General features: G+C 36.8%; 3 protein-coding genes across 4 annotated transcripts; 1 reads left to right on the forward strand and 2 right to left on the reverse strand.

Moving 5' to 3' along the window:
* Positions 1-20,889: 20,889 nt before the first annotated feature.
* LOC134850977 (uncharacterized) lies at positions 20,890-56,215 on the forward strand. Its single transcript, XM_063866817.1, has 17 exons — positions 20,890-20,928; positions 21,084-21,156; positions 26,072-28,419; positions 28,741-29,241; positions 29,924-30,144; positions 30,389-30,467; positions 30,535-30,598; positions 44,501-44,689; positions 45,305-45,423; positions 45,898-45,959; positions 46,240-46,385; positions 51,035-51,297; positions 51,589-51,905; positions 52,240-52,426; positions 52,711-52,956; positions 53,356-53,497; positions 55,554-56,215. Exons 1-17 carry the CDS (start codon positions 20,920-20,922, stop codon positions 56,030-56,032), a joined length of 5,445 nt encoding a protein of 1,814 aa, XP_063722887.1. The 5' UTR covers positions 20,890-20,919; the 3' UTR covers positions 56,033-56,215.
* Positions 56,216-64,160: 7,945 nt separating this feature from the next.
* Positions 64,161-66,090, reverse strand: LOC134851426 (sulfotransferase 1A1-like). 2 transcript variants are annotated; one of them, XM_063867502.1, is made up of 3 exons: positions 65,677-66,090; positions 65,237-65,421; positions 64,161-64,614 (listed from the first exon to the last, which is right to left on the reverse strand). In XM_063867502.1, the coding sequence occupies exons 1-3, from the start codon at positions 66,031-66,033 to the stop codon at positions 64,575-64,577; spliced, it is 582 nt and encodes a 193-aa protein (XP_063723572.1). In that variant the 5' UTR covers positions 66,034-66,090; the 3' UTR covers positions 64,161-64,574. The 2 variants fall into 2 exon arrangements, with proteins under 2 accessions (XP_063723572.1, XP_063723573.1); XM_063867503.1 differs by lacking the exon at positions 64,161-64,614 and adding an exon at positions 64,963-65,036.
* Positions 66,091-68,478: 2,388 nt separating this feature from the next.
* Positions 68,479-69,272, reverse strand: LOC134851959 (uncharacterized). The gene is made up of 2 exons (XM_063868234.1): positions 68,942-69,272; positions 68,479-68,588 (listed from the first exon to the last, which is right to left on the reverse strand). Exons 1-2 carry the CDS (start codon positions 69,270-69,272, stop codon positions 68,479-68,481), a joined length of 441 nt encoding a protein of 146 aa, XP_063724304.1.
* Positions 69,273-72,089: the final 2,817 nt, after the last annotated feature.

The following is a 72,089-nucleotide window of genomic DNA, read 5'->3' on the forward strand; positions in this document are numbered from 1 at the left end:
TATGGAACTGATACAGTGATTCGTTGAAAGGATGATATAAGGTTTTGATTTGGTCGTAATTTATTGCAATTAACGCTTCAACTATGCAATTGAGAATTTCATCAGCCTTCGTAGGAGTTGCGATAAATTCTGCATCAAAGAACTCAGCCCAATCGAATAAGGAATTCGGGAACATTGCCAGCGGGATAATACTGGTATCAGCCGATGGCTGTGTACTCGACGTTGTCCCATGGACATTAATCGACAATAAAATTTGAGTCTCCTGCTCGTCACTTCTCCGGTTTTTAAGTCTTTACTCAAACTGCTTATTGCCAACCTTTTTATTATTTTACAATTGAAACAACTCTCTGTGCGCAAGTGAATTGATGTAAAAATTTGATGTAATGACAGTGCTAGAACAAGTCGATCAGTGCTAAAACGCTTTTTTGCTGCACATTCCCTTCGGTGACTCAACTCTCGTTGCAATTTTGATTTGCACATTACGTCACTGTTCAGGTTGAGCTTTCCAGTGTTACTCGAGGCCAACGGTTGCAATAGCTTATTCATGCTATCGATTTGTGCCACAACAAATGTGTAGCCTAACTCCATTACTAACGGGGCGATTGCTGCGGAGTGCCTAGATAAATAAGCAACCAACCCAATATGCATTCCATGGATATGTTCTATTGTTTGTTGTCAATAACGCCTTTTGATCTGTAACAATCTTAAATGGAGCCCCAAAAAAGTAGTTCTGATAGCGCGTCACGGCCCAAACGACAGCTAATGATTCCAATTAATAAATGATATGTTTTAGCTCAGCCTCATTCAAGAATCTTGAAGCATATGAGATAGGTGTCCTCCACCCATCGGCTCGAAACTGATCCAAGGCAGCCCCCAAATCTTTCTTCGAAGCGTCGCACTTTACCTTTGTTTTAATAGTAACATCGAAATGGTCGTTTTGTAGAAGTTGACTTTCTCGTTTTTGCAAAAGCATTCTCATGATTAGCACACCAATCGAACCTCAAAATTTTTTTCATTAAGTTGCAAAAAATGGTTCCATTGTCGCGAGAAAATTCGGGATAAAACGGAGGAATTGATTTAGTTACCTGATTAACAAGCGTATGTTTGTAATTTTTTCCGGTTTTTTCATGATGACAATAGAATCAACCTTTCATTCAACAGGAACGGTACCTCTATTAAACAGGCGAAACACTACCCACTCTATTTTTTTGAAATTTTTTTTACAATTGCTCCGTTTTACCGCACGTTTTTATCGTTTAGTAGGTTTAGGAAAGCTCTATTTTCCCGCCAATGGCGTTCTTCAGAATCTCTGGTTGTAATCAAGATACCATCGAGTTATATATGTACCTCCAGCAAATGTCCCAACAATGAATCCATCACCCGTTGCGTAGGAACTAGTTTGGCATATCTCCCAAGCCATAAAAGCCCATCTTGAAGCGGTACGTGCCGGTTTTGCTCTCCCCAGTAATGCTTAACTTACATTGTCAAACCGTCTTTTTTTATTTCATTTGTTAATAGACATATTTCAAATCAAAACTTGAAAACCATATCGGTACATCTGTATCACCACTGATAGCGAAAGCCACATTATCTAGCAAATCAGTCATGTTGGGCATTTGGTAACGATTTGACAAATTCGCTTATTTATCAGTTTTGACCTCAGGGCCAATTTCCTTGATCCGTCTTGTTTTGCTGCGACAAAAAGAAACAATCCTCGTGCATTTTCCCAACTTAAAAATGTGTCCCTCTTTTAATAAATTTTCGTTTGTCTCTTCAACTTTAGGTAGTACATATATAGGGACCCGCTTGCCTTAACTTGTTTTGATCGTAACGTTGAGTGAAAGTCGGATCGAACTTCGCAATTTTTAAGCGAACTCTATCTCTCAAAGGATTCTTCTAAGTCACTCAAATTGTGATCGATCTCTGTACGTTGAATTGATGAGTACTATGCTTGCACTTGTTCTTTTGGCCCCACGACAACATCCTTCACCCCTCGAAACACTTGTTTCTGACGCACTTCAATGCTCAATGGGGGAATAAGTTGTTCCCAATTATGTTCTTTGGCCTTCCTCGGTAATGAAAAACTCCGCATCCTCGGCAATCTAGCCTACTGATTCAATTCTTATAAAAATTCGTCCAATAGATTCAATAAAATCATCCGTTGCGTTAAAAAACAAATTACGAAATTCGTTCGGCACTGATTTCACTGTCAAGTAGAGATGTTGAACTTTGAGTTCGTGAAGCTTAATCTAGGAAGCTAGCACATCCGATCTATAATTCGGCCATCCAGTTTGCTACCCATTTGCACGCTCAACAATTTTCGCTTGTTTTTCCGGCTTGATATCTCACTGTCCGTATTGTAAATACTCCAAACGTTTCATCGTTTTTGTTTTGTCTTTCTTAACTGTGAATCGCATTTGTCTCGAATTGGTTCAAGTCACTCAAATCGCCAATTCGATTTACTCTAGCCTTTTTGCAATTTTTTGGCAAATTGACTTCTTTCACTACAATTAATGCAAAAAATATTCTTTGCCGGACAATTCTCCCCGGTTGTTTGGTTTCAACCAATTACCTCAATAATTGTGCCATTCTGCCAGATTGGTACAGCGCAACCTTTCGGCGGGACAGAAAAAGACGACTAAAGGCCTTAGTAACAAAAAAGTACTGCAAAGGAGGGTAGGAATATTCTGGAATTTTTATTTTTGAAATTTCGATCGAAGAGTGAATATTTCTCAGAACTACAAAAAAGACGGCCATTTTGACAAAAAGGAACGAAAAAACAGAACAACAACAATATAGTGAGAAACGGTCGTGCGGGAACACGAGAAAAACGGAGTCTTTTATCGTGGCAATAACACACGATAAGATCCTTAGCAGTGGAAATTAGTGGAAAAGGAAGCTTCAGTGGGGAAGGAATATTCCGCGGAACCCTCCCGTGCCACAAACTGGGAGAGATGAGAACGTTATCTAGAGAAGATTACGGGAGCGGAGGCTTGGCCCCCCAGAGACTGTTATATGTTAAAGGACTGCATAAAACTAACTTTTTAGCTACTCTGATGCCATAGAACTTTGAGTTAACACCGGTATGATTTGATGTTTTAGAGTATGAGTAGCTAGAAAGAGGAAAGGGTCAATCCATCTCCAATGGATTTAATATAGAACTGTCACACAAAAACATATTAAAATAGGGTATTCGAGCCGTGTTTTTTGAAAAGCAATCACGTAGTCTGAGGATCCGAGACTCAGCTATGTGGTTGTGTTCGCATGTAAACGAAAGCTGATCAAAAGTCGTTTGACTGATGGCCTAAAAATAGTAACTTTTTACTTAGCCCTAGACAGACCAGAAAATCAACTGGCAAGGTCGAGACGGTGAAAAACGAGTAGGATTAAGGTAACTGACGCCTGCCAGTCGTTAATAGGTACTTTTTCTACGCTCCGTCGCTGTGTAGTATTTGGGCGAATGTTACAAATGACATTTATCTGACCTTTGCACGTTGATGTCATTCACTGGTTTTCTGTTGATGTAGCCTTCCTTGTTATTCCCAGTGGCATTCTGTCTGCAGAGGTGAAACTTGTTTCGCTCGAACTTCGATACACCACCGCTCACCCTTTTGAACAGCATCTCTCCCCTTTCTTTCACCACCGCAAACTGAAGGGCATCAGTGGGACTCATTGTGTCAGTACAAAGCTGTTTTCGCACCTCCTCATGCTTCATATTGAATATTAAAACATCTCTCACTATCGACTCTTCCTTGGAGCCAAAATCGCAGCCTCTGGCTAGGTCACTTGGATCTCCAAAAAAACTGCTCCAATCCTTCATTATTCCACTGTTTACGTCCAAATAGGATGAAACTGAGAATCGTAACATTCGGTTCCCGAAAGAACGCAATTGTTGACATTTTCCATAAACCGGCAAAGGTAATATCCTCAATTTTCCTATGGGGATTTTTCTGAAAGAAGAATCATTGCCCTTGTTTTCTCAACGATAAGAACATATTCAACTTCAGTCGCTTGTCTGCCTCTCCTCTCGTGCTTCCTCGATACAACTGTCTCTCTTTGCCCGACTGACGAATTTCTTCCTCTCTCCATACTCTTATCGCATCTGCATTACGTGTTCCTCTGACGGCTCGTGCCTGTTCATCTTCTGTACCTGTCGGTTCCTCGAATGTTGGATACAATTTTTCCGGTTGGGTACTGATGTCTAATAAATCAACGATGTCGGATTCCTCTTTAGCATTGACGACTAACTGAAATGTTTGGGCCCAGTCTTCCCATAGAATTGGTGGTTCCTGGGATGGTTCATGCTAAAAAACATCTATACCACGGTAGTTTGATGCCAGAGATAACCTCAGAAATTTTTTTGTTTTTTGTTGCTAGACAGTTTATTGCTTCAAAAAACGGGTGCCAAAGTACAAAAAGGCTCAAAAAAATCAAACATATGTTGAGGAATGCAAAAGCTGGTTTTATAAAGTTTTACAACGCAAAAAAAATGTGAAATTTAAAAACCGTTTCTCCAACGAGAGAGAGAGAAAAAACAGCACTTTTGTTACTACTTATGGAACTATTTAAAACCAACTTATTACTCTCCTAAGTTGGCATCAATAAACTTTACACTCAAATAACAGTTCAACAACTAACAAATTTGCCAACCAACTTTTGTGCTGAATAACAAGCAATTCCAAAGTTAAATCGTTTAAAAATTTGTAGTTTTTTCTTAGTTTTAAGTAAATTTTTTTTGTTCGAAGAAAGTGCACAAAATTTCTGCTCGGCGTACTTTTTTTTTTCTTCTGACAATTTTCGACTTTTCAACTAGCCTTATTTGGGTCAATTAACGCGCGGTATATTTTGTGCTTTTAACGCGTAAGCTGAGATTTTATCTGTCCTCGAAATTGAAAAAATGTTCCAAATTGAAATGAGGCATGCTATTTGATCTATTGAAATTTTGTTCCGATTTTCTATATGGTACCATCCAGGTGTACATACCACAATAATTACCTGCCATGAGTCTATCAAAACACATGTTTTATATGAATTACACGCGTGGCAAATCATCCCGCTCTACGAAATCGATCCAAATTGAATTGAGGTGGCTAATTGGTTTCATGCATTCCATACACGACTCAAATTATAACATTGCAACAAAATTTTTAACATGATCAGCCTAAATTCATAGTTTTGTCAATAATTAGTTAACCAAAAACTATTCGAGACCAACTAAATGGCAATTGGAACAAAATTTTTTGAAAGTTTCATCAACTTTTTTCTAAAGCGAAAACAACTACATAGACCTTAAAGGGCAGTCGGAACACTCAGGGCGTCTTTTACGGCATTCAGGGCAGTCAGAACATTCACTCTTTTACTTCGTTGTTTTCTTGAACGCTCTTGTTGTCAATTTTGATGATGCCAAACTCAATTTAAATGGCTGAAAAGTTTGTCATATAATTTATATGTGGACTAAATTTATCTGCGAGTGCTCATTGTTTATCCTTCAAACATTGCTATTGCTGCTTTCTGGTATCTCTAATTTTTTATGGTGTTGCATAACTTAAGATAAGCTTTCTCTAATCAAAAGCAAAAGGGGCAAAAAAGCACAAAACATCAAATGCTCACGAATAAAAAAGGTAAAATGGTGCTGTACGACCTGACGGCATCAAATTACAACTAAGTATGACAAGATCGGTAGAGGAAAATCGGGATAATTTGATCAGCCATTGGAATACTCGTCATATTGCTCAATCATGTTTCAGTCCAATAATTGCAAAAAGTTTTGAAGGAGTTCACGAACATGCCCATGAAGCGCTAGCTCAAGGCAGAGGCGGTGCAAGCTCGTTTGATTTACCCACAAAGCAACCATTTAAAAGAGCAAAAACTTACATGAATGTCAGTTTGGATGGTTCTTTGTTACGGTTTCATAGATGATTGGTACAGATAATCATCAAAAATGATGGGAGCTTTTAACTACGCCCATAATTGTATTTTTAAAAAATAATCTTATGGGATGAACTGAAAAAAAACCAATGTTGCATCTTTTGAGTGAAGCAAGAAGTGAGTATCTTTCCGACGCTACGAACGTGATGTTGGAGGTATCTATGTGTCGATGAGAATATCACGCTTTTGAACCCCTGTATCAGTTGTTGCATCTCCGTTGATTTATACAGAAACGAAATTGTGAGAAAGGACGGCGCTAGAAGTCACCAAGGAAAGATCGCGTTTAAGAGGAAAAATTTAGAGTCAAGCTGACCATTAAAGTCGGTATTGAAACTTTACCATATGCCTAGGACGACTGGAATAAGTTGATACAAACAGAATAATCAAAAAACACGGTGCCACATTACGAGGCCAAACTGTGCACTGGATAGACGCACAATTTTATGACTGTTTGATCCTGGATTCAGAGAAAAACTCTTTAAACATGTTCCAAAAGGTAAGTGGATTCGTTTTGCAAAACTTCAATGAATTCCGCGTACCAATACCTGTCGCGTAAACTTTGTCGGGATATTTGTGGAATCCGAAGCATTTGTAAGGGGAATCCGCAAAAATAAGCGGAACCAGCAAACTGTGTGAGGATTCCGATTTTGTTTGATACTAAACTTGCATACGAACAATTGAGATCTACCCGCATTGAAGTTACATGAATAAAAAATCGATTAAAATTGAGTTTTCTTGTCAGTGTCCACAAAAGTGAAAACAAATCGATTATAATCAATAAAAAACGGATAATAATATTACTATTTTTCGAGGCAAAAAAATCCTTTTTTCATCGATTATAATCGAGTTTATTTTTCACTTTTGTGGACACTGATAATGAAATTAATCTATGATCAATTTTTTTTTCACCTTACTGAGATGCGAAATTCAACGAACATTAAGTCTTTTCTACGTTTTCAACTGAAGTTGGTTAAGTTGGTTACTGGTTGTTCAATTTGATTTTTTTCTGCCTAACTTTGATATTCTTGTTACTTTTTTGTATTACTCAAAAACTGAAATTTGTTCATTTAAACAATTTGTTAAATTATTAGAAACTTTGGGGGGGGGGAATTGGAGGTGAACTAATCCTCCTTCCATAATCCCCACTGCGTTTGCCCGTTTAGAACAACCCCCCCCCCGGGTGCATTTTGAGTTTAGTTTTTGAATCCCTGCATCAGTTGTTGCATCTCCATTGATTTATACAGAAACAAAGTTGTGAGAAAGGACGGCACTAGAAGTCACCAAGGAAAGATCGCGTTTAAGAGGAAAAATTTAGAGTCAAGCTGAGACCATTAAAATCGGTGATGAAACTTTTCCATATGCCTAGGACGACTGGAATAATTTGATACAAACAGAATAATCAAAAAACATGGTGCCACATTACGAGGCCAAACTGTGCACTGGATAGACGCACAATTTTATGTTTGTTTGATCAAACAAACATAAAATTGTGCGTCTATCCGTGCACAGTTTGGCCTCGTAATGTGGCACCGTGTTTTTTGATTATTTTGTTTGTATCAACTTATTCCAGTCGTCCTAGGCATATGGAAAAGTTTCATTACCGACTTTAATGGTCTCAGCTTGACTCTAAGTTTTTCCTCTTAAACGCCATCTTTCCAAAAGTTAACTGGATTCGTTTTGCAAAACTTCAATGAATTCCGCGTACCAATACCTGTCGCGTAAATTTTGTCGGGATATTTGTGGAATCTGAAGAATTTGTAAGAAGAATCCGCAAAAATAAGCGCAAGCCGCAAACTGTGAGAGGATTCCGAATTTTGTTTGATACTAAATTTTCATACGAACAATTGAGATCTGCCCGCATTGAAGTTAAATGAATAAAAAATTGATTAAAATTGAGTTTCCTTGTCAGTGTCCAAAAAAGTGAAAACAAATCGATTATAATCAATAAAAAACGGATCATAATATTACTATTTTTTTTGAGGCAAAAAATCCTTTTTTCATCGATTATAATCGAGTTTATTTTTCACTTTTGTGGACACTGATAGTGAAACTAAACTATGATCAATTTTTTTTCCACTTTACTGAGTTGCGAAATTCAACGAACATAAAGTCTTTTCTACGTTTTCAACTGAAGTTGGTTAAGTTGGTTACTGGTTGTTCAATTTGATTTTTTTCTGCATAACTTTGATATTCTTGTTACTTTTTTGTTTTACTCAAAAACTGAATTTTGTTCCTTTCAACAATTTGTTAAATTATTAGAAACTTTGGGCGGGGGGGGGGAGAAATTGGATGTGAACTAATCCTCTTTCCATAATCCCCTTTGCGTTTGCCCATTTACAACAAGCCCCCCCGAGTGCAATTTGAGTTTAGGTTTAGAAACGGACTGGGCCGTACACTCGCTTTGCAAAGTTTCCGCAAAACTCACTTGATAACTGCAGAAATTCTGGCTAAAATTTGTACGACGAACGAAACAAAAATTAAGTGGAAAAAAATTCATTTGCTTTTTGTGATTTCCTCTTTATTATATAACCCATTTTATTGGATTCCAAATGAACTAAAACATATTTTGTTTTGGCGAGAAAAATGGATTTGAATCCGTTTCTAGTCCAATTTTGTTGTCTGAACGTTCTATGGGACTCAGTCATATTTATAACATTTTAGACCACGAAAATCCATTAAAATCGAATTGCTTTCATTTTTCTTAACTGCGGTAGAGCTGTGGAGTTCTTATCTCTAGCAATGCGGAATTTGAGAGCAATGACTCAACCATCATCAGCGGAATTCACGAACAAATCTTAACACATTGGTTAACCAAATTGGTGGATGTCTCTCTTTAGGCCCAGCTAGCAATTTTTTTCGAAACACAACACCTCATAATTTCATTACTTAGAATCAATGTGTTGAGAGTGTTTGGAAATCCAAAGCACAGCATAATGCCAAGTTTGGTGAGTTTTTGATACTACATCGATCCTAAATACTGATTTAGGTCTAGTTGGCGAAGAATGAAGTCAAATGATGAAAGCAGTTTTTGTGATGAAATGAGAGAATTGACTCAAACCAAGAGGCAAGCATTTGAGATGGTTTGAGAGTGAACTCAAATCCTGAGAGCTGGATTTGAGATGACATGAGAGCACACTCAGTGTACTCCCTGAGTACTACTACGATAGAGAGTTCCCTTGAAAAAACAACCATGATAGATGAGTCCCACATGCAAATAGCATGTAATAATTTGAAAACAAATTTGTGTATAAGTGATTTCAAAAATCTCTCGAAAATTGTCGTATCTGAAACTTCTCAGATTAGAAATTGGTTACAATTATATTGTATATATCGAGAAGTATACTCGCTACAAATGATTTTAGGACTTAAGAACTATAAGTGATTCAAATTATTTTTCATCAAAACTCAATTTTGGAGTTTTATAAAATTATCAGCCTCGAGAAACGGTGAGATAAGGAGGTTTTAGCAAACACGAATAGTCAAATTTGTTCGAAAAGTGGATGCGACATCTTTCTGATTGGCTAACCAATTAAAATAATCTTTAAGCGATTTTAGAGCTTGAAATGTCTGATTCTCAAGGTACCTGGTTATTTTAAAGGGACCATTCTATTGTAGAAGTGCCTTTCTATCGTAGTAGTTTTTTGAGGAGATTACAGTTAGTACCGAAATTTATTTTGAATATTTCTGAGAGAATATGTTTTGATAAATCAAAAAGTAAACCGTATTCACTGAAAACAATTCAATACACATGGTAATCAAACCGACGCTCAGAGACCCTATTGAACTAGCAGTTCAAAGCCTTAATCACGCGGCCTTCCTGACACTAAAACGCAAGCAATACTGAATGAACTATATATTCAATAGGATTGATTCAAAGACTTTTCAAACTGGCATTAAAATTAGCTGTTATGGTTAATGAAATGGTTACCGGATGCTGCGAAAATAGGCAAACGCGAGTTGAGGCAAGAAAGAAGGGATGATTTTAGAAAAATCTCTGAAAACTGACAAATTTCACTAATTGGTACATCTTTTGGTACAGGTATGACAGAGGAATTTTTTTTGCCAAATGGTACCTATGAGGAAACTCATGAGATCTATAATAAAGTATTACGAGTTTGATGCCATAACACCCTTTGTTAATACTACAACTTGCTTTATTTTTGCAGAGTAGCGAATAACTTCATTTGTCTCTTTAAAAAAAAGTGTTCCGTCTCAAGTAACTGTTGGTTGTTGCTCAAAAATTTTGTCGGGATATTTGTGGAATCCGAAGAATTTGTAAGGGGAATCCGCAGAAATAAGCGGAAGCCGCAAACTGTGAGAGGATTCCGAATTTTTGTTTGATACTGAACTTGCATATGAACAATTGAGATCTACCCGCATTGAAGTTCCATGAAAAAAAATTCATTAAAACTGAGTTTTCTTGTCAGTGTCCACAAAAGTCAAAACAATTTGATTATAATCACTAAAAAATGGATCAAAACATTACTCTTTTTTGAGGCAAAAAATCTTGTTTTTTCATCCATTATAATCAAGTTTATTTTTCACTTTTGTGGACACTGATCATGAAACTAAACTATGATCAATTTTTTTACCACTTTACTGAGATGCGAAATTCAACGAACATAAAGTCTTTTCTACGTTTTCAACTGAAGTTGGTTACGTATGTTACTGGTTGGTCAATTTGATTTTTTTGTGCCTAACTTTGATATTCTTGTTACTTTTTTTGTGTTACTCAAAAACTGAATTTTTTTCCTTTCAACAATTTGTTAAATTATTAGAAACTTGGGGGGGGGGGGAACTGGAGGTGATCTAATCCTCCTTCCATAATCCCCACTGCGTTTGCCCATTTACAACAACCCCTCCCCCGGGTGCAATTTGAGTTTAGGTTTAGAAACGGATTGGACCGTACACTCGCTTTGCAAAGTTTCCGCATAACTCACTTGATAACTGCAGAAGTTCTTGCTAAACTTTGTACGACGAACGATTTGTCAGCAAAACTATCAACTTCATAATCAAAACAGTCTAAATTAGCGACAAAACAATGGTTTACGCGCAGAATAACACTCGTGTTGAAGCGTTTGAAGTTAGCTTTCACACTTTATAATTGTTGTGTCTGCTAAAAATCTGTCTGCTAAAAAACCGGTCTACTTAAATCTCTAGGACACGGCGACCGATCGTTTAGCAGGCAAATCTTTCAACATAGAAAGTGAAAAATGAGTCTTTTAGCTAAACATTGTACGACGAACGAAACAAAAATAAAATGGAAAAAAATTCATTTTCTTCATGTGATTTCCTCTTTTTTATAAAACCCATTTCAATGGATTCCATATGAATTAAAACACATTTTGTTTTGGCGAGAAAAAATGGATTTGAATCCGTTTGTAGTCCAATTTTGTAGTCTGAATGTACCATGGGAATCAATCATATTTTTAACATTTTAGACCACGAAAATCCATTAAAATCGAATTGCTTTCATTTTTCTTAACTGCGGGTAGATCTGGAGTTCTTATCTCTAGCAATGCGGATTGTAAGAGCAATGACTCAACCATCATCAGCGGAATTCACGAACAAATCTTAACACATTGGTTAATCAAATTGGTGGATGTCACTCTTTAGGCCCAGCTAGCATTTTTTTTTGGAAACACAACACCTCATAAATTCATTATTTAGAATCAATGTGTTGAGAGTGTTTGGAAATCCAAAGCACAGCATATTGCCAATTTTGGTCAGTGTTTGATATTAGATCGATCCTAAATAGTGCTCTAGGTCTAGTTGGCGGAGAGTGAAGTCAAATGATGAAGGCAGTTTTTGTGATGAAAAGAGAGAATCAAATCAAGCCAAGAGGCAAGCAATTGAGATGGGTTGAGAGTGAACTCAAATCCTGAGGGCTGGATTTGAGATGACATGAGAGCACACCCAGTGTACTCCCTGAGTACTACTACAATAGAGAGTTCACTTGAAAAAACAACCATGATAGATGAGTCCCACATGCAAATATCATGTATTAATTTGAAAAAAAATTTGTGTATAAGTGATTTCAAAAATCTCTCGAAAATTGTCGTATCTGAAACTTCTCAGATTAGAAATTGTTGCAATTATATTTTTATATCGAGAAGTATACTCGCTACAAATTATTTTAGGACTTAAGAACCATAAGTGATTCAAATTATTTTTCATCAAAACTCAATTTTGGAGTTTTATAAGTTTATCAGCCTCAAAAAACGGTGAGATAAGGCGTTTTTAGCAAACACGAATAGACATTTTGTTTGAAAAGCGGATGCGACATCTTTCTGATTGGCTAACCAATTAAAATAATCTTTAAGCTATTTTAGAGCTTGAAAAGTCTGATTCTCAAGGGACCTGTTTATTTTAAAGGGACCATTCTATTGTAGTAGTGCCTTTCTCTCGTAGTAGTTTTTTGAGGAGATTACAGTTTATACCGAAATTTAATTTGGATATTTCTGAGAGGATATCTTTTGATAAATCAAAAAATAAATCGTATTCACTGGAAAACAATTCAATATACATGGTAATCAAACCCGAGCTTAGAGACCCTATTGAACTAGCAGTTCAAAGCCTCAATCAAGCGGCCTTCCTGACACCAAAACGCAAGCAATACTGGATGAACGATATATTCAATAGGATTGAATCAATTACTTTAGCTGTTATGGTTAAGGAAAATGTTACCGGATGCTGCAAAAATAGACAAATTTGAAACGAGGCAAAAAAAGAACGGAAGATTTTAGAAAAATCTCTGAAAACTGATAAATTTCACGAATTGGTACAAATTAGTTTTGGTACAGGTACGATAGAGGAATCTTTTTCGCCAAGTGGTTTTTATGAGGAAACTCATGAGATCTATAATAAAGTAATTACGAGTTCGATGCCAAAACACCACTATTACTACTACTAAAAGAGTTTATTCCTTTTAAAATATGAAGGCATCAAACAAAAGAAACGGTATGATTATGTACACAAGACATCACGAACGGCAATTTATGCAATGGCAACAAAGTAGCATTGAACAAGAGTTGTTTAAGTTGAACATATCAATTCTATTCTTCAGATAGATTTTCAATTTTGCTTATGTCGAGCTAAGAACAAGGAGAAGGATACTCCCCAGGTGAAATTGTTCCTCAGGTATGTGGATGACATTGTTAGAACAGTCAGAGGGGAGCCGAGTTGCCTTCTCGATGCCGCCAATTCTCTTCATCCAAATTTGCAGTTCACTCTAGAGAAAACTAATTCGGATGGGAATTTGCCGTTCCTGGATTTGAACATAAATGTATCGCAGGGTAGGCGTGTAACTTGCAGTTGGTATCAAAAACCAACAGATACAGGGACTATACTGAACTATAGAAGCTGCGCCCCAACTCAGTATAAGCGTAGTGTTATCCAAGGCGCTGTACACAGGGTTTTTAGGAGTACATCTAGCTGGGAGCAATTTGATAAGGCTATGGAAACTAATAGGGCGCAATGGCTGACAAATCACTACCCTGAAAATTGGTCCGCAAAGGTGGCTTCAGACGCCTTGTGCAAGATCATCGAGGGTAAGGGCAAGCCCCTGGATAGTGACAGGGGTTTGTCAGTTCAATCACCAAAGGATGGGAAGCCCCCAATGCTGATGGTGCAATATAGAGGTAACCAGAGCCAATATTTTGCTAACAGGTTACGAAAATTAACTAACGTTCAAGTGGTTTTCACCACAAGAAAACTACAATCATGTTTACCATCACTGAAGTCAGCATTTTCTAATGACCTCAAGTCAAGAGTGGTTTATAAACTGTCATGTAGTGGATGCACTTCCACCTATGTCGGACAAGATGCTCGACATTTGACCACTAGAATTGAGGAACATAAGAAAGCAGACTCACCGGTAGGACTCCACCTTCAGCAATGCCAACTTGAGGGAAATAGCGCAGATCTTATTTGGGAAATTATAGATATGTCAAACAACCAAACAAAATTGCTAACACTAGAGGCAATACATATCAGGAAAGAGAAACCGGGCTTGAACACGCGCGATGAGTTTAGGAGCAGGGAGTTAACACTGAAAATTTAGTCCCAAAATATTTTTGGTTTTTTATTCAAAACGTACATGTCTAAATCGAAATTATGACTCAGAAACTTCCAGACAAATTAATTTAAAAATGTTTGATTAACAGTGTTATCACCCTTTGGTAATACTAAAACTTAATTTACTTTTGCAGAGTAGCGAATAATCTTGGGTTTAATAAAAAAAGGTGAGATCGGTATTTCGGAAAAAAAAGAAGAAAAATCCATCATCTGGTTTGTCGGCGAAACTAAGTTTTTTAAATATGCTTTTTTAAAACATTTTGACTTTCCGGGAGTTTTCGAAATTCTAAAAAAAAGTCACTTAACTCGAAATTTCCTTGACTTGCATGCGTTTTCTATCAAAAAAATAAATTTTATTTACTGGAAAACAATTCAGTAGATACGATATTAAAACCCACGCTCAGAGACTCTTTTGAACTAGCAGTTCGAAGGTCTAACCACTCGGCCCTCCTGATTTTAGAACACTAAAATGCACACAATACTGAACGAACGACATATTCAATAAGATTGATTCAGTGACTTTTCAAACTGGCATAAAATCATTAGCCGTAATGACTAATGGGTTAGCTACCGAATGCTGCGAACTTAGACAAATGCGAAGTGAGGCAAAAACGGAACGGATGATTTTAGAAAAATCTCTGACAACTGACAAATTTCTCGAATTGGTGCAAATTTTGGTACAGGTGTGGTAGATGAAACTTTTTTGCCAAGTGGTTCTTGTGAAGAAACTGATGAGATCTATAAGAAAGTTATTACGAGTTTGATGCCAAAACTCCCTTTGGTAATACTACAACTTGCTTTATTTTTGCAGAGTAGCGAATAAATTCATTTGTATCATTAAAAAAAGTGTTTCGTCTCAAGTAACTGTTGGTTGTTGCTCAACAATTATGTCGGGATATTTGTGGAATCCGAAGAATTTGTAAGGGGAATCCGCAAAAATAAGCGGAAGCCGCAAACTGTGAGAGGATTCCGAATTTTTTTTGATACTAAACTTGCCTACGAACAATTGAGATCTATCCGCATTGAAGTTCCATGAAAAAAAAAATTGATTAAAATTGAGTTTCCTTGTCAGTGTCCACAAAAGTCAAAACAAATCGATTATAATCAATAAAAAATGGATCATATTATTACTAATTTTTGAGGCAAAAAATCTTTTTTTCATCCATTATAATCGAGTTTACTTTTCAGTTTTGTGGACACTGATAATGAAACTAAACTATGATCAATTTTTTTCTGTGTTACTCAAAAACTGAATTTTGTTCCTTTCAACAATTTGTTAAATTATTAGAAACTTTGGGGGGGGGGGGGGTGGGGGAATTGGAGGTGAACTAATCTCCCTTCCATAATCCCCACTGCGTTTGCCCATTTACAACAAACCCCCCCCCCCCGGGTGCAATTTGAGTTTAGGTTTAGAAACGGATGGGGCCGTACACTCGCTTTGCAAAGTTTCCGCATAACTCACTTGATAACTGCAGAAGTTCTTGCTAAACTTTGTACGAACAACCAACTTTCACAACCAAATTAAATTTCTAGCGATCAATCGGTTCATTTTAATGTCTTATTTTTAATTTCGCTTTTAATCGCCAACATGTTTGACCTCCAAACTTTCCGAAATTTGAACGACGAATTGAAATACGAGCTGTATAAAGACTTGGTCGAAAATATTACTTATTTTAAACGAATTATCGAAAACTTAACTGTATCAACGAAAGAGGAAGAAAGTGGAAACAAATTTATTGATCTAGAAAATTTTAAAAACACGGGCAATTCGAAAATTACAGAAAACAAATTTGAAAACGAATGGAGCAAGATTGGAACTCGGAGCAGAAATCAGAACTAACGAAACGAAAATAACTAAGAAAGCAAGAATAACCAAGAAATCAAAATACAAGCAACCAATTTTCAAGAAGAAAAATTCGACCAGCAACAAAAACATTTATTTTTACCACGAGAAGGAGAATATTCTGGCCTATTACTGGGAGACTCAATTGTTAACAGAATCAATGGGGAACAAATATCGGAAAATGTGTTGGCGAGAGGATTTGGTGGGCACAAAATTTCTGCATTGCTGGAACGCGTGAGAAACAGTAAATCGCGACATTTTGAACATGTAACTACGCTAATTGGAATAAATGACTGCCTCTCAAGTGATTTCGACGCGAATGAAGCCGTGAGTAGCTTAGAAAAACTAATTTATCTCATAAATCATAAATTCTCCCCAGAAACAATTTCACTATGTACTGTAACTCCCTTAGGCGCTTTTAGAAAAGATTTTAATCCAAATGTACAGAAGCTAAACAAGCAAATTCCTAATTTAGTACGGAATGTAAAAGACTTGGGCGAAGTAAAATTGGATATTTTAGACATAAACAAAAATTTTAGTCAAAATACCGATGCTCTTAGCTCGGATGGTTCGCATCCTTCTGATGGGGGTGTTGAAATTTTGGTGCAAAGTTTTAGAGATTCATTTAGAGGTTCTGATATTAATGCAAACACATGTGAGATTACAACCCGCCCCAGAATGAAGCAAACCCAACAATCATCAAATTTAGATCCAAAAACGGCAGAAATGTTACAATTTTTCCAAAGCGGTGCAAAATTTTTTAGGAAATACTAGTTTCGCATTTTTTCTTGGTGCAAACTTTGGCGATTATTTAATTTATTTAACTTATTATGCTGAATATTAAATTCTGGTTGTTTTGTGCAATTTTTCTAATTTCCAAGGCTCAGATGGAAACTAAAGAAAAAACTATTGTTTACTGGGGCTATCTAAGCTGCCAGCAAAAGATATTATCAACCAAATATGGGATAAATGAGCGGAGAGCTACCACACTGACTCATCTTTTCCTTTTCGCGTTGTTACTGAAGCAAAGTGGGGATGTTGAAAAAAACCCTGGTCCTATCGAAACCATTGAAACAGTCTACGGTATCTGCTCAAAAAATTGTGCAAATCTTAAATTTGTTCATTTGAATTTTCAAAGTATTATTAGAAAACGGATGCAATTGAAAAAATTTCTTGATGATATGGGCGAAAGTACAATTATAGGAATTTCCGAAACGTGGCTTAAAAAAGAAGATAGTGACAATTTATGGAATTTCCAACCTAGAACGCATGCGATGTTCAGATATGATAGGCAATCAGCGGTAAAAAAGAAAGGCGGTGACGTTTTGTTATATATACCAGTCAAATTGGCTCCGAAATTGAGGCCTGATTTAAATTTATTTGATAAAGAAAAATATGAGTCAGTGTGGGTTGAGTGCAAATCTACATTTAACATTTCGAGTTAATTTGTGTTGTAACCCAAGCAGATCAAACTTTATTGATTTTTTGGAACAATTAACGCTTAACATAGATAATGCATTTTCAGTTTCTAATAAAATTACGCTTCTGGGTGATTATAACATAAATTATCTGGATAGCAAAGAAAAAGAAAATTTAGATTCTATAATTATTCCATATGGATTGAAGGTTTTTTGTCCAAACGATGAGACCAGAATTAGTTCCTCAACAAAAACTCATATCAACTACATAATCAGTGACTATGAAACAAACGGCATTGAATTTTGTTTTGATACACCTTATAAAACCGACCATTTTGCTTCATTTATTTTGACGGATACAAAATGCGGCAAAATTTTACCGAGGATAATTTCGACTTTCAATAAGAAAAATTATCAGAAAAATGAATTTTGCAATTCACTCTCCGCTCTTCCTTGGTATCTCTTATATCAATGTACAGACGCACAAAACATGTTCTTGACGATGATTTATTTAATTTCTTGTGCTCTACAGCAACATGCTCCTATCGAAAAAAAGTTTGTTCGTAATTTTAAACCAAAAAACGTGTTGAAAACGGAATGGTTCGATTCAGAATGTCAGCAATTGTTGACTAAGAAACAGAATTCACTCAGATCATATCGCAGTCAAAGCACAAGCAATAATTGGTCAAAGTACCAGTTTTTACGTAATCAAATGAGCCAATTGATTAGAAGTAAACAACTCGATCATTCAAAAAATTGTTTTTCACTTCTCAGGACTATCCAACAAAAATGGAAATATATTAACCAAGTTAGAGGTACATGTTCTGGCAACAATCGAATTACAGTTCTACGAAATTCCTTCACTGAAATGATAACCCAAGACAAAAAAATCATTTAAATTATATTTTTTCAAACTTAGGCGAATTTTTCGGCGCTAAAAAGCCTCCGAAATACATTAAATCTGCCTCTGAATCTGCACCTTTTCATTTTCAACACATTACAGTGAAGCAATGCTTTGATATAGTTCGAAAAATCAATGTTAGAAAACCTCTCGGATCTTGTACCGTACCTGCTTGGGCAATCATTGACGGTCAATCAGTTATAGTTCCACATTTAACTTTTGTCATAAATACTTGCTTAGATGAGAACATTTTCCCGATCGAACTGAAAAAAGCAAACGTAACCCTTTGTTCAAAAAAGATGACCCAATGGATGCAAAAAATTATCGGCCAATATCAATAACTTGTGTTTTTTCTAAAAATTTTTGAAAAAATTTTACATGCCCAAATAACAGAACATCTTGACAAATTTCAAATAATGACACCATTTCACTTCGGATTTCGCAAAAAACATTTCAACACAAGATGCTCTTGTTTATGTGACAGAAAGTATTCGAAATCAAATAGATTCAAAAAAAATCGTACATGCAGCTTTATTAGATCTGTCCAAGGCTTTTGATTCTATTTCGCATGAAGTTTTAATTGAAAAAATGCTTTCTCTCGGTTTTTCAAATGAAGCAAATGCTTTAATTGCTAGCTTCCTAAACAAACGTATTCAAAGAGTAAACGTCAATGGAATTTTTTCAGACTGGATTGAAATAAACGAGGTTTCCCACAAGGAACGGTACTTGGTCCGTTGTTGTTCAATTTATATGTTAATGACATACAAGAGCGATTATATGAAGGTTGTACTTTAGTTCAAAATGCTGACGACTGTATGGTTTTTTCCTCTTCTATAATTTCTGAGGATGCTTTGAATCGATTGCAAAAATCACTCAATAATCTAACGGAATTTTTTGCAGAGAACCAATTGAATCTGAATGCATCTAAATCGGAATTTATAACATTTTGTCAAAAAAATGATAGCAAAAATGTGGATACTGATAAACTAGTAATTAGTGGGCATTATGTAGCCTGAAAATCAGAATGCAAATATTTAGGCATAATTCTTGATTCAAGTTTATCTTTTCATGCTCAAATCAAAACAATTCTCCAAAAAATGGCCCAAGGGATTAAAATTATTGATACAATTGGACAACAACTGCCGACATTATCATTAGTTGCCTTGCTTCCTTGTCTTGTTTTATCACATTTAGATTATTCAGCAATTTTTTTACAACAAATTAATGCTACTTTGATGCTATCTCTGGAGAAACAGTTGAGCTGGGCGCTAAAAAGAACATATTTCAGATCGAAATTTAAATCTTCTTCCCTTCTTCGCTTTAGCAAATCGTTCATTGGAATCGAGAAAAGAATTGAGTTAAAGTGTATAACATACTTATACCAAAATCTTACAAACAAAAAGAAGGCTTTTGAAAATACACTGAGACTACCGACTGCCAATTATAGGCTCAACGAAAGAACGAAACAAATTATTTTTGACAAACATTGTTCGACTGCTTCTCTACAAAAATCATTTTTTCATTTGACTTCTAAAAAATGGAATTCACTGCCCATAATTTTGCGGATTTTAGAAAAATCGAAAACAGAATTCAAGAAAAAATTGAAAGAATTTTACGTGAGTGAATTGAGAAACAATCCTATATGTACTAATACAAATACGTGGCGTGATTTCCGTTTTTGCTAGTTCTATATTTTTTAATTCAGTTTAATTTTTCACACATTGCTTGAAAGAGAAACTGTATATACTCTGTATATACGCTGTATAATTGGACTATCTGTAAAATTGTTTGTAAAGTTTTATTACCAGCTTGTTCCTAATTCTTAAATCTTTATTTTTCTATAGTATCCGAAACTTCATATACTTTAATCAACCAATTTCCGAACTGTAACCGATTTTGTTTTTTTTTGTTTTGTTTATTGCTTGTTTTCTGATGTTTTGTTTTTGTTTGATGTAACCAATGAATTTATAACCAATTTTATTATTTACACTTTGCTACACTGATGCCTCGGCTCTTTATTGTATAGTAATTCAAGTGTTCTTTCTTCTTCTTTACGACGAACGATTTGTCAGCAAAACTATCAACTTCATAATCAAAACAGTCTAAATTAGCGACAAAACAATGGTTTACGCGCACAATAACACTCGTGTTGAATTGAAGCGCAGCGGTCGCTAATCGCCAATGCCGCCTTTGAAGTTAGCTTTCACACTTTGTAGTTGTTGTGTCTGCTAAAAATCTGTCTGCTAAAAAACCGGTCTACTTAAATCTCTAGCACACGGCGACCGATCGTTTAGCAGGCAAATCTTTCAACATAGAAAGTGAAAAATGAGTCTTTTAGCAGACAAACCTAATAAAGTGACAGACTCAAAAAGACGCTCAGTCTGGGGCCAAGCTTCCCCAATTATCACGCGATAAAACTTCAATAAAACTATCAACTTCAAAAACACAACAGTCTAAATTAGCGGCAAAACAAAGGTTTACGCACACAATAGCACTCGTGTTGAATTGAAGCGCAGCGGTCGCTAATCGCCAATGCCGCCTTTGAAGTTAGCTATCACACTTTATAATTGTTCTGTGTCTGCTAAAAAAAACCGGTCTGCTAAAACCTTAGTACCCTAGCACACTGTTGGTTTTTGATACCATCTGCAGGTTACTCCCTTATCGTGCGACGCATATATGTTCAAATCCAGGAAGGGCAAATTTTCCTTTGAAATTCTTCTTTGATTTTTGTTTGATTTTTTCAGGTTCAGTTAATGTCAACGGTTTGTACATACACTTATTTCAAGTTAATTAGGTGGATCATTAATAGTGTCACTACCTAAATGTTTATCAAATGAAAATGAGAACAATTTGTTCACACTAAAATAAGTAATATTTTCGTTCAATATATTAGAATACAATGAAAATTTCGTTTCAGCCAGTATCCAAGAAACCGGAGCAGAAAAGATACGTTCCTCCAGCTGGCAGAAGACACACAGATTCCCGAAAAGGTAATAATTTTAGTACGCATTTAGCGATATCTTTCGGAAATTCTAAGTGAATCAATTTTTTTCAAAGCTTTATCAAATCACCGTTTTTGGTGCCAGATATCTAAGAATCAAGTACGCGTGAAAGTAGTTCACAGCATGGGGACATGGCGAAATCGTTATGGCTTGGCTAAGTCAGTTTGAGTCACGCAGTATTATTAAGTTTTTTTGAATTTGAGTGTGCTATTTTCCTTTGATGTGTTTTTGGAGCTCTGCCGTTCATAAGTCAGCTTTGCCTGTACTGATAAATTTTTGTCGTTTTTTGGGCTCATTTTTCATGCTGAAAATCTATCAGCTTATTCGCCAAGTCAACAAAGTTCAGTCTAATACAGCTGTTTTTCGTCATAAGATTTTTGCGCAATCTTCGTTTTTGATAATGGCTCAAGAGCTTCTTTCGGCCTAATTGTTTCCGGCTATTGTTTTTTCGGCTTACTTTTTCTCAAGAGCCCTATAGGGCTTTAAGGGCAAAAAATGCTTAATAAAAAAATCAGGTAGTTGTCTGAAAAACAAATGTTACTTAATTGCTCAAAAAATTTTTGTGTCAACAGTTTTTAATGGTATTTTTTGTTTTCGACTCAATGAGCGGCTCAGAGCTACTTTTTTGGCTCAATGAATGCATTGTCGGCTTAATGGCCGCTACTTTAAAAAATTGAATGGTTTTTTATGCTGTTTTTGTTGCTAGGGTATTTTTTGATTTCGTTTCTCTTTTTTTTCTATTCTCGAGCGATTCGTGCGATGCTGTTTTTTCGTTGTATCACAAGTGACTCGAATTTCGGCTTCGCCTCTGTGTTTTACAAACATCAAGAAGTATCATTCGGCATCTTGAAAACTTATGTTTGTTCATTTCGCTTATTTAAAAACACTAATCGAATGACAATCTTTTCCTGCTCAAACAAGTTGTCTGTTATAGTTTTTAATCAAAAGAAATCTTGCGTCAAATCCATTTTCACACTGGCGAGCTTGAGAGTACGAACCTTCTTTTTTTCCAACCTAACACGCCAAGGAAATTATTTCTTTATTTGGTGGCTTGTTTTGCTATGATGACGATCTGTAGCTTTGGAAGTTTATCATCTGTTCTCTGCTTTATTTGTGGCTAATGTTTGTGATTTATTAGGCGTCCGTGGCTGAGTGGTTTGTGCGTGAGCTTCATAAACTCTAGGTTGCAGATCGAATCCGAGACGTAGTCAAATTTTTACTAATTCGAGGCTTTTTTCTACTTTATCTTATTGCACTTTATAGAGCTGCTTTTTATGGTGTTCTTGCCAGTGTCTAGGAAGCACAGCTTCGCCATTATGTTTTTTTTCGGCTTACGGTCCAACGCCTGGAATGTTTTCAAAGCATCATTTTTTCTTATTGACGCAATTCTAACTATAATTGAAAGTCGGTCTAGAGTTGTTAAGTTTACCAACTTTGATTTTGTATAATTCTTTTTCTTTTTTTTTTAGAAATTTGATGTTGAATTTGTTCTATTTATGCATCGGCGTATTTATCCCATTTTGCGTCGTGTGAAATACAAAATTAGATAGTTACACTTTTGTGTGTTTCAAAGAATAGGGCGTAAAAAGTAAAGCTCAAAAATATATTTTCTATGACATTTTAGTTTTGGCTCAACTGATGTCTACCCAAGTATTATGTAATGATTTTGAAAGCTTGTTTAACAGCTGTGATGTTTTTTGGCTATTTTCCTCAAAATTAAGATCATTCCCAACAAATTTTTGTTTTCTGTCTGCTAATTTAATATGCTATCTTTGTCTTTTATCGCAAGTGTTACAAAGCTCCGCTTCGCCTCAGTGTAAAAAGTTTACCTATTGAGTCAGTTGTCTAAATTGGCTTAATTTTATTTATAAAAAATGACAATCATAAACTTTTCGTGACATTCAAAGAGCTTTAAGGCCGTTTATTGAAATTTTTTTTATATTACACATGATATTTTTATTTGTTTAGACGAGCGTAGTGTGATAGTGCATTGCAATTTTTTTCTATCGGAAGTCGAAAATAAAAGTTCTACTTCGGATGGTACTTTTCTAACGGTTGGCTGAATTGCAGTATATTGCCAAGTGCTTTGACTTTTGATTTGTATTAGGCTAACACAGTTGATGCTTTATCAATTCATGAATTGAACTGAAAAAACTGTTTGTTTCATACAACAGTATAATAATTGAAATCCCTTTTCAGAAAATTTCCAACTTGATTTACTTCGCGAGATTTTTGAAATGCATAATTTATTCGCATCTATTATTTATTTAAATGCGGGCTTCACTATCTCGCCATGTTTAAGCTTTTTCAACGTAATATTTTTGCATGTTTAAGCTATATCGTATATTGCAATGGTTAAGAATTTTTTTTCGATTTTCCAATTTGATTTTAATGGTTAATTTACCGAGTTTAAATTAAGCAGCCCAATATCGAATTAGGGGTTGCCAATTTAGCCTCCAATTTTGAATGCCCGAATCATTTTCATTTTAGCTAACGAGATAAGACGATTTTTGAGATTTTTTCAAAAATTATCCGAAATTTCAAATAACAAAATTTTTAAAAAAACTTGAAGTTCCCAACCCTGTAGTTGGGCGCTGTCAGAGTACTCTAAGAAGTGTCAAATCTTGCTTCCAAATATGACTGTTCAAGTCCTTGTAGTTTTCGAGATATGACGTTTTTTGTGATTTTTTCAGAAAATTTTCAGAAAACATTTAAATTTTTTTTCACAAAATCTGAAATTCCCAACCCTGTTGTTGGGTCCTGTCAGAGTAATCTCAAAGATTGCGAATCTTGCCTCCAATTATGACTGCTCATTTCTTTGTAGTTTTCGAGATATGACGTTTTTTGTGATTTCAAAAATTTTCAGAAAACTTAAATTATTATTATTTTTTAAAAACTGAAATTCCCAACCCTGAAGTTGGGTACTGTCAGAGTACTATAAAGGATCGCGAATCTTGCCTCCAAATATAATTGCTCAAAACCTTGTAGTTTTCGAGATATGATGTTTTTTGTGATTTTTTCAAAAATTTTCAGAAAATTTTAATTAATTTTCTAAAACTTTGAAATTCCCAACCCTGTAGTTGGGTCCTGTCAGAGTAATCTCAAAGATTGCTACTCTTGCCTCCAAGTATGACTGCTCAATTTTTTGTAGTTTTCGAGATATGACGTTTTTTGTGATTTTTTCAAAATTTTCAGAAAACTTAAATTATTATGATTTTTTTTAAATCTGAAATTCCCAACCCTGAACTTGGGTACAGTCAGACTACTATCAAGGATCGCGAATCTTGCCTCCAAATATGATTGCTCAAATCCTTGTTGTATTCGAGATATGACGTTTTTTGTGATTTTTTAAAAAATTTTCAGAAAACTTAAATTACTATTATTCTTTGAACATCTGAAATTTCAAACCCTGTAGTTAGGTCCTCTCAGATTAATCTCAAAGATTGCTACTCTTGCCTCCAATTATGATTGCTCACTTTTTTTTGTAGTTTTCGAGATATGACGTTTTTTGTGATTTTTTCAAAAATTTTCAGAAAACTTAAATTACTATTATTCTTTAAACATCTGAAATTCCCAACCCTGTAGTCAGGTCCTGTCAGAGTACTCTCAAGGATTGCGAATCTTGCCTCCAAATATGACTGCCCAATACTTTGTAGTTTTCGAGATGTGACGTTTTTTGTGATTTTTTCAAAATTTTCAGAAAGTTAAAATTAATTTTTTTTCGAAATTTGAAATTCCCAACGCTATAGTTCGGTGTTGTCAGGGTACTCTAAAGAGTTGCAAATCTTGCCACATGCGAATGATAAACGCTGATAAACACTGCTCAAATGCTTTTAGTTTCCGAGATGTGACGTTTTTTGATTTTTTCAAAGTTTCTCAAAGAACTTATCTACAAAGAAATTCAAAAAATTTGAAACTACCAGCTTGATGAAGATAACCTTATTGTCAGCGTGCAGCCAGGCGTCTCAAATCTTGCTTCTTAATATGAATGCTCAAATCCTTTTAGTTTCCGAGATAAGACTTTTTTTTTTTTCGGGAAACTTAAGTTTAAAAAAGTTCACAACATTTTGGATTCCTTACCCTATAGTAGGGTGCTCTCAGGGACTCTCAGTGGTTGCAAATCTGGCCTCCAAATTTCTCCAGAGGCCCATTAAGTTTTTGAGATGAGGCTTTTAAAATGAGAATTAAAAAAAAATTGGGTGCAGTCAGAGTACACTAAAATTTTGCAGATGTTGTTTCCAATATATGCGGTTTTTACTGAGTTGTCGAAAAATTTAGAAGCACCGAAGGTGCGTTAAACGCTAGTTTTGGTTTAATACATTCTAATTTACATTCAACGTTAGTGTTGTTGCCTTTAAGTTATTACATTCCGACTTATTTCATGCAGAGTTTTTGTGCATTAAATCTGAGTGTTTGCCTCTTTCTCGCTCGTGTTTGCGAAGCTGCAGCTTTGCCTCTGTGTTTTATCTAGCCTTTTTCATTTTTGTTCCTACCGTTGAAAAATGCGGAAGAACTTTGTATTTGGGTGTGTTTTCTTTTTTTTTTGTTCTCCAGGCACAATCGGTTACCACAAGTAATCATCGGACTGGTTTGAGTGATATATCATTTTAAAGCCCTTTCAGTCATGATTCGAACGACATTGTTATTATTTTTTTGAAAAAGAAAGTTGTCGATCTTGCCTAATGCACAAACTTTCTACGCGTATGAATAATTCTGGAATCACACCACACTAAAAACGACAACTTCGAAGAAAAAAAACTTTTGTTGTCTAGGTTTTTCTAATGAATATGCTCGGAACATTCTGTGCTACTTGCTCAGCAACCCGGCTATCCTTGTTTGTTTTCGGAATAATAGTCATTGAGCCCCAGCTTGACATTTCTCTAAATTTTGTGCTTTTGAGTAGATACGCTTGCTGGCAGTGGCGAGAATGAATCTCGAAAATCAGATCCTGCTAGATTCGGTCAACATGACGAACGGTCTAATACGACTAGCCGCTCAAATGAAAGTTTCGCCTGCAGAAGCAGTGACCAGAAACGAGAACCTCAAAATCAGTCAAACTATCAAAAAGAACAGGAAAGTAGACGTGATCAACCAATAAGAAACAATACAAGGAGAGTGAATGACTCAAAACCAGCTGTGCAGAATTCAAGGTCGAATAATTTTGGTGGATATTCAGCACAGCAGTCATCGCAGCGAGACAGAGGAAGCAAACCTGAAGTTAATAGAGCCGGTGGAAGAGAGTCTACCAGTCGATATGGGAAAAAGCACGATGACTCGGAAACTGTACGTCCCCTAACAGAAAGCAGAAGGTATTATACGTCGGACTATGTTGAAAACAAAAAGTCGCCCGATGCCGAAACAGCAGAACTTGCTACTTTAAATTCAAATACTGGACTGCTTAAAGACATTTCTTCTCTTGACACAACAAATAACAACGAAGAAGATGACAAATATATTTTCGTCAATGATAATAGATTAGAAAAAGCTACACATGATCAGCGATTGGACAAACAGCGACTTGGCGAAAAGGTTGGATTTTCCATTGAAAATGATTATCGAACTGAAAAATCTCGCCGAATGGACCATGCTCCAGGGTACTTTTTTGGGGCCAATCGATCAGAATCTTTCCGTGAATCAGAAAGAATTGGATTCCAGAATACCTCAAAAAATGAGACACATTCAAGTGGTCTTAAGTCACTGGAGAAACTGGAGTTCACGCCTACAAACTCAAATAGAGATCTTAACATCTCTGAGCTAGATATTGCGAAGTATATCGGACCCCAGAAAAACTCAGCTAACAAGACGGAATTCAAGGATGATGAAGGTTCAAAGCAGTCATCACAGATTGACGCACCGAAAACTCGCAGAGTTAAACCGTCAAAGACCCACGATGAGGAAGATCAGGAGGAAAAGAACGCAATGATGAGCTCACCGCCTATCCACACTCTTGATTCTGGAGATGGCTCGGTCAGAGCAAGACGAGTGTCCCGTAAACCGCATCAAACAACCGCTGAAAAAGACGAAACTGCGTATGAGGCGGTGAAGTTAGAGATGCAACGAGAGAATCCAAAAAATCGAACCCTTTTTGATCCCAATAACCCCGCTCCCTCTGTTCACCATCAACCAGTGTTACTTAATACGCCTCCAAGCGTTGAAGAAGCATCTAGAATTAGTCCACACGAATCTGCAGATATTCCGAGCTTTCAAGATCTGCAGCAAGCGCAGAGACCACATTTCAGGCAACCTCTTCAAGGAAGATCGTTGTATGACCCGAACAGTATGCAAGCATCCGCTCCAATGACAAGTGCTGCAAATAACTTGCCTTGTATCAATAGTATTTTTCCAAACCCTAGTCTCCAAAACCCTCCTTTGATGAGCAACGTTACAGTTAAACCGACAGCTCAAGTTATGCCGATCCCATCTACAAGCGCGCCACCGGTGCAAAATATACCAGCTGTGCCGCTCGCGAATCCTATACCGTTGCAGCCGAGCCATGAACAGTTTATGGGCTTTCTGAGAATGTGGGGTATGGATCAAAGTCAGCAAACGGCTCAAAGTATGACCGCTATCTTTCCTGTCTTCATGCAGTTTTTCCAGCTGTTCAACAGTACGAGAAATTTGTTAGCTCAATCTCAGCAGCCGACATCTGTTCCCCAGCAGCCATCAAATATGGATGGAGACTTTTTGCAGTTTTTAACAGGGCAACAGCAGCAAATGGGTGGACAATTTATGCCACAGAATTCGAGTCTACCAAGTATGCAACCTCAGTATCAACAACCGGCGTCTACAGTGGCCGGAAACAATCAAAGCATTACGAATCCCTATCAGTCTACGACGAGTAGCCAGCTCCAGCAACAACAGCAGTATCAATACCCTTTTGCGCAGCAACCGCTTGCACCACCTGTTTCGTATGCCGCCCAACACCCTGCAAATGTCGGAACGATTCCTAATATTGTCCAAGAAATGACTTCGCAGAACCCACATGTGATGAATAGAATCGATCAGGTAGATTACAATACGCAGCAGCAAGCACGTTCGGAGTTGAACAATAATAGTAATCAGAGAATGGAGTCGAATGAAGGTGCAAATAGTGTGCACGCCGTGCAGAGTGTGATGGAGAGTAACAGATGTGTGCAATCTAGTGAAATGAGTGGTGCTCCTAATTTGATGCATCATGGACATAGCAGTACAGTTGGAAGAAATGTAAATAGAGCAGAGATGGAACTCAAGCTGGAGGTCTTTCCTAATAGGGTGAGACATTTATTGAAGGTCACCAATTCTAATGAAGTGACATATTTCGTTTTTTTTCTCTGCCAAATTTTGAGAAAGATTATTCGGATGTAAGAATAAATTCATGAGATATATGAAGTACTTTCAAACTCCTAAGTATAAATGGAAGAACTTGAACCTTTCTCCCAAATTGTGATAAATTTTTTGGAAGTTTTTTTGAAAAAGATGATCAAATTCGGAAGAAAAATTGTCAGACTATCAGATAAATCACAGAATATTGAACTTATACAATAATAGTAGAGCCTTAAGATTAATATTCGTTACCTATGATCGATTGCTTAGCCACAAAATATGGAGTCAAACAAGCAACCCACCAGCTCACCCAGTCCAACTATGGCGTGTATGGATGAGGATGACAAATTGAGTTTCGAACTGCAAATGCGATTAGGAGAAATGACGAAAAAAGGAGCGATAGACTTCGGCAAACTGGTCTCCATGCAATCTAACAACCCTAAATTGGACTCGATCAGGAACAAAACGCTGAAGCAGATGCTGTTTCAAAGCGTAATGCAAACTCAAAACATTGAAGCGAAACTAGAAGAGATGATTAAGAAAGTTCCGATGGAGGCACTGGAAAGTGAGATGAGCGAATTGCGAGACCGGTTCCTGGGCGAGTGTTCAAAAGTGATAATAACAGACAGTGAAAGTGCCCAGACTCATAACATGGAGTATGTGTTGTGGAAGACTGCGTTTTATCCGCTGATAGAGAGGCTGAGAAAACTGATGAACAATAATTCGGTCAAGTACAAAGCGGAGGAGTTGATGCAGAAGTACTTAAATGAGGTACGTAAAAGTTCTGTTTGCGATATTTTTTTCTATCAAGCTCGCGGCATAGCTAAAATAACCCGAACGGCAATTTCAACAAAACATTTTTGTCATATTTTTCAATGTTTTTTTTTATATTAAAGAAAAAAATTTCATTGTTTTCTTAATCTATTTAGTGTTTTCAATATTTAGACACTATTGTATTACACCCAGAAGCCTGCCCCTTCCCCCTTAAATCTAGCCGACGAATTTCCGCTCTTAGTACTTTCTTAGGACATCCTTTTTTTGGCGCCAATCTGGACTAAATTTGAGTAGAGCACACCGAAAGAAAACGATACTTTTTTTGGTCGAAACCTTTCAAAGTTTGCACTAAAACATCGTTTTTGTACTGTGTTTTTAAAAAAAATACATGCAGGGCAAAAATTTTCGGCAAAATAGGGTCTTGGGGGGATTCAATTTTGGGGGAGCTCTTTAGAGGGAGCTCGGAATTCATTTGGTCGATCTTAAAAAAATAGTTGACAATTTTATTTTTCAAAAACAGCCTTCTGAAAAATTTTGGCGCACGACCATAGCACTTTAATCTTGCCAAATAAAATTATTATTTTATGCGAAATTATTTGCCTTAGTTCGGTTTGGATTAACTGGCTTCACTCACTTCTAGCCTTCATAATAAACATAAAATGCCTTGTATGTGTTTCAGGGCATAGGCTACTACAATCGCCTACTGACAGAGATGCAAGCAGCTCAGCAGGTCAACCTTGCTTACTACACAACCCCCGAAATGAGGCTGAGATTGTCCTCAATTCCGAAGAAGGCTCGCTTCACTATGAACTCGGCTTTTAAGCTGAATATCGGACTGGGAGATCTGCATAGGTATTTGGAGAATACAGCGGGAACGACGGACTTCATCTTGGCTAAGCGGTGAGAAATATTTTATGGCATTTAAGAACACTGGGAACAGGGTTTACCCGCTAGCAATTTATTTTTGAATATCATTTTGAATTTTTGAAATTAATGTTTAAACCTCGTATATCTAAGCATACTTTTCCGGATGTTTGGCCCGGTTTGAAAACTTTCTTCTAACTGCCATTCACGTCAAACAAATTCTAATATTCAGCTTCTTCATTTGAGTTTTGTGAACTAAGCTGCATTATTCTGATTTCAGAGCCTACAACTTTGCACATTTCTTACTACCGAAAAGTGGACGAGCCTTCAACCAACTCGCCCTCATCGCAACTCAACAGGTTTGTGTTAAAGTTCAACTGAAGTTAGCCACGAAAAACATAACTCTCTTAAAGCATTTTTTTGCAGAAACGACGCCTTGAAGCAGTTTATTGCTATATCAGAAGCCTAGCTGCCCAAGAAGACTTCAAAGGTAAAATAAAGTCTTCCAACATTTTTTACCTTGCATTCGATTTTAAAGTGTTCCCTGAAAGAGCGTGAGAAAAAGTCAATCGACAAGAGTGGTCATTAATTTTTTAATCGGTTAAATGTTAAAAGCACATGCAATGGTTGAAGTTTTGTGGGATAATTTCTAAGTAATACGTTTTCATTTTTAACTGAACCATCAGAGTAAGTTATTTATTTACCTGATTTTGATCCAGTAGTAAAGTTTCAGTGAACAATGTGGAGACACAAGAAATTGTTATCGTTCAAATTAGTTTTTTCGCTTGTTTGGCTGTTGCTTTCCTTTTTAGTGCAAGGCAAATTCATTTGCTAAATTTAAGGCAAATTACGGTCTGCCAAAAAAGAGTGCAAATTGCGCGAAAAAGCATGAAAGACTTTGACTTCTTAAAGCTGGCTTTATTTTTTTACGATTTCCCAGCGGAATGAAAAAATTACCTCATGATCCAATTTTCTCAGATGAACGTAGTTGAGACTCTTATATAGGTCGTGATTTTTTGTTTTTAGGAGAAGGTAGGCAAAACCTAACATAATAATACAGTTTTCTGTATAAAATTGAATTAATTTTAGCAAGAAAGTGCCGGTTTATAAACTGCATTTCAATTTCAAAGAGCATTAGGCCATAGTTTTGTTTGTTGAAATTCGAAAAGTGAAATTTTTTTGAAAAACGATTTGTTTTTTTTTTCTGTTTCTTTGCGTTCATCGACTCTTTTCCAACTGTCTGTTGCTATGTTTTATGAAATTCAATCAGGATACGTTTTTTACCATTCTTGCAGGATTATGAAGTTACAACGTTTAAAAATATTTGGAAAACATTCAAAAAAGCTTGATTGTTAAATTGATTGAAAGGCAAAATTATTCACTATTTATCAGTAACATTTTTTTTATCAGTACCAAGAATTTTTGAATCTATCCAAGATATATCGAGTATTACTATAACTATAAACGAAAGTAGCAACCATTCAGCTAGTTTACGGAAATGTGTGCCCAGAAAATATTGAGCGCTGCTTGTTCGAAGTCGAAGAGAATGCTTTGTGGTTCCGCTTTTCGAGATAGCTTTGACAGATCGTTCAAGAAGTTCTGGTTGGTGTCGTTGCCTTTTTTGAGGAGCAGAGCATAGATGCAGGAGAGTAAAAGACAACTACTTATGTATGAACTGTAGAAATTCGGGAAAGCAGCATTGGGCTTATTTTAAGGGTTCAATTGCCAGGCCAGTGGTCTGTGTTCACTAGGAGGGCTTTTATATTGCCGCGAGTTTATATCGCCAAAAGTAAGGACTCTTTCAGTATCTTCAATACCGCTATCGAGTAGGCAAGATTTCTTTGCACTTAATAGGCACTTTGAATTCTGTCAAATTCCGGCATGGAGAAGGTCTTTTGAATCTTTTTTTTTGGTTGATTGAGTGCCCTGTAACAGGCAAAGTGTGAGGTTAAATTTAGTTGGACAGTTTTCTCACCGGTAATTGTTTGAAAGTAATTTGCATTTATACAGCTGTTGAGAGTTGACTGCTGAGTTTTGATGTCTTCTTTCATTTGCTGCACCAAAATTTGCTGCATCAAAATAATATCCATGTAATTTGGTTCATTGTGTAGAAATGTTTAAAAATGAAAGGATAGTTTTGTGTTGACTTCATTTCACTAAGTTACTGAAATTGGGAGTTGTAACCTGTTAATTTTGCATATTGCTAAGTTTTCAATCAGTATTTTCAATCGAGCTCTCAAATTGCTCGGTTCAGTATCCCAGACAAACTAAGTATACATGACTCAACTCACATGAATTTAAACTTCGATACATGTTCCTAACACCAAGAGCTACAGTTTTAAAAATGCTTTTTCATAAATTATCTCAATTCACTGGTGCTCATTTCTTTGATACTGTAGAGCAAAAAAAAAATGGCGAACTCTGATTTTAAACTTTGTTCGATTGTTTTGTTTTTCCACGCTTTTTTGCTTTAAATCGATTTTGCACTGCATTTTGAGTTGAAACAGCTTGTTTTTCCTGACTGATTACAATCGGAAAAAAACTGAGTTTCTCAAAAATCTTAATTTTAAGTGCGGTAAATTTTGACAAAAAACTGATTAGGAAATAAATTGCTTAAGTTTAATCAGGTATTTTATGATTCACGTTGTTGTGGGAAATTGAAACCTAAAATTTCACCCTGAAAACAATTCACTTGATTTGGTTTGAAAGTACGAGTTAATTGTTCTTTGTTTCCACATTAATTAACCCTGTTTTCTTCTTAATTGTGGACCAAATGCATTGAAAGGTGTGATATAGTGTCCCTTCGGATGGCTGTGAACAGCTGTATCGTCGTTTATTGATAATGTTGTAAGCTGTTCGAATATTAATTAGCGCTACTGGCTATCAATTGTTATGTCTTGTTTCCATAATTTATGTCTCGAGCGGTTAAGACTTATCTTGCTTTTAAGGACGCAGGATTCGGTTCTTAACTTCTGGAATATCGCTAGTCGATCGGCGCAAGTTAGAGCATGATTCTGATATTTTATTCTCTTCAAGTCTACCCAATTGATTAGTAGCTCGGTATGAATCTCCTCTCATTGGTCTTAATTACCATCAATGTTTACATAGTTACGTAAATATATGATGCAGCTCTATTTTAACATCAAGGTGAATTATGTAATCTATTAAGTTAGAATGGCTAATATAGAATGAATGACATCATGAAGGGATGTCACACGACCTCACAAGAAGAAGTCTTCCCGGGTGGTTGAAGTGTTTCATCAGATACATTTACAATAATTCACATAATAATTTAAGACTGCTTTTGATTTAGAATATGTACATTTATCAATAAGATATGGATCTATCAAAACTTATATCACAATAATTTAATATACTCATAGTATTAGAAGCACAGGTTATTACTTCAATTTTTAAAATGAGAGAAGATAAATTATTTTTAAATTAAATGGGAGATTTTTAAGCCACCTTGAGTCGGGGGTTTGGAAGTTTAGGAGATAGATGATAAGGTCAGATAAATGATACAATGATTTATTCAGTTGTCAACTATAACTACATTTACACGGCAAGAACTGTCGTGTGAGTAGCTGACTAGTTTTGATCGTCGTTTCGTTTCAAGTTCTGGTATCGCTGTTTTCGTTCGTTGTTGCATGTCATTCTTTTTGCTCGTTTGATGCTGAAGTCTTTTTGAAATGAGGCGGTGTGATTCTAATCGTTGCCTCATAGGTTGTGAATTGATTATCAACAGCTTAACAGTGATATGTTTTGTTGATTTATTCACGATTTGTTTTTGAAATTTTTCAACTAGCGAAGCAGTTTGTACCTTATTGTACTTGCTAATAAGTTGAATTGTCCTCTTCTGTTCGTTTTCTATTTTTCAGAAGTCTTCTTGTCTTCTTCGTATGGGCGTTTTGTGCCTTTGTTGGCTTACTCCCTGAAAAAAGGTGATAAAACTCTTTTTTTTTTTTCGTTAAGTCAGAGTTCCACTTGTTCAACGATGTTTTTGCATTGGTAGCGATCATCATCTTTTGTGTAGTGTCTGGTTTTTGTGTTTTCCATTCGTTTCTTATACTGCAGCTGCACTTCACTCCTATAGGCTATTCAGTCTATTTGCTGGTTCGCCTGAGCAAAATTTGGCGTCAGTTAGAGTTAAAATTGATGAATTTCAGTTATTCATCAAATTTGTTGATATTTTTGATGTTTTGTTTAGCTTTTAAAAATCGCGTGTTGATTTTCAGCATTGCTTTTAACCTTTCAGGGTTGTCCTAACAATTACGTTGGATCTTTTTGGGCACATTTGAGGGTTTTCTTTCCGCATTTCTGCAAGGATATCCCTCGAAAGTTATTTTTCTTGTTTTGCCCTATGTTAATACATGGGAATGTGGTAAATTGATGTATGTCACCAAGTGTTAGTCTGCTAGTGGACCGACTTCGTGCCTGTTCGTCATTAGTGATGAGATGATCAATAAAATAAAAATTTTGAATTTCCGTCGACTCGTTAGACAAGGAGGAAAAACTTTTTTATTCGTAATGCTTAAACATGAGCAACAGGTTGATTTTTCGAGATCTCACGAAGTTGATGTCTGCTAGTGGACCGACTTCGTGCCTGTTCGTCATTGGTGATGAGTTGATCGATGAACCAAAAAATTTTGAATTTCTGTCGACTCGTTAGACAAGGAGGAAAAACTTTTTTATTCGTAATGCTTAAACATGGGCAACAGGTGGATTTTTCGAGATCTCACTAAGTTGATGTCTGCTAGTGGACCGACGTTCTGTACGTACCTTAGTTGGTCTATGGAGGTGTTCCCCAGGTTCAAAGCTGTAGCATTGCGTATTTTGTGACTTTGGCGTCAATTTTTCAGAAAAGCTCAACTTGAGGAAATGAGTTTTTCTCGAACTTTTCTTTTTTTTCCGTTTCATTTTCATCATTTTTTTTTCAATTGCATCGATTGGGTGTTTATAGAGCTGATAATGTTTAGAATGCATGCGTGAACGGTACTAGCTGATATCCTGACAGCTCGTCATACATAAATGAATATTTTGATGTTTGTTTTATCAAAAATGTCGCAAATTAGGCTGAAAACTCTACTTTCTTTCAATTTATCAAGTCCACATCCAATTTTTGGCATGGCTATCGCGTTTATTCCTTTCTGCAATAGCTGCTGCTTCATGCAGTTGAGGCTTCTTGACAAATCGTAGTATGTTGGCTTGTCAAAGAATTGTGGTTTAGTGACTAAATTGAAGATTGACTTATTTTCCCAAGGCAGAGAAACTGAAACTGATGATCCAACTATCGGTGTTTCAATGCTTTTAAGGGTTGGTCTGATACATGGGTATGCGCTGTTGATCTGCTTTGCTACTCCTTTTGTCATTTGAAAGTCACTTGAGACGCAGTGAACTATAGAGCCAGGGAACTTTAAAACATCACCTTTTCCAACAAAGATATTTGGCTCATAGATTGCATTTACCGAATCTTTGCTACTGCCTGGTCCATCTTTTCGTTTAGTCAATTGTTTCGCTCGCTTCATGCTGTCCTTAATAATATTCCTTTTCGCCTCTCGTGGAGGAAAGTCTTCATTAGCCTCCGCTTTCTTTCGTATATTTGCTTTATTGTCATTCTGCGCTGATCGTGGACTGAATGTAACAGGAGCCACTTCGTGTCCGTAAGCGGTTCGGAGTCCATACCTTCGCGGTTGTTTTGGGCGGCTGGGTATTGGATGATATCGAACATCATTACTGAACCGAAGTTGGGCGTGAATACGGTCTCTAGCTTCGGCTGCTGCTTTTTTTTCGAGCAACTGGCTGTGGTTCGCGAAACAATTCGTCGAGGTTGTATCCCTCGGGATCAGAGTCGTTGTTGGGTAATCTTTCATGGACCTGCTCATTAATGACAACCAGTGGTGGTGCAGCTGGTAGTTCAAATGGTGGTAACTCCGGCACATGTATTGCTCCTGGGATTGGAGGTGGATCCGGCGGTGGTGGTATTACTGGTACTGGGACCGGTTGTGGTGCCACTATTGGTGCTGCTGGAATTGGCTCTGGCGCGGGTGCTGCTCCAACTGCTGGCGCTCCAAAGGGTACTGACAGTCTGATTCTAGCTGGTGCGGCTGGTTGATCGTTTTCGTCACTATTATCAGGTTGGATCTCATCTAAGAGTTTCGGCAAGTTTTCGTCGAAAAGTCCTGGTTCGCTTCGGTATTTCCCGAGTGAGGGATCCGTTTGGAACTTCGTTGGATCTATTGGATCGACATCATCTGGCTGATGCTGTGGATCAACTGGTCTGAGACGAATTCGATGCACACATTGAGTGTAGTTAGTTCCAACTTTCCGAATTATGTAGTTCGAATTTGTTAATACTTTCTCAACTCTGTACAGGGGTATCCAGACTTGCATTGATTTGCTTCCAAAGTCTGATTGAGTAGTCAACAGAGGATTTAGTAGTAGACAAAATGATTCAACTTTGAGGGGCTGCGCAAGTGCCTTTTGATCGTAATAACCTCGACACTTGTGGTACGAAGAAATCAAGTTCTTTTTTGTTTCTTTGAACTTTTCTAGCATCGCATCTTGCATCGCCGTGACGAAGTCTGATTCTGCTGTTACTGCTTCCATTGCTTTCGTCGAAAAGCGAAGATCAAGTGGTTTTGTCGGTTCTCTTCCATGAACCTTGGGCAGCATCCAATTGATGAAGAGTATGACGTATTGTGGATAAATGTTGCCAATGGGACATATTTGTGCCAGTCTGACCATTGTTCATTAGTATTCAGCTTCAGGATCCTTTTTAGAGGTCCATGAGATCGCTCGACAAGACCAATTGATTGTGGATGTTTCAGCGTTGCATGGTTGATTTGGACTTCTAATAGAGTTGTCAATTCATGCATTAGCTCCGACGTGAATGTCGTTCCGAGATCTGCGATTATCTTTTTCGGTATGTAGCTTTGCATGAAAAATGTTTTCGTGAGTTCCCTTGCAACTGTATCAGCGCTAGCGTTCGTCAATGGTGCTGCAAACAAGTACTTGGAGAAGACATCGATTCCAGTTAAAACAAATTTGTACACTGGGGACTTCATTGGTCCAACAATATCGATTTGCATCATGTCTCCTGGAAAGCATTGCAAAGAAGAGATTGGCTGCAATGGCGGAATTTGATATTTTGCAGATTCGCTTTTGAGTTGCAAACATGTTAAGCAATTTTTGATTGTGTTAGTTAAGAATTCGGTGAATCCTGGAAAGTAGAATCGTTTTCTGAACTCTTCTGTGGTTCTTGTCATTCCCAGATGTCCACCAGTTCGAGAGTTGTGAAGTCGATACACAACTTCATTCCAAAGATGTTTTGGTAGGCAGTATTGCTTATGTTTTACCTGTCCCATGTCATCATAGAAATTTCGATAAAGAAATTCGTCGTCAATTACCAGCCGATTGAATTGCTTGGCATACTTCTTCTTGCGGCTGCTTTCGTACGTGAGATTTGGAATTTGATCATTGCGTTTCCAATCCCTAACTTCTACTATATCAGGATCTTTGTCTTGTTCATTTTTCAAGTTGAGTACTTCGTGACTCATATTCAGGTCACTGAAAACATCAGCAGGATCAGGGTATTGTACTGCTGCGATGATTGGTCTCGTTATTCGGACAAAATTTTGCGGTTGGATGGTGTCGCTAGCTTCCTGCGAGCTTAGCTCTCTCATAACGTTTTGATACAGTCCGAGTTCTAGCAATTGTGCTCTGAGGTTGTCATCGATCTTCTTCTTTTCGGGAAATGCCTCATCCATTGAGTGGATCAAGTTCAGAGATGCGTCCGGTACTTTCGCTGTGGCTTCGATCTGTATTTCTCGCACTGGTATTTTGTCCGTTAATTTCAGAGACAGCGAAGCTGATGGGTCAGTTTGCATTCGGGACAAAAAATCTGCTGCATAATTCGCTTTTCCAGGTATATGCGCGATAATGATGAATGCCATGACGCGGTCCAAGAAATTCCAAACTGAGGGTGGAATTGTCTTCGCTTGGAAAAATTGTGTTAAGCTTCGATTGTCGGTCAGGATTATCACTGGTTTTAATGATCCCCAGATGAAGTGAGAAAAATGATCGAGGGCAAAGTATAGTGCTAAGAACTCCTTATAGTAGATGGAGAACTTCAGTTGTGCAGTGTTGAAGAGTCGTGAACCAAATGACACTGGTGAATATGTTTTCATTTCACCTTTGTTGTCAGTTTTCACATAGTCTTCAACCATTAGTACGAAACCTGTTCCATGATAGCTTGCATCACAGAGTATTACGTATTGTAATCCTGGTTTTGGTAAGCGGAGTGTTATGTCCGTTGCCTGAATTAGATCATGTTTTAGCACTTCGAGACTTTTCTGATGCTCCTCATTTGTTTGAAACGCTATATCTTTTCTGAGTAGGCGATAAAATGGTATCAGTTTTTCATCTAGGCTTGGCATATTATTCCGGAAGAATTGAACAAATCCGATTAGTCGTTTAACCTGTTTTACACTTTGCGGCATTTTAATTTTTTCAAGGAACGTCGAAATTTTCTCTTGTTCAGGTGATATTCCTGCTGGTGTAATTATGTTACCAAGAAATTTCATTCGTTGTGTTCCTATTTCGCATTTATTCGGTGATAACTTTAATCCTGACTTCCGTACACATTCAAAGATTTTTGAAAGAGTCGGTATTAGTTCATCAAAATTGTTCACTGCGCTTCCTATGTCATCCATGAACTGTGTACATAAGTCGGCTGCTAAGCATGGATCAAGATAGTGACGTATGAATGAACTGAAACCCGTTACTGATTTGCTTAGACCTTGAGCTAGGCATTTGTATGCATAAGTTCGTGAACCGAAATTAAATGCCAGAAGTTGGACTGAAAGGTCATCTGCCATTTGCACACAGTGGTATGCTTGCGAACAATCAAGTTTGGTAAACAAGCTCTTTCCTGCGAAGTGGTTTGATGCATCGGTCATGTTTGAGATCGGAAAGTTGCTGTTGATATAGTCAATCTTTAGTGAATGATTTATCCTTCTGAGGTCAATCAACATCCGCAATTTACCAGATGGCTTTCGATGTGCAAACAATGGACTGCTATGTTTTGAATGTGACAATGTTGTTATAAGTCCATAATAATGCATTAGGGCAAGTTCCACTGTCAATTCTTGTCGCAAATGTATCGGCGTAGGTGGGCCTTGTGTGTACAAAGGTCGTGTGTGTTCCGGTTTCAGTTTGATTTTGAGATCGGAATTGTAACCAACATCAAATCTATGTTTGGCGAAGATGTCCGAAAATTCAACAAGCAAATCTTCTACTTTTGACCTTTGCTCTTGTGTCAACACCGAATTCTCCCACTTAAAATTCTTGATAAATGTCAATCGATCTTGAAAGTTTCTTTTCGGTTCAGTTTTTTCGAGACCTTGAAAATGAAGAATTTGGTCGTAAATGTCACGTTGGATTTGTGGAAGTAATTCAGGGTTTTGACATGTTTCAGGTGTAGGAAACCAAAATTTTTCATACTCGGGTTGGCGTTGCTGTTGAGACTGCTGATTATCACAATTTTGCTGAATTACCTCGTTAATGCCCATTTCAATATCGTCTGGATTATTCATTTTTGCAAAAGCAAGCATTTCTGCATCAATTGGTATGAGATTTTCGGCTTCTTTTAGGGTCAGAATTGAAAATTTTCCAGTTTCAGTTTTGAAAGGCAAGGTCACGTGGTGATCAGTGATGTTAAATGCAGTTATGTACAGCAGGTTATTTTTCATAGCTTCACTAATTGAGGAAGTGAATGCAATTTCGCAATTTTCTTCAAATTCTTTCGATGGGATTACGATTCAGGTTGTTTTTGCCATGTCCTGGCATGCGTCCTTTAAATGACATTCTACAAGAATTGTTTGATGCGGAGCTATTGTTTGACGTTTTGTTAGAGTCAGAGGGAATTTTTTCACTCGATTAATTCTTCTAGGTTCGTTTGGAGGTTTTATCTTGTTAATTTGCAGAGTCAGGTCTGGGAAATGAAGTAAAGTATACTTGGCACAGACATGAATGTGGTGTTTTTTGTAGAACGGATTTCCTAGAATTATTGAGTTGGCCGCGTGTAGAACGAGAAAAGATTCTACAAATGTCATATCTGCCAATCTAAATTCTATTGTTACTTCTGTTTCAATTGGCACGAGTTGTCCTCCTGCCATTCGTACTCGCTTAAGTTTCGATTCACTTATTTTAAGAGGGCGGTATAGAGATTTTTCATCTTTTAAGTCGTCGAATGTCTGTTTTGAAATGACATTTGCGCAGGCTCCTGTATCAACCAGGGCTCTTCTTTGTAATCGCAATGAGAATCGTAACTTTGTGTACGTCAAAACTGTTCCTTCCGCTGGAATTATTGCGTAAAGGTTGATTATCTCATCGGGTTGAATTGATTGTTTTGATGATTTAGATGATTGAAATGATTTGGGGGGCTGACTCGGTGGCTTTATTAGTTTTTTAGCTCATTTGGAAACATGAGCGTTGTATCTTGTTCTTGTGGTTTTTGTCTCCACCAGCATTGACTTGCTGTGTGATAAATCTTTCCACAGATGTCGCAGCGTTTTGCTGGTCGAACCCTTGGTGCAGAAGGTCCATCGGGGAATTGAATTTTAGCTTGCGCTGTCTGATTTCCAGTGAAGTGTTGTTGTTGTTGCAGGTAGTTCGCGTTTGGTTGTACCTGTGCTGGTTGGATTTGCACTATCGGTGGATTTTGCTGCATATTTTGGTACTGTTGGTATAGGTACCATGGAGGATATTGCTGAGGTGCAATTGGTCCCGTATTTTGGAAATTAGGCTGATTATTTCTAAATCCAAATTGATGTTGCCAATTATTTCTGTTTTTTCCTTTCCTGCCACTTTGTTGCTGTCCAGGCAAATTATTTTGATTTTGATTACCACTAAACTGACCATTTTGGTTGGTGTTGTTCTTGTTTTGTTGAAAAGGCGGATTCGATTGTTTCTTTGACTGCTCAGCTATTTGTGATCTCATTTCGTTGATCTGCTTCTCAATTTGTTCCTGATTTGTGGACAATTTTGTGAGAGCACTGATTAAATTTTCTGAGACTCTGTCATTTACTTCATTAAATCCGTCTTCCGGGTAATCTTCTTTTCGGCATACTTCTCGAATCCTGATTTGCTTCTTTGTCAAATTACACAATTCTTGGACAGTAGTTGCTTGTGGTTGCTCCATCAATTTTGATCGTAGCCAGTTTGGCATTCCTTTTATGAACAATCGTCTAACTTGTTCATTGCGATTATCATTTACTGCATCTATTCTTTCTTGTCTTTGTGCAGTTTCTCGATGAAATCTCGCCGTGTCTGCTACTAATGGTGCTCCGTTTAATGCAACATCGATTGGTTCGACAGCTGGCAAATCTGGCGTTGGATACGCTCGTTGCGCTTTATTCGTCAAGTTCACCAAGAAGTTCTCGGGTGAATCGGTTTTAAGAGTCGTACCGGAGCTGTTCTAACTTCAGTACGTGGACTTCCTGGAGCTGCGGATTGCAAAAGTGATCCCTTAGAGCTGCGAGGCTGTTCTCCACGTTCGCTCTTATTGCTGCTGGCAGCGTCTGGTAAAACCGTAGTGCCGCTTCTCGTAGATGTAGTTGTAAGAAGTTCGCTTGTTGGCCAGGGTCGATTCCCGCTACTCCGATGTATCCTCGGAACAATTGCTCAAACTGCTGAAAGTCATCTGTTTCCGTTCCTCCGTAAAGTTCGACCGAAATTTGCGCGTGTGCCATCTTATTACAATTGAATGAATATCAGGGTGATACAGTTGATGATAAGATACAGCACTTATTCAATTTAGGGGGAACACTAGGGAGTTTGTTATATAAATTAGCTGTTAAAGAAGGCTAGCAGTATCACTGATCAGGTTTATTGATGCAATTATATGGTTGTGCTAAAGTTTCCGTTACTTCACTTCTATGGCGGGGAAACTTAATGACAATTATATCAATTTACTGCAAGTTTGAGTTTTGAGTTTGTTTTTAACTAACTGTTTTGTTGATTGTTGAAAAACCTGTAGATCTGTTTTCTTTGTCTGCCTTGTCAGTAGCTCAGCTGTCCTGCCTTCTGACTGGAACAAGAAGTAGTGATGTTGTAGGTCACAATCCACATCTGCTTCTGTAGATTGGAGAGACTTTCCGCCCGGAGATGTTGAGAAGTTGAGACTGTCTTCTTTTTCTCCCTGTCTGTCTCGGTTGTTCGCTGAAAGTTGCTCTGCTTTCCACATCTGAGCGTTGCTGGGTGAAACGGGTTGTGTTGCCCTGTTCTGTTTCAGCAAAGTGCGGTTGTCGTTGTCCGCTCGTGTGATGAAGATTGCAATTGCCGATGACTTTTGGTGAATCCAGAAGTAGAATCTTCCGCGACAGTCACCATGTGATATAGTGTCCCTCCGGATGGCTGTGGACAGCTGTATCGTCGTTTATTGATAATGTTGTAAGCTGTTCCAATATTAATTAGCGCTACTGGCTATCAATTGTTATGTCTTGTTTCCATAATTTATATGTCTCGAGCGGTTAAGACTTATCTTGCTTTTAAGGACGCAGGATTCGGTTCTTAACTTCTGGAATATCGCTAGTCGATCGGCGCAAGTTAGAGCATGATTCTGATATTTTATTCTCTTCAAGTCTACCCAATTGATTAGTAGCTCGGTATAAATCTCCTCTCATTGGTCTTAATTACCATCAATATTAAGTAAATATATGATGCAGCTCTATTTTAACGTCAAGGTGAATTATGTAATCTATTAAGTTAGAATGGCTAATATAGAATGAATGACATCATGAAGGGATGTCACAAAAGGTTTTAAAGGTGAAAGTTGGGTCGGATTTTTTACAAAGTAATGTGCACCATGATAGTGATAGTAAATTATTGAGTAATTGTTGTCTTTTTCATTTTTTGTGTAAAGTTAACCCGATTTAAGATAAACGAGTTGAGCATTTCATTTTGTTCGTTTTAACCGTTTGTAATTAATTAGCGATGTATTAACTTGAAAAGTAAAATTTCGATAAACCGCTTAAAATACGCTCGAATAAAAAAAGTTCATGCAACTTAATGAAAAACTGCAAAAAAATGTCTTAATGGCTTTAATAACCGAATCACTTTTTTTGGTATCAGTGAATTAGGGGAGAAATCATAAAGCTTGTTTAAAGCACTTCGTAGGCTTCTCATGTGTGTGTCATCAAACGTAGTAGACATTTTTATGCGTCGTGCTGAGTCTTTATAACCGGGTACTTGATTTTTCCCTTGAATATCTGTGTTCACAGGATTCATCTACGGGTCTCCTTCATTGAAAATAATCAAACAGAAAATTTTATTTTATGGTTTTATAATAACGATCAGTCCGATTCAAGTTCTTCTTCTTATGTTAGTTTTAACTTTACCAACTCGATTTAAGGCTTAATTTTTGGCTTAATTGGTTTCGCCGTGTGTAATATCGTCTTAGTTACCTAATGTTGGTTCTTTTATGAGTAAAAGGGTTTTATTGTGCGTGATTGTGTGTTTGTTGGGGGAGGGAGACTTGGTTTTTAGGGCTTATTGAATTTTTTCTGCCCCGAGGGTTTCTACTCTGGTGTTTTCGGCTTTGTTACCGCTTGATAATTTTTCTCTCGATACAAGTTTTATTTTTGGTTGCCTTGCCATATTTTTCTGTCAAAATTATTCTTTTTGTTCTGATAGATATACGTTTTTAGACTTTTTGATTTTTTTTGAATAATAGCCGTTGTCTTGAATTGTATCGCAAGTGGTGCGAATCTCGGCTTCGCAACTGTTACAGCCAGTTAATCAAAATGCCCTAATTATTTCGCAAATCAGAAGTCGCAAAACAAATACTTGAATCTGACATCTGATCAATAAATATGTTTTCAGTATTTCTGCAATATAAATTTTTGGGTTATTGGAGTTTCATGAATATTTTGGTAAACTACCTGATTTTATAAATATCCCTTCTTTTTTCGCTCAAAATATTGATTCGTCTTCAAAGGTTTCGACTAGTCTTGTATCAGCTTATTCGCCTCATATTGCGTCGTCTGAAGGGCGATAACAAATTGTATGTCTGTGTGTGCTAGGGAATGTGAAGTGTGAAAACTTTTGAAAATGTTTGTAGCTCAAAATTTATTTGGAGAAATTTTTTTCGACTCAACTCAACCGTGAAATTTTTTTTCGAACGCGTTGATTTTGTTCTTTAGGCTAGCTTTCATGTGTTTTGTATTGGGAATAGTGCGAAGCTTTGATTCGCCTCTGTGTTCGTTTTTTCAGTTATAGCCTCGAAATTGACTTCAGTCAGCCGGCTGCACGTGTTACTATTTGGGGTGTTCGAAACAACTTCGAGCATATGCGAATTATATCATTTGATTTGCGATTTTTTGCGTTGCAGCTGCGCGTGAGAGTCTGAATGTGATGTTCGAAGATGTGAGCAAGAAGGTGAAGGGCAGTCAGGAGAGCGAGAGAGCAGAAGTTGAGCAGAGGATCAGCAGACAGAGGAGGGACATCATAGCTGTCTACAAGGGAAGAGGCAGGTTGATATGGGTCAGAGATGGTGGCGACAACAACAGCAGTTCAAGAGGTCTGTCCTTACTTAAATACTCGGTCTCAGTCTTTTTCCCTGTGAGTTGCTAGCTTATAATAGTTTGATTGAAAAAAAAACAGTAATGATTGAATAAATTGACTTGATCACATGTTTCATTTAACCACTCAAGTCCCAGAATAATTTTTCATTAAAATGGTTGGCTGTTTCCATGTGAGTTACTAACTTATGATATATTATTATAAGCTAGCAACTGTAATAATAATAACAACCAATTATTAAAAATAATTGTTGTTTCTGTGAGTCGCTGAGGATCTATGAAAAGCTATCCAGTCTGTTTAAGCATAGTCCGTTTCTCTATTTTACTCACATGAAAACAAGATGTTACTCCGATAAGCATTAATATTAACCTGTGACTGCTTTGAATCTACGCTGAAGTCGGGCTAACTCTTCTTGGTAATTTTGCGTGTTTTATAGATTCCAAAAAAGGAAAGTTTTGCTGTGGCAAGGAAAGTCATTGGAGTGTATAAATTACATGGTAAAATTAGAGAAGACAGCGCTCTGGTTGAGTTTTTTTATTGAATATACAAGAAATAAGAAGTTTTAATTTTGAATGTATCGCTCTGTTCAAATTGATTGTTTTTTTTTTACCAGCTGAAGGTGGTCAATCTTCGAGGGTGAATGAGGAGGATGTGAATGAGTTGAACAGACAGATCAAAGCTCTCACCGCCTCAGTCCACAAGGAGATGCTCATGCAGAAGGAACACTCGGCTGTGAGTAGTCGGCCGAACAAGTGCAATGTTGTTGTTGCTGTTTTCAAAATTAGCAGGAGAATTTCTGGGCCTTTTTTGGTCACGTGATTATTACAATTGCACTCATTAAACGTTCCCTTTACCCCCTCCCCCGGCACCATATGCTGTCCATACTCTCGGCAAAGCACTCTGTCAAAAGTATCAGGGAAACATGCATTATGGCAATAAAGTGGAAAAGTGGAATGGTTCATTCCTCATTTACGCTGTTTAGCAAATGATTTTGAAGAATGTTTCGTTCCAATTTCGTCAAATTATTTTTCAGCCTCAACACTTCCCAACATGGGTATTTAGAGAAAAAACTTGATTTTGTTCATATTTTTACTTCTCTTTTAATCTGCCAAATTATCTGATCTGCTAATCATTGTCTGTCAGTTTCTACCGTTAGTACCTAAATTCGCGTCGTTTTCTCTGTGTTGAGTGGTGACTGTGTTTCAGCTGACCAAACAGCTTGTTCTGAGCTTCCTCAATATCCAAGGCATCCTTTTCACAGGAATAGGGTAAGTTATCTTCTAAATCATTTTGATGTATTGAAATAAGCTCATACTTATTTTTCACTGCTTTAGTATGAAAAGTTCAAGTTCTACAGGAGTCATTTTTATCAAAATGAGTAGGGTTACTGGAAACTTGTTCAGCTTTATTTTAATGCGACTCGTTTCGTTTCGAGAGATCATTTTGAATGTTTTATACAAAGAAATGTTTTTCAAGTCTGAGATTGATTTATATACAAATACCAATGCCATTATTAATGTTTTAAAAGTATCTCGCTGATATTTTTAGTCTGGATGGGTTTGGTGGTCTGTGTTCACAGACGGAGGAGGAGTTCAAGATTCTACTGAGTCACAGGCCAGTGAGCATGCCAGACGAGAGACTCATCCAACTCATCATCATCAACATATTCGCCATCTACAACACATCCAAACGAGGTCAGGCTTTAACCTCACCTTACTTACACGGCATACATTTTCAAGTAGTACTGCTACTTTCCCCGTTATGAATTCTAGCAATGAAAGTATACTTCTGGTCATTTAAATAAAATACAGGAAAAATGCGCTGGAATTTACCACCAAAGCTGCTTATTGTTTTTGTTCTGTGGGTTGATTCCATACTTGCGGGAAAAGCAAAACACCTAAATATTTTGTCTTGAGATTTAAATTTAAGCAAATTCATATAGTTCAAATGTTTTAATTTTAGCGAATTTATAATGTTAGTGATTTTAAGTTTGAGAGTTCATTAAAGTTTGAAACAATCTATGGCGTAATTATTTAAAAACATCCTAAATTCAAGTTAGAAATAGCTTTTTTTGTGGAAGAGATGCTCTTGTTGATAACATGTTTGCTAATTACATGAGTCTCCATAATACCAGTTAGTTCAAACAAGAAAATTGTTAATCCAGATACTTTATGCCATTATTGCGACACAAAGAACCAACATTGAATGGCGCCACCATAAGAAAAGTTGAGGTCTATCCAGGGGAGGATCTAGGATTTTCTCGAGGGGGGCGGATTTTCAAAAAAAAATCGAAAATTTTGATGACCTTTTTTTTTTTTAGAGAAAAAATTTAGGGTCGGTCGGCCAAAAATGGATTTCTGAAAAAGTATCAAAGGGGGGACCCTTTGAGTCGGCAGGGGGTCGAGTCCCTGAAGGGAGGGGGGGGCGTCCGCCCCCCCTAAATCCGCCCCTGGGTCTATCAATAAAAGCACTTAACATGATAGGCCATATCAGTGAAAAAAGAAATTTCTTTGCAATGTCCGATTTCGTTCAAACAGGATTTGATTTTTCGCGGTTTGAATTTGATTTTTCTACTTCAGTTCTTTTCCATTGTTGAAAGAAAGCAAACCCCCCTATCGAAAAGCAAAAGTTTGAAAGTCGCGTAAAACACGATCGACTTCTGGTTTCGAAAGTGGATTTTGTTTTTCAGTAGATTTCCCAGCGGAATAAAAACTTTACTATTGATCCAGTTTTCTCAAATTGGGGCAATTTAATCAAAAGAGTGTCAACCATTAATTCTGCTTGAAATTCATTGAGCTTGAAGACCGTATATTTTTCAGTTTGAAATTCGAAAGTTAAAGTTTTTCAAAAAAACTAAATCCGGTTTTTCGATTTCTTTGCGTTCATGACTCTTTTCTAACTGCCTGTTGACTACTACACTTGGGTAATAGACTTGTTTTTCCTGTAAATAACTTTGTTCACAGGAATCATCTACTAAACCCCTTGGTTGGAAGTACTCCAACAGATACATTTTGAGCATGTTTGCTTTTTTAATATGCGTTCTATTCGAAATGTGCTTTTTATGTTGGTTGTCGTTTCACTGTTGGCTATGTTCATAAGAGGAGGCTCGAATTAGCAAATACGAGAAAATCGATTTTCTATCTACCTGCCAGACAGCTTTTCAATCTTCTTTTGGACCTTCACATTGTGAACTGTAACTTGAGTGTGAATTATGTGCGATGAAATAAAGTTGATTACACTTGACACTTTTTTCCCCGTGAACAGCTTTTCCTGCAAATCTGTAAGGAATTGTGAAGGTGAACATTAGCAAATAGCAACTTCGAGACATCTCACGTGGCATAGAGGTAACGCGATTTGTTTTGTTTCGGTATGTTGAAATAGAAAATTTTTCCCGCGAAAATATGATTTTTTTTCGTTTGTCTGCTTACTTGCCATAGTGGGAAATTTTCATGTTCTATCAGTAATTTTTGCTGTAGATACAATTTTTTTTTTGTTATTTATAAAAGCTTCTAGCCCTGGCCTTGTGTACTTGCTTTGGTTTTTCTTCAAGGATTTTGCGACCCTACAACTCGTACACAAGCAACAATTGTTTGGTTTCCTGAAGACGCTTGTACAAATTTCCAGAGTTGATGAGCTTTGTTCTGACTCTTATATAGGTCGCGATGATTTTTGTTACGTTTTTCCCCAGGATAAGTCTTAAAATTTGTTCAGACTGAAATGTACTTATTCGCAGTTTGACTTACGGTTTTTTTTACGCTTGCGATTATTTTCATTTATTCCTGGCGGCCCAAAATGTTGAAATTTTTAGACTAGACTTTATAGTTGAAAGTTTTTCATGACAATTATATTTTTTCTTGTGGAAATTGTTTCGCCGGCTCAGTTGCCGTTTTTAATTTTTTTTTGAATTTTCATTTATTCTCGACGTGTTTTCCGTAAATAGAACATGATTCCAGACAAAATTTTGAATTTTTTAAATTATAGATTTTCAAAGTGTTTCTTACCTATTTTTTTTTTTTGCTTTTAGTGGCTGTCTTTTCCTGTCTGCTAGCGTGTACTGCTATTTTTATGTTGTATCGCAAGTGGTGCGTAGATCTGCTTCGTCTTTGTGTTTTAAGTTTAGTTCTGTTTCTGCGTTGAAAAGATAAAACGCGATTGAAATCTAGTTTCGAAAGTGGAATTTAATTTTCAGATTTCCCAGAGGAATAATAAGTTTTCTGAAAATTCAAAGCTGTAACGGCATCTAATTTTTTTCTGCAAAACTCAAAACTAAAATTCAGCCTAAATGGTATCGGCGTATGTTTTATCGGCTTATGTACTTTACTTTGTGTCGCTTCGAAGGCAAAGAAAAAGATTTTTTTTTTAATTCAAAATTCAGGTATTTTGTGTTGCAAAATTTTAAAATTTTGCTCAATGACAACAATTTCTTTTGACAATGTTTTGTTTTTGCCTCAATAGGCGTGTACTCATTTATTGTGGTCTGATTGACCGGTCGGTAAATACTAAACGCTTATTTAATACTGGTGGTTGTGTTAATTCTCAAAGTCCCGGCATAATGGCACAGCCAGTCAAAAAAAACGCCGAGGGAAAACCGAATAATTTTACTTCGTTTTGGAACAAAAGTACGCCAGTCTATTTGGGAAGAGCTGGGGTATACTAGCCATGTACGATTTCGACCGAGATGACTTCTACTATCAAAGGACACTAAGGGCGGCGGTAGTAACTAGAGTGAGGATGAAGTGGGAAACGCCAGAATACACTTGGAGAATAAATTAAAGTCAGATGTATTTCTGTGATTGTTGAACGAGTGAATGAGTTGAAATCTTTAATTGTTGAATGAGTGGTATAACAGAAGTGATCTGGCACGTGCCTCATAAAATAAGAAAAATTCAGTTATCTTTGAGAACTGCGAGCTTGACATAGAAAGCAGAAGCCACTCCAGGAAACAAACACGAGCGAGCTAGTGGGCATTGAAACGTATACCCAATAAACTGGGGTAATGGACTGCAAAGACACGAAGCTCACATGTGCTCGATCTTCGCTTGTGCTTAGCACTGATTAGTTCCAAATACGACATATCCAAAAACGTTCAAACCTGTAACGATGTGAAAACTCTCCAACAAATGAGCACGTAGTTAACAATAGCAGATATATCAAAACCGATGAAAATTATTTCCATAGAGCTAAAATATTATACAACAATGTCATCAAACAATGGGAAAATTACGGAAAACAACTTGACAAAAAGTCGATTAGTTAACTTTTCTGGGATTACTTCAGCAATTTCAGCTAGCTAGATAGAAGATGTACATGGGGAATTGTCTGCAAGTGAATCCATTGCAACAGTTGGAAAAAACTTGAAGCTCAAGCTTGATGTTAATACATAAATAATGGACGCATAAACCCATTGGGAGAATATCTCCCCAAAAACTTCAACAACTACTTTTACTACTAACTATAGCTTGAATTGTGATTACCGGATTTAAGTTTAGTAGCAAATTGAATCTGAAACAAAACATTATTTGAAACCCTAAATGTTGTCTGTACAACAGTAAGTACGTGAAAGTTTTCAAGCAATGAAAATTCTACAAACAGTTCAAAGTTAAGTTCGAACCCGTGGTCGGCTAATTTCCATTTTCGAAAGCTTATTGAATTGTTTTGGTCTGTTCGTGCAGTTTTATAACTCCCGTTAGCCTTTTTTGCAAGTTAGTTAAGCCAGCTTCGCCTCTGTGTAAAGTATTCTGTCACGAGGTATTGCCCGTCTTATTTATTTTTGTTTTGAATCTAGAACAGCGAATTGTTGGCATTGGTCAGTAACTTTATTCTTCCATCTGTTCATCACCCGCTTAAGCTATGCTTTGGAATGGGATTAAGTTTGCTAGTCGAAGTCATGAAAGCAACACTAGTTTAAGTTGAATCACGATTATTTCCACTGATATACAGGAGAAGTTTTAGGTTTGAAATGTAAAAGGACGTTTTCTGCTCAGAGCGATCTGAAAATTGTAACTTGCGAGTCTTCTTGAAGCTGCAAAATACCCTGTTTTACCCAACAAACTTATTTTTAGAAAGTTTGCCGAAAATAGATTTTGTTCTGGATGTAGTATGGGTGTAATTTTTTGATGCTCAACCTCTTTCAAATTAAAAATATATATTTTTTGCCGATTCAGAAGTCCTCATAACATTTCGGTTGACTTAAAAAATTGAAAGAAAATGATTGATTTCTAAACTCACAATGTTTTCTAAAATAATCTATGTTTTCTAAAATAATCTAAAATATCTTTCACGTTTAATTTGTTGATCAAGTTAAAGTATACGTTCAAGTTCTGACTAGCTTCAATCCGTTTAGACTGCAACGGAGACTTGGTAGTAGACGAGACCGCCTCTGCCTGTCGCAGTGAAGTGAACAAAGCGGCCATATCTTTCGGACTCATTACAATTCGTACCATGGTAGACCAAGTAGCTCAAGTGCTATCCGATTGGCCTCCCCACACTTCCCTCTCATTCCTCGACACAGCAACTGTGACTTCTACTGGTAGTTCGAACAGAAATGGGCCTGACGAGGGAAGTGAATCGCGAAAGGTTCTGAAGGCGCTGTTGCCTCCGATCAAGGTAGGCAGCATTCAGTCGGAATTCCACGGATTCCTGGACTTGAACTGCTTGAACATGCCGAGCACTTATGTTTTATTTATTTTAAAACCAAAATCATGCATGTTTCGGGTTCAAGATTTTATTTAAACTCTTTGAGTCCAGGGATATGAGACGAATATCCTTAAAAATTACCTATTTTTTTCTTAATATTTGACGCTTCAGTTATAGAAGATTGAAACCAAAACTTGAATTGGACATGTGTATGGGAATTATTCCAAAGTTAATTCATATGGGAACATGATTAATTTTTAGTTGTTGGCTGCATGGATGATCAGCAACGTCAAGTACTGGTTCCCAATTCCAGATGCAGCCGGAGTGTCCTTCGAGGCCTACTCTTTCTGGCAATCATGGGCCAACATGTTCAACCTAATACACTCCAAAATCAACCCATCACAAATGAATTTCAATTTTGAGTCTTCAGAGCACGCATCTTCTATCATGATTCTGCCTGAAATTGTGACTGTGGCAGGGTACAAGCCGATGAATGGCGAATGTGCTACTCTTGGAGATCGCCCTATTTATGTATCGACTGAGTGCAACAACAGATCTGCAATAGAAGATACATACCGGTTGGCGTTATTCGCATCTAAATTACCCTTCACTATCCTATTCAGAGTTTGCATACATTTACCATAAATTTCTCGAGTCTCATTTTTTATTGATGCAATTTTTGTACTAATTTATTTGTAGATTTCTGATGAACTATATTCTTCTCTTGCATGCGTATTTCGTAGCAAGAATGTACGTTAAGTGTTTTTGAAATAAAAACAATGCTAGTAAATGTAATTATTGCCAAAAAGTAAAAATTATTAGTCGAGTTTCATAGAAAGATCGGTGAACTGAATTGTGTCGTTCCATTGACTATAAGCAAATTGACGATTTATGATTGATTGATATGCACAGGTGTTATTGTCTGCTGGACTTCGCCAATTTCCTGGAAAGTGAGCTGAAAGTGATCCACAGAGGGAGCAACGGAGACAGAGGCGAGTATGAGGCTTGCTTACCTGAACTGAAGACACCTGTCAAGTACAGTTGGGCTGATGAGATTGAGGCGGCCGAGGTGGACAGGAGAACGTCACGTGCTAATACAGTTAGTGACAAGTGGACATCTTTATACTTTACTGAAAAAAAAAACAATATGATGATAGTCGCTTCTGACTTGAAACTACTATTTCAACTGAAGATTTTTCCATAGAGTTGCTATTCAAGGATTATATCACTGAACCAAGCTTTTTGTGACCTATTTTTTCTCCTGAAGCAAAGTTTGGGCCTATTTTTTCCTGTGCATGACTTCTGAGCATCAACATGGTGGATAATCATTACTTTAGATAATGTAATTTAGCATGTTTTGAGTGCTTATTGTGATTTTTGTAGGAATCATCTGACGACGGACTTCTAGCCGACCTGCAGACTACTCTCACCAACTTCGACCTCAATTCAGCCGGGGTGGGAGGGGGCACAGAGACCTCGTCATCTGCAATCGCTTCCCCATCACAATTTAACAACCCACATAGTGTCCGCAATGAGGCACACGGGGCGTCCATGTCTGATCTGCAGATGGAAAAAATGCGTCTAGAGAGCCAACACGAACACAGTCTAAAAGTACAGCAGTCGAAAGAGGTAAGCTGAAAAAGGATAAAAGACAAGTGTATGTTCGAAACACCTTGAGAAGAACATGCAAAATAGAGATTGTTAGATGTTTTTATATGCTCTAGTATAGATATACAATTTGATTATCATAAAAAGTGCACGCCGTTTGGGCGATGAATTTTCTCGGCTCAAGAAAATTTATCATATATAATTTAAATGGAAATCTGTCCATGTGATAATCTAAAGGCATTAGATGAAATCTGACGGACAGCTGAACTAATGAACTGTTATCTGCAAGATGTCTATGATAGATGAGCCGAAAGCATCTATCTGTATTAAATTTTTTCAATGGTAGAGACGCTAAATTTAGGTAAGCACGCACACTACCACCAGATGCAGTATAATGGTTATTTGTCTTGTTTATCGCAGAATTACCTGACGGCATCTGCGGACCCTATGCGAGTAGAGCCAATGTATGTCGTGATAGACACCAATGCATTCATAGACCACCTATCTCTGGTGAGGAGAATAGTCAACTCCAGAAGACTGCAGGTCATCATACCACTCACAGGTAAAAGGCTGATAATTCTGCTGCTTTGCAAAACCGAGACTGGACTTGCCCGAGTTCGATAATAAAGCTAAAGGCGTTGAAATAAACCGAAAATTTTTTTATGCGGCGAGCTCTCTGATTGAACTATTTTCTGAGCTCTATCGGCAATTGTGAGAAAGTTTGTCTTTGCGGCCTTTTGAAGGACTTCGACTAGCAGTTTTTTAGAGTCCATGAACGTAGTTCAGACTCTTATATAGTCACGGGACATAGAAGTTGCAACTTTTAGTTTTAAAGCGATAAAATTTGTGCCGTTTTTTCTATAACTAATGAAGATTTACGGTTGAAAACTTGACATAGGATCAATGAAACTCTTTTCTAGTCAATAGCCAGATAAAAAAGACCGTAAAAATTGTTTTTAAGGCGCCGTTTGGCCATTTAATTACAAGGCGATAGAGAAGTGTTCTCAGTGCAAAAAATCGCCCGTAAACAGAGCACTGCTTTGAAACTTTGGGCCTAAAAGTATTCGTTGGAAAGCTAAGGATCCTTAGCTAGTTCATCATGTAGGTTTTGTTTCTCATGAAAAAGAACTGAAAATGTTGTTAGGCTTATAGAAACAGGCTGACTGAAATTATATATAGTAACAGCAATTTATATAGTAGATTGCACATAATCGTAGTTACTTTTTGTTTCGTAGCTGAGTAGCTTTTTGTTTTCCTTTTTAAGTAAGGTGAAATTAATACGAGGGTTTAGCTAAGATTCTTATTTTTCTAACGAATAATTTAAGGTCCAAAGTTACAAACTGCTTGTATTGTTTACGGGGAGTTTTTGGCAAAAAGAACACTTCTCTGTCGCCCTCTAATTAAATGGGCAAATTGCACCTTAAAAACACTTTTTGCGATTTTTATCCAGTTATTGTAAAAAAAGTTTCATTGATCATATGTCAAGTTTTCAACATTGAAACTTTATTAGTTATTGAGAAAACAGTACAAACGTAAAAAAAAATCGTTCATTTTCTTGCTTGAAAACTAAATTTTTGTTTTCTTTTCAGGAAAAGTTTTAAAATGCTATAAAAATTACAGAAGTCCGTTTATCACAGTAGCCATTTTTAAAACTAATTAGAGGCCTTTTCCTTTTGCACTCTATAGAGCTGTTTTTCGTCGTGTTCTCGCTAGTGTTCGCGAAGCGCAGCTTCTTCTCTGTGAACATATTAAGAATTTTTTAATTGCCCCTGTTTTCAGGAGAAGTCTTAAAATTTGTTCACGCTCTAATTTGATTTTCTTGCGGTTTAACCTACGATTTTTTTGAGATCAGTTCATTCCTTTTGTTAAAAGGAAGACAAACTCCACTATTGAACAGCGAAAGTTAAAAGGTCACAAAAACGTGATCGACCTCTAGTGTCGAAAATAGAATTTAATTTTCAGATTTTCAAGCGGAATAAAAATTTTACCTATTGATCCAATTTTCTCAACGATTTTTATCCGGTTATCAGCTCTAAGGGCGTTCGTTTTTTTCTTTGAAAATCGAAACTGGATTTTTTCGAAAAACAAGTCAGTGTTTTTAAGAGTAATAAACGTAGTGAAAACTCTTATATAGGTCTTGCTGATTATCAGGAAAAGTCTCTAATAACTACAGATGTGCATTAATACATATTGATGCATTTATGAATGCACTTTGGTATAAATGCAATTTTTGAGTTCAATTGAAATTCATCTGAAAGTGACGTAAATAGCACTCCAAATACGAACGTGGAATTGGCGCAAAAAACGTGAACGATTTCTAGTTTCGAAAGTGGAATTTAATTTTAGATTTGCAGCGGAATAAAAACTTTAACTATTGATCCAGTTTTTTATTGTTGGGTTCATGGTATCAAAAAAGCGCCAATCATAAATTGTTATAGAAATTCAGAGAGCTTAAACGGCATCTATTTGTTTCTTTGAAATTCGAAAGTTTTATGTTTACTTGCGTTCATTGACTCTTCTCCAACTTTTTGTTGGCTATCTTTCTACTTTTATTGCAAATACAATTGTGGTGCGAACTTTCTGGGCTACTTGCCCAGCCACTGACTATCCTTTTTTAGTTGTGAACGAACTGGAAGGGCTTAGTAACCCGAACGAAAGAAATCCTGCGGCCTGGAAGAGTCAAACTGCCAAACACGTGCCATCAGATTTCAGTCGACTCGGATTTTCATCCAATGAGAACGAGAGACGAAAAAGGGCGGAAAGTGCAAACCGAGCAGTGCAGTATATCGACGAACAAATGCGACATAAAATGTCGTCTGTAAAAGTAAAAACGTGGAAAGGTGTTGTGATGCATGATGCTCATTTGAAGAACAATTTCACTGGGCAAAATGATGACGCAATTATAGCAACTGCAGTCAGTCATTTTTCAGACGAGCAGCGAGCTAGACAGAGGGCACAAGATGGAAGTTATTACATAAAAAGAAATGTAGTGCTTCTAACCGACGATAGAAACTTAATAATAAAGTCTATTTTCAGTCATTCGTTGCCAGCCACCTCAATTCAAGAGTTTGTGAAACTGTACAACCTACATTCTTGATAGAGTATAAATGTATATATGTTTATACCGTTTTGTGACCTTTTGTCCTGTAGTTCAGTTTGGTTAGAGTGAACTTGAAGCGTGTCGCTACAAGTGAAGCTCGTGAACTTGTGGTGATCATTTTTAGGATGGAAAATAAAAATGAATTTTCTGATTATTTTGCTTAGTAAATCGTTTTGTTAATTGTTTTTAATATTAGCTAGTAAATTAATTCAGAAGAGGAGCGAAGTGATTTGCTAAGAAGTCTTTTTCCAGTGTCCAGCATCAGCAAATTTCAAGACCGATCTCAGATAGACATGTATAGCATACGCATATTGTTTTCGCGATTTAGAAGATGCCGTACAAATATTTTGTGCACGGTTGTGTTTTTAGACAAATTTCGACTTTTTAACCAACGTCTTTTGAAAAGATTTTTCTGAACCATGTGAAAGATATTGACATCCTGAGCTGAAACGACATTTCACCTGTGATCTTTTTTCGAAAAGTTATGGTGGTTGCTGTTGATAAATGCTAGTTTGGCGCGCGCTTCCCTTCAAAATTAGTATATTTTGGCGCCTTAGGGTTGGTCAGTAAAGTTGAAATAGGTCTTACTGAATTTTTTTCTTGTTTTATCGATCAGACAATCCGGTCTTTTTCAGCCCACTTTTGACTACATCAAAGAATGCTCGTAGATGGGTTAAATGTGGTACCATGTAGAAGCCACATTGATCATGATTCCCAAAAAAATAGAAGACTCTGATGGTGTGAATGTTTCCGAATAAGTTAGACAAAAATTGATTAAATGTTATCTTTGTTATTGAATGTTATTACAATTTAATTTATTTCAATTTTAGCTGTAATTAACTCTCATATTTATTTTCTTAATTATATCCGTTGCGTAAAAATAGCGGTTGAAGTTCACGCGTCGTTGTTAAGTTAAGCTGTAATAGATCGAAGTCAATTTTTTTGTACTGAATTTTCCTGTTTTTTGCTAGGAAAAATTCGAATTAGTTCATTTCGATTCTTGATTAACAATCAAATTGAGATAGCGACATCAGTTTCAAAGGTAGTTGTCGAACGTTAAATAATGTAGAAATCATTTATGCGGCGTTGTTGAAATCATTAACGCTTTTCCAACTGGCCTGGCCGATGGTTATGTTTATATATACCCATTACAATTTGATTATTTTTGATACTGATCCTCTTTCAGTACTGTTGTTTGAGCCAGCCATGTGAAATGGAATTAAATTCAGGAGAGTCAATTGTAGAGCAGGATACGGAACATGAAGAGTCCTCTGTTACGGGATCTGATAAAACTACAGAAATCAATTGCGAATCATGTTTTGAAGCTTTCGAGAAAGAACGACTGTTCCAGTGCACGACATGTAATGACAAATTGGAGGCTGTGGACGGTGTTAAATTTAGTTGTGAAGGTTGTATCATAGCTCATGTGAGGAAAGGTCATGACATCCTGGACCATAAGTCACTAAAACCCGCTGTGTGTACAACTCACAAAAATTTGTGCTGTGTGTTTTGCACAAATTGTGAGGAAATTCTGTGTCTGAACTGTATTTTGAAACATTCAAATCATAACATAATGCCTATTGAAGAACGAGCTTCCCAAGTGAGATCGGAAGTCTTTGAATTACTGTCAGATTTAGATTCCTCTGAGAAAACGGTAAGACTTACCAAGGAGAGGCTTAACAAACAGAAAGAGACACGGAAAAAAGGGTTCGAACAATTAGTCCAAGATGTTTCCTCGGCAATGGACGTTTTGAAGCAAAATGTTTTAGATCGCATCAAAGCAAAAAACGAGAAAACTCTTAACATGGAGCAAGAATCTACCGAAAACTATGAACTCTTGTTACACTGTCAAAGTGGTCTTCGAGAATTATTGTCTTGCTCAGAGGGCCACATGGTAGAGCTGTTCAAGGAAAAGAAACAGCAAGTGGCTGAAGTCAAAAAGAAAGCTGAAGAATTGAAACTATGCAAAATTATGGGTTCGAGGTGTTCTATAGCTGTAGATACTAGCCAATTGGTTGACAGATTATCAGATGAATTAGCGAGAAATATTGAAATACCCTCTGTTGAAAAACGTAATGAAGATTGTTACGTGTACTCAAAGATGCTTGGTGATTTATACAGCGTTAAGAGGGTAGGAAATGAAATCATTGTTTACGAATTTAAGTTCGAAGACCACAAAGATGGCGTCAGGATGTTAAAAAACAAATTAGCGGCCACTACAAGCGATGATCTACACAGCGATATCCAAGCATTTTTTCTAATGGAATTTCGATCAAGTCCAACCATTCTAATCAAAGCCAGCAACTTTGCTTATGTTTTCTTTATAGAGGAGAAAAGTTTCAGAAAGATCAAACTTAACCTAGAATCCCATCAAATACCATTATTTTTTGCACTGTTCCGAAAAGACGTAGCTGAGTTTGTTTATTGGGACAAAGTTAAGAAAACTGTCCGACAAACTAACAATCAAAGTGTTGAGTACAAATGCGAATCTCTGCCAAGGATTGTTAATGCATGCGAGTACGACACATTCGTCCACTTTGTTAACGAGGTAAATGAGATAGTGGAGATTGAAGCGCATGCATTTTTTTTTCTTCCGTATCTGTCATAAAACCTAGTGTCCATGCTGTGAGTGATATTAGCTGCATCTCACATATCTATAGAAACCATCTCATCCTCTGGTCGCTTTCAACAAGTAGCTTGACCATCCTTAGCAGAAATGACGGTGATTACGCCTTCTCTACTTCGGTGTCGTTTGAAAGTCACTGCAACTACTTTTCGGTGCCGCGGTCTGTAATCAATAAAAATCTGAAATTTCTTGTCAGTGCTAGAACTCAAAACAAAAAGGGATATTGGACTCAGAGTAATGTGTTCATGATTAAAAACGCATAATAATCATATAATGCAGACTCTATTTGTTCTTTCTTGTTGTTGATAAATTACCTTAATTAAAAATTATTGATTTTTTATTCAATTCCAGCCGTCAATGGGTTAAGAATAAGATATTGGGATAGAATTTATAGGGTTACGTAGAAGTAAGTAGACAACCGCGTTTTCATACTCGTCCGTAAGTAGAGAAATACACTAAATTAACCAATCATAATCGAGATTACAAAGAATACGTACGAAATAAATAATTAATAATTGTTTTTTTTCGTACGTTTGCTGTCTAATCTCTATACTGATTGGTTAATTTGGTATTTGACTCTTAATGGCGAGTATGAAAACGCGGTACATATTAGACCAACATAAAACGAGTTGATTGCTGCATCTTCATCAGATTTCCTAATTTCGATCTACAATTTTGCAGGGTCCATTAAAACTCGAAATGTTTTCAACCAGGCACGAATGATTTTGTTTCTAAAAGAAGGAAGTGTCATTGGTTAGGGCGGTTTTAGTTAAAGAATTATTCTATCGTAGTAACAAACAAGAATGCCCGTATCAGACTGCCCGTTTATTATTCTGGAATATTTTTTTGTTATATAAAATGTTGGCACACTACAAAATTAAGGCTGATAATATCAAAGTGTAAAATTTGAGTCGTTTATAGAATTGATAAGACCAATTGGTTAATGCCTCAATTCAATTTAAAACGATTATGAGTGCGAATGATTTGCCAAGCATGAATAGTTTGTGTTTTCCAAGTTTTATTCCAGCGCCAAATCTACACTTAAGTCTAGTGCAAGCATACTCGCCTGGCAATCCCACGATTTCCGGAGCGATGATCCAACGCAGTCAACATTTCTAAAATTGATCTGAATAAAAAGACCACCCGGACATATATCGAAAGTCGGACGAATAAGAACTACATAAAGAATTTCCGTTTTGGCAGCTCAGAACTAGTACATTGTAGTTTGGAGTGGACAGCTGACCGACTCATTGAGGTAACTAAAATGCTTTCATATGTTGGAAAAACACGAAGTATGTACATATAAACTGATTATGAGAAGCCGCCAGTAAGGGCCACAAAAAGCAGACAAGACTGCATGTATATGAGAGCGAAGCTAGAATATCCCGACTGCACCTTAGTCCATATCGAATAGTTGCTGGGAAACGAAAATAATGAAAACTGTAAATTTTGGACAACATCAAAGATCAAGTGTAAAAATTTGAGTCGTACGAAATTAATACAACCAGTTAGCTAGCCTCAATTCAATTTGGAACAGTTTTCTTGTGCTGAAGTTTGCGTCACTCTTTAATAATTCGCGTTACGTTTTCAGGAGTATGGATAAAATCTTTAAAGCGCCTATAAAGTAGTCCAGAGCATGGAAAAGTTGGAAATTTCCATACTGCAATAAATGATCGGAGGTAAAATATCTTATTTAAGTTGATTTTGGGGACTCGATGTCTGCGAAAGTCGGAACCAAAATGGCCATTAAGTGAAGAAATTCAAACTTAGCAATTAAACCGACAAATCGATTTTGTATTCTCTATCTGAAACACCAATCTTAGACTGCATATCGGATTGCTAAAAAAAGGTTTTATAGCTTTTGTTATTTGAAATTTTTCAATAAGCTCGTCAACAAGCTAAATCGAAATTTTAGGGTGGGGAGGAACTATGGCCTGAGGTCCGATTTTCTACGTAAAATCAGGTAGTTAATTTCAAAGAAAACTCGCAGCGCAACGAAGCGAGGGTAAAGGTTTCACGTTGAAAATTTTCGTTGGTGCACAAACTGTTTTTTTTTTTCATGTAAAATGTTTTTCGTTACCAATGTTTCAACCTTTGTTCCAATCATATACCGAGCGTACCATTTAAAAAATTGCTATCAGCTAAGTTTTTGAAAAATATTTTAGAACTCGATACATTCTGAGTTTAGAAGGTTTTTAAAAATCAATAGGACTAGGTCAACTCAATTCAACTTCTGGCTAAACAGAACCTAGCACTATTCAAAGAAAATAGATATTTTAATTTAATACTTTCTTTTTTTTATAATAGTAATTACCCAAAAAATTTTATGCTTTTTACACGCTGGCGGCTATCTTTAGATAATTACAATTTACTTTGAATCCATTTCTCCCTATTAAAAGTCTATCATTTTTGTAACGGGCTATCGTGAAATATCGAACAAAATTTAGCTTCTAAATATTATTCAACTGACATCTTTTTTGTACTCATAAGAGGCAATGGATAAAATGCGGCTCTCGAGCGTTACATTTAGGAAATTGCTATCAGGTAAACGTTGCAAGAAGGTTCTGGAAGGTTTTTTAAAGTCAACGCTTTGGACAAGATCAAATCAAATTTTGGCTAAAAAGAACCTGCTAGTCTTTTTGTCAAGTATTTTGTGAAAGTTTTCCTTTCTGAGGTGAACTAAAAACGACAAACTTTTTGTTTTGTCCTAAAATAGCCGAAACCCAATATGACAACGCTCCAAAAGCATCAGAAATATTCCGAAATTTTCATCGACTGAGGATTTAGTCTAAAAACATTTCATTTTTGTGAACCAATTTTTGCTGCAGATGTAACTTGAAATATAGTTGAAAACCTCATCACCTGATGGGCCCAAGAGAAAACTTACTTAATACTTTGTGAACAGATTTGCGCTGTGAATTATTTTGAAAAGTTTCATGGCTCGATGAGCTTCGGACACTATTTTTTAGCGAAACGATGCATGCTATCGATTATTTTGAACTAATGAAAATAGTAGAAACATTTAAAAGTTTAATCGGCTGATGAGGTTTCTTAAAGCTAAATTTACGCAAACTGGTTCGCGCTGTGTAAGAACATGAAATTTTTCATTTTTTAACCGCTTGATGAGCTTTTTTGGAAACACCTTATCTGTAAACCTTACAAAAATATGTTCCAAAGTTTTATCACTGGCATCAGTGATTTCCATTAAAAAACAAATTGAAATAATTTAAGTTTCCATTTAAAATTCAATTTATTTAAATGTGAATTTATGAGCCCACTCAATTAAAATGAAAAATTTTAATCTAAAATGAGCATTTTGAATTGAAAAAAAAAATGCGCCGGCTGTATTCTATCCGACGCCAAAGTACAAAATTTATTCATGATAATTAATTTCAAATTTTACAGTTCCGCGGAAAAAGCAAACAATCTAATTTTTCAGACATATTTGATGAATATTTGTAGCAAATAGATTTGCTCAAAAAAACAGCTTTTGAATTGTTTTCACAAATTTGCGAGAAGTCCCCACAATTGGCAGAAAAACTGCTAAGAATCAGGCTGAAGAAAAATTTAAATTCCTAAAAAATAATTGAAATACTTTCGGAAAAACTTAAATTGATGCCAACATTTTTTGTAATTTTCTTAAACAATTTTGACTTTATTTTCAATTTTTACTTTATTAAATGGGCTTCACTGACTGGCATAGAATACTCAATTTTTTTCGAACCGCCGATATATGCGATAGAATAACTTCAAATAGCACAAAGGTTCATCGCTTGATGAGTTTTCTCAGAAAAACTTTAACTTTACGAACTAACCTAATAATTTTTGAAGTTTCGTCGCTTGATGAGTTTTCAGAGAAAAACGAATTAATGTAATGTATCATGGCTTGATGAGGTTGCCTACAAAACTGTCATTTGCGACCCCATCCGCGCTATGAAATGATGGAAAATTTCAATTTTTCATCGCTTACTGCTATTGTTTACAAAACATACACTACTGCGAACCGATTCACTATGAAATCATTGAAGATATTTCAGTTTCATTGCTTGCTAAGTTTGCTGGAAACATTTTATTTTAGCAAACGGATTGGTGTAATGATCTAATTTGCTTAGGAAATTGACAGTACGGATCCGCTTTAAGTAGCACTAATCAGAGTCAGATTCATTAATACCAATCTCTCTAACTTCCTTGCTAAATTTTTTGGTATTTACTTCGGGGTCATTTTTAAGGCTAACTACGTATAGTTTTTATATATATACCAAAACGAATCTAGCTTTTTTTTCCTTCCCTCACCTGCTATTGGCATCAGTTTTATGGTAAAATGAATTGTTCTACATGGTTAAGCATGAATACCAAATATGTTAATCTTAGCTTATTAAAGCCAATTTTGTAGCAATAGCAAATTTTGAACAGTCATCTGTTTTGGCTTCTTTTTTGCTCCAGTGTTAATTGTTTGTGCATCAATTTTTCATCTCCAATTTTTAAACAGCAATAACTATATCCATCACGATATAAAGCGTTGTTGCTTAAAATGCTGTTAGGCAGAATATAATTATCTGCGAGTATTTAATCCATGTTACTTAAAAGCTGAAGATCCGGACTCTTTTTGCAGGTTTTTCTGGGGTTCTGTTCATGAAGTTGTTGTTTCAACCGCTGAAAGTTGGAAGGAAGTTGGTCTTCTGTTGAGTTAAACTAATTTGGTATTTGTTTTATCATGGCAAGATGAGGAACCAAAGAAACCAGACTTCGAATTGAATTTTTTTTCCTAGAGTTTTCCACAGGAAGTTTCCAGCGTAGCATGTGTAAAATGCTCCGCCTTCTACTCAAGTTAAAATTTTATTACACCCCCATGTAATGACCAATTGAGCAATCACCCCCCAATCAAAGACGATGAAACGCTACAAAAGACATGTAGAAACGCAAGCAGATGATTGATGTATTCATAGCATGCAAACAATTGATCTAATGAAGTTATTTTATACAAATGTCGATTAAAAAATGTTGGAAAAAATCCGTGTTTGAAATGTTTTTTGTTGCAATTTTTTGTTTGGGCGACCAATTCCCCGAGGAAAGCAAGCTACCGGGGTGGGTGTTCAAACGTTGCATCTAAATACCATAAACTGTTCTCTGCAGGACATTAATAATGTTCGCAATGGTTTTTTTCATTGTGGGCGGAAAAATTCGGCTTTAAATGCATCAGATTTAGTTTTTTTTCACTCTGAAAGAACCAATGAGTTTTGATATTAAGAATTTTGGTGCCTCGCATTCGTTGGAGAATCTGGCTCATGATTTCATAACATTCAAACTATTTTCAAACACGCTTGCGTCCGCGAACACCTTGCTTTCCCCCTGTATCCGTTACTATGGTTTTTAGTATGCTCTAAATGTATGTGCGGTGTGGGGCTTTTGTTAGAAGCCTTTGCTTCAAAATACTTTCTATTGGGTAATAATTTTATTCTTCAGCACTCACTTAGAATTTTCAAAATTAAATTATCTAGAAAAAATTTTAAGTGAGAAGTCAAACGCTTTGTATCGTCTGATATCATTTGTCCCAAATAAATCATACAAAACGTTCAACTATGTCCGAATCGCCAAAAGTTTTCCTGGTCAACTCATCAAACTTTTCCCCGTATCCTTCCGGAAACTCATCTTTCCACCTGTTGGTTTGACCTTTATTAATTAGTCCAGTGTCCTTAAATTTCCAGTCGGAATCCAATCGATCTTTAATAGATTGCATAGACGTGAGAGTCTTCAGATCTGTCAAATCGTCTTCTGAGAAATTTTCAATTCCGAGAAAAGAACGCAAAGATGAGATCGGTGACTTTTTTGTGAGTAATAGTCAGCTTTTTTGAAGCAAGCCGGAATCTTTTATTTCACACGCTCGTCAAACTCCAGATCGTTTCACACTTTTTATTAACAAGGAGGTGAAAAATTGTAATGCATGCTGTTTGCCCTGAGAAAATATTTGAGCTAGGTGATTTGAATTTCATGGTAATTTTTCCGATGCACCTTCAGGGTTGAATCTAGCATTTTCTTGAGGGGTCTTAAGTCGACCGCAGTTTGCACCGCAGTCTTAAACTTCTTTGCGCACTTTTGGGAAAGTTTTGACCAAAAAAATGAGTTTTTTTGGCGCGTGCTCCCCTTCAAATTTAGAATATATTGATGCCTTTGGAAAAATTTTAAGGTTGGTTGACCAAAATGGATGTCATAAAAATATACCAACAAAACAAAACAAAACAAAACAAAACAAAACATCTGTTATTTGGTTGGTGAGGGGGTCGAGTCCCTGAGGGGGGGGGGGCAATCGCCTCACTCCCGAAATCCGCTCTGCCCCTGTGCATCTTCACTCCACCCCCTCTAAGTTACAAGTCCTAACTGAAATCCAAATGTTAATATGTATCACTCGAACAGCTCTCACATCAATTCATTATTAAAAAGGTGGCCATTATTACCATTCTAATTTTGTAAAATTTGTGTTGTTAATAAAAGTATGCTGATATTTCATTTTTTAATTTGAATATTGAACTCGTTTAGGTAACACAGTTCAGCTATTTTTCTCTATTTTTTAAGCTAACCAATATTTCCTGAGCCAGGCATCTATCCAGTTCCACCAGCTTCCATAGAGCACATTTCCCACCAGAAAGTCGTCTAGAAAGGCACGCAGGTCTTTGTTTTCCAAGGCCGCTTTCAGAACAGGTTGCTTTTGGTAGAACTGGAATAGACTCAAGGCCACGTCTTTGGGGTTGCGAACGACAATAATCTGAAATAAGTGTTGCAGTTTTTAAGTATGATAACTTTTTTGGACAGACTTACAATTTGCCTTAAAATGAAAAATGAGGTGGTGTGTTTTAATTAATTCTGTTTCTTTGCTTCTTTGTCAAAATCTTCAAAATTTTAAAACTTCTTTATTTTTTTGTAAACAAAACAGTTTTTGATCAAATGTAAAACTGTTCCAAAATGGTTTGGTTGCAGCTACCGTAAGGTACTTTTTTTGTTAAGATGGAACAATCCGTACCTGCTTTCGGTTCTCGAAGACCAATTGAGAAGGAGCCATGTGCGGCGGCAAGTGAGTCTTCAGCAGCCTGGCTCGTCTTAACGATTTTTCAGCTTCTTCATAGCCTCGAACCCCGTTTAAATCCACTTCCAAATAAGGAAATATCTCATCGAAGTTTTTGGTGTCCCTCAAAGCATCGCAGCCATATACAAGCCCAATTAAGAAGTTTTGGACCCATGTGGTTCCTGATCTAGGGTACGTTGACAAATAAATATCGTCAGGGCTACCTTGATAATTTTGAGCTGCCAAAACGGTTTCTTTTGTGTAAGCGCCGACAAAATGAACGTCACCGATTGAAAATTTGTATGGCCTATTCATGTTTTATGAATGCTGGAGATCTGTATTCAAATATACACAAGTTTTCGTGTTTTTTATGTGTTTAAACTTGCAAATGTTGGTTTGAGATTTAATTGATTAGAATCAATCTAACTGCATGATCAGCTGTTGCGATAAAAGTGTAAAATCTTAGCATTTAGCGAGAATTATTCAAGCAAAGAGTTTCAATCTTTTTTCATTTCCTTTTCATTTTATTAAATTTACAGTGCTGAAAATTTGGCACATATATAATGAAACTAATCAAAAGGATTGAAATTTAGTTTTGTAACAGAGGTTTTCTTCCAGCAAATAGATCCCCTCATAAAAGGAAGCAGCTCAAAAATTTTTGCAATTTTTGACAACAAAGGTGGCGTACCCTATATTTGAGGAACTGAATGGTGGAAATTTATTTCAAGTTATTTTTAGTCAATTAGAATTGAATATTAAAAAATCTCAGAGAAATCGCAACAATCTCAAAAAAAGCGAAAAGGTCAAGGTCATTAAAATTCATTTTGACAGATTAGGGAATAAACAGGTACATGAATTTTCATATCTTGCGAAATTGAAGTCAGCTCTTTAAAAACAAACTAAAGCCGATTTTAAAAGGGAAAAATATAACAAAAAATGTTTTAAATCTGCACGAGTTCTACAGCAAAACTTTGTTGTGCTGCTATATCTCATGTTCTGTTAATTATAACTTCGGTTTTCTGCTAAGTTCATTTAGCCACTAGGAGCGTCTAACAATTCTGATTGGTTATAAGTTTCCGTCATTCAGTCCCTTCATCATGAGAATACTCCCCCAACGAAGAATCAGTTGGCACGGAAATTATGTTAATTTCCTTTTGCTGCGCAAAAGCAACAAAAGAGATGGAAATATTATTTGGCGCGACGTCAAAAATTGGCTGATCAATACTCAGTATTTTTGCACCGACGATTGCGATTAATCTACAAGAAAAATAATCCTGGCAAATCTCGGGATTGTGGGCTGAACCTCGATGATACATGACAATGGCAATACGTTTTGGATGATTAAGATTCCAATTTCAGATCGTAGTTTAGTTGTTTCTTTTTAAATGATTTCTTTTGATGAGTTTTGAGTCTTTCAGTTTACTAATTTGGCGGCATATTCATGTCGAAAATGTGGCAAAATTAGGTTCGGCAAAGAATAAAGTTCAAATGTCGTAGACATAGCCGGGCCCATTTGCAGGTTGCAAATTAGAAAACTGTTCGTTGAAGCTGATGGTACGTCGTCGTTGATTGTAATGGTCATCTAGTTGTTAGCTGTCGTTGATCATGTTGGTCATCTAGTTGTTACTGTGGTCCAATACTCGCGAGAGTTTGACTGCTGGTCGGTGTAGAATCCCCCTGCTAGTTTTAATTTTGCAGGAGCGAACGATTCCGTCTGCACCAGGGAAAGTACGAAGTACCCGTCCCAGGGGCCAAAGACCTCGAGGCGTTAGGTCTTCCAGTATCCATACAAGGTCTCCTTGCTGAAGATTTTCCACTTGCTTTGTCCATTTCGTTCGGGTCGTCAAGGTTGGCAAGTAGTCTTTGAGGTATCTGTTCCAGAACTGTTGACTCAAGGCTTGAGCTTGTTTCCAAGTTCTCTTTCCGTTGTGTGGCGAGGGAGAAACAATCCGGGAGGCAAATTGTTTGTTCGTCGTCCTAGTAGAAGGTGATTGGGTGTAAGGGGCTCGTCTTTGGTTGGGTCTGGTGAGACGTGGGTTTGCGGGCGAAAATTCATCATAACTTCAACCTCGCACGTGAAGGTTGACAGAGTTTCGACGTCCAGTGTCCGTGTTCCAATGACTTTGTATAAGGCAATCTTAAATGTTTTTATGAGGCGTTCCCATGATCCACCAAAGTGAGGAGCTGCAGGTGGGTTGAACTTCCAGGTTATTCCAAGTGATTGGCATTGATTGTTGAAGTCGTTGCTGTGTTGAATCTCAGAAAGGCTTTCCTGTAATTCCTTGTCAGCTGCAACGAAGGCTTTTCCGTTGTCAGAGAAGATGATCCTGGGCTTACCGCGTCTAGCGATGAAACGGCGTATGGCTTGTAGAGTTGAGTTTGTGTCGATTTGCTGGCATATTTCTGAATGAACTGCTCGCGTGACGAGGCAGGTGAAGAAGAGAACGTATCGCTTACTGTACTCGTCGTTGTTCCGCGTGGCAAAGGGTCCAAAGAAGTCAATTCCCGTTGAGTAGAAGGGGTAACTGTTTTCCGATAAAGGGAGTCGTTGTAGGGGTAGATCTGCCATCAGAGGCTTCACTGGTTCCTGTCGAAGGCCTCGGCAAGGTATGCATTGTCGAATAGTTTTCTTCAGATGCTTGCGTGATCTTATGATCCAAAAGTCCTGCTGAAGAATGCTTCGGATGTGTTCCATTCCACAATGGGAATTTATTTCGTGTGTTTGCTTCATGAAAAGTTGTATTGGGTAGTTTTCTGCGTTCAGAATGGCTGGATGTCGGCTGCAAAGTAGAAGCGGGGCTTTCTGTAGTCGTCATTTGGCACGTAAGTGTTTGTGATCGTCGATGAAGGGGCAAAGAGGTTGTAGAGGGCTGCAGGGTGGAATGTCAGATTTCTTTGTCAGGCATGCTATTTCCTTGGGGAATGATTGATTCTGTGAGTGTTTAATGATCCATGCGAATCCTAAGGTGAGGTGTTGAAGTGAGAGGCTCTGGCGTGTCTTCCTTTTGATGTTTTCTGCGAAGAGAAGAACATATGAAGTAAATCTGAGTGCTCTTGTCCAAGTGCTAAATCGGTTGAAGTCGATTACTGATGTATCTCCAGTCCAGTGAAGATGTTGAGTCCATGATGAAATTCAGGCGGTTGGCAATGAAGATCCGGTGTCGTTGATTCGGCGAGTTTATCCAATGAAGAACTGTTGTACTATCTGTCCATAGTGTCGTACTGTCGATTCGTATGTCATGTTGTTCTTTGATGAAACGAGACAGTTTAGCTCCGTTAGTGGCGGCTTGAAGCTCGAGATTTGGAATTGTCATTCTGCTGATGGGTGCTACTCGGGTTTTTCCAATGACGAACTTGAGTTCCGTTGTGTCGTCGTCGTATCTGATTCTGAGGTAAGCAACTGATGCTAAGGCAAGTTCGGAGGCGTCGCTGAATACATGGAGTTGGGTTTCCAGTATCTTCGTTTCTGGTTTGAAGTAAATCCGGGGCAGGCAGATGTCGTTGAATTGGCTTCGCTTGTCTATCCAATCGTTGAGGTCTGTTAAATGCTCCATGTTTAGAGGTTTGTCCCATTGAGGTCCATTACTCCAGGCATGTTGAAGTGATTGTCGTAGTCGAAATGTCAGTGGCATCGTAATTCCAAGCGGTTCAAAGACTGAAGAGCAAACTTCAATAGTTTGCGCTGCGTTAAGTCCTTCTTGTCAATGGCGTGAAACTTCTTTGCTTCCACAAGAAAGACGTCCGTGTCTGGTTTCCATTTCACTCCAAGAACTCTTTCGAGGGGTCGTTCCTTCTTGGTGAGGCTGTCGCTGTTTTCCAAGTGGTTCGCGTTGACTGTTGTGAGGAATTGTTGAGACTGTTGTGAGGAATTGTTGAGAGTTTGAGGTCCATTTTGTGAGGTTGAAACCTCCAAGGCTGAACATCTTTTGAAGGTCGTTCATTAACTGTGTCGCTTCCGTCGGTGTTGAAACGGCTTTGTATAGGTCGTCCATGTATATGTTGCGTTTTGTGATTTGCTCCAAGGCTGGATATTTGTCGGCATTGTCCTTCGCACATAGTCGAGTGGCGTAGCAGGCAACACATGGTGAGTCGGTAGCTCCGAAGATGTGGCGGGTGTATTGGAAGGTTGCGGGTTGTATTGGAAGGTCGTGCAAATACGGCTGGTCCTCTGGGCTCATGAAGACCTGCATGAACATTGCTTCAATGTCGGCAGAAATAGCGATTTGGTCCTCGCGAAATCGCATAACGATTCCAGTAAGGTTTGTGAGGAGGTCTGGTCCAGTTAGTAGGTTGCTGTTGAGTGATACTCTTTTGTAGATGCTCGATGCATTAAGGACTCGGCGTACCTTGCCAGGTTTATTGATTTTTGTCACTGGATGATGAGGAAGGTACCATTTTCCTGTTGAGTCTTCATGGGAATAATCAACTTTGACTATGAAACCTTTCTGCAAGTCGATGTCGATGGTCTCCTGATATTTCTGTGCCATCTCGGTGTTTCTCTTCAGTCTGAGACGCTGGTTGTAAGGAGTACAAGGAGTGTAATTCTGGGACTGAGTCTGAGAAGCTGCTTGTAAGGAGTACAAGGAGTGTAATTCTTTTGATTACATGGAACCCTCGCAATTGTTGTAACAAAAAAAATGATTTTGAGTTTTTTTTTCTTTGGAACTTACAATAGAAAAAGTTGAAAAAAAGTAAACAATTGGTTAGTATAAGGATGGGTTCGTTGATTTTTCAAACAAAAAAACCTTGGTTTCGGTTTCTTTTTTTAAAAAAACTATTGTGCGCCAATGACAATGGCAATACGTTTTGGATGATTAGGATTCCAATTTCAGATCGTAGTTCAGTTGTTTCTTTTTTAAATGATTTCTCTTGATTTTTGAGTTTTGAGTCGTTCAGTTTACTAATTTGGCGGCATATTCATGTCGAAAATGTGGCAAATTTAGGTTCGGCAAAGAAAAAAGTTCAAATGTCGTAGACAATACATAAGCTTAAGATAAGCATCAAATCAATCAGTAGACTGACATGACTAAAGTCTGCATAAAATTGAAACTTAAAACAGCGAAAGCAAAAGGAGCATCTTACAGTTTTAAGATTTGTTGTGCAACAGAGCTGTAAGTGCGAGGAGCAACTAAGTCTGTTACTCGCTCGAAGTTAGATTAAAACTTCAAAATTTGAACCAGTTTTTTTTGACACAGAGACAACTTTTGAAAAAAAAAACAATCGAATCACAGTTTAGAGTGCTTTGATGTAATATATTACTCGAACCATTCCAGTTATTAATTGGGGTACTTGATTTTTTTGTTTGAAAAAACAAAAAAGTTATGCACACTCAAACTGTTTTTTTTCTTCAAAATTTATTCAGTAATAAACAAAAATAAAAAACATGATTTAGTAATTAGAAAAAAAAAAAAAAAACTCCGCGAGTAACTTAGTACAAACATAACAGCCAGTAGCAGAAGATTTTTTTAGTTCTTTTGAAATATTTTTATGTAAAAATTTAATAATTGAAAATTTCATCAATTTTTTTTTTTTGAAAAAAGTTAGCAAAGAAAAGGAAAGTATTTTATCCAGAAAAAGAAACATTGATTACAATTCCAATCAAAAAATATTTAAAAAATCATAATAGAGAACTTTAAAAAATCATAATATTAGTTTCCGGAAAAATTATAAACTAAGAGATGACACTACTATACATTTTTCAAACATTGGCATAGACTTTGCTAGAAACAATCCAACACAAATATACCGACCAAACAAAAACTGTTTCGCATCAATTGATTTTTTATTCGGAATTATTATGCGCAAAAGAGGTTGTTGACATGTTTTTTTTATTAAAAAAAAAGTTTTGGTTGCCAGGCATTTTTGTGATTCCTGGGTTTTGCAAATGTTATACCGACTTTCATGCCTAATTTTGAGCGCACATAAATCTTTTTGCTTTTTTCTTCAGTTTTCCTCAGTTTTGAATTTTGGTTTTACGACTTAGCTTTTTGGAGGAATTCTCATTTTCATTTCTTTACAAAGAGAAGCAAAAACAACAGTTTTTTTCCGGCTTTGAGACACACGAAAACAAGCAGATTTTCGGTCCTAGGGCGCTCTTTCAAGTGAATTTTTTATAACAGATTTAGTTTTTTATAAATTAGATTGTGTAGTGATCTTGGTTAGAAAGAAATAGCTGTATTCATTAAAAGTGAAGGAAGAATCCATATTTTTGCAAATGAGGGAAATTTAATTCACATGTAAGGTTTAACTGATCAAAATAATTTGTTGACACTAGAACACAATAAAAAAAAATAGGAAAAAAATTGCAAATTTTTTTAGTTATTTTTATTCAAAGACAACTGCTTTCGCGTATGCATAATTCACTATTGTAT

This window comes from Symsagittifera roscoffensis, chromosome 7, assembly GCF_963678635.1.
Source record: "Symsagittifera roscoffensis chromosome 7, txSymRosc1.1, whole genome shotgun sequence".
Lineage (NCBI taxonomy): Eukaryota > Metazoa > Xenacoelomorpha > Acoela > Convolutidae > Symsagittifera > Symsagittifera roscoffensis.

Bases quoted from the DNA above. Each gene is read 5' to 3' on its own strand.
- LOC134850977 (XM_063866817.1), top strand. The intron at 44,690-45,304 runs GTCTGTCCTTAC...TTTTTTTACCAG, and splicing joins CAACAACAGCAGTTCAAGAG to CTGAAGGTGGTCAATCTTCG. The intron at 52,427-52,710 runs GTTAGTGACAAG...TGATTTTTGTAG, and splicing joins GAACGTCACGTGCTAATACA to GAATCATCTGACGACGGACT.
- LOC134851426 (XM_063867502.1), bottom strand. From the start codon at position 66,033: ATGAATAGGCCATACAAATTTTCAATCGGTGACGTTCATTTTGTCGGC. The intron at 65,422-65,676 runs GTACGGATTGTT...CACTTATTTCAG, and splicing joins TCTTCGAGAACCGAAAGCAG to ATTATTGTCGTTCGCAACCC. The intron at 64,615-65,236 runs GTTAGCTTAAAA...ATATTTTCTCAG, and splicing joins GCCTGGCTCAGGAAATATTG to GGCAAACAGCATGCATTACA.
- LOC134851959 (XM_063868234.1), bottom strand. From the start codon at position 69,272: ATGGAGCATTTAACAGACCTCAACGATTGGATAGACAAGCGAAGCCAA. The intron at 68,589-68,941 runs GTACGACACTAT...TCCACCCTGCAG, and splicing joins ACATGACATACGAATCGACA to CCCTCTACAACCTCTTTGCC.